This window comes from Solanum dulcamara, chromosome 5 (assembly GCF_947179165.1).
Source record: "Solanum dulcamara chromosome 5, daSolDulc1.2, whole genome shotgun sequence".
NCBI lineage: Eukaryota > Viridiplantae > Streptophyta > Magnoliopsida > Solanales > Solanaceae > Solanum > Solanum dulcamara.
The window spans coordinates 66,697,188-66,769,276 of record NC_077241.1 but is presented as its reverse complement, the minus strand read 5'-3'; the positions used below and the strand labels follow the sequence as shown (position 1 = coordinate 66,769,276).

General features: G+C 36.4%; 2 protein-coding genes across 2 annotated transcripts; both read right to left on the bottom strand.

Annotated features, from left to right (window-relative positions):
• Positions 1 to 19,224: 19,224 nt before the first annotated feature.
• LOC129889412 (cysteine-rich receptor-like protein kinase 2) lies at positions 19,225 to 38,068 on the bottom strand. Its single transcript, XM_055964699.1, has 8 exons — positions 38,037 to 38,068; positions 35,857 to 36,629; positions 35,658 to 35,768; positions 35,404 to 35,543; positions 35,089 to 35,299; positions 20,100 to 20,334; positions 19,846 to 19,996; positions 19,225 to 19,748 (listed from the first exon to the last, which is right to left on the bottom strand). The coding sequence occupies exons 2-8, from the start codon at positions 36,614 to 36,616 to the stop codon at positions 19,413 to 19,415; spliced, it is 1,944 nt and encodes a 647-aa protein (XP_055820674.1). The 5' UTR covers positions 36,617 to 36,629; positions 38,037 to 38,068; the 3' UTR covers positions 19,225 to 19,412.
• Positions 38,069 to 39,671: 1,603 nt separating this feature from the next.
• On the bottom strand, positions 39,672 to 44,812 carry LOC129888405 (cysteine-rich receptor-like protein kinase 2). Its single transcript, XM_055963383.1, has 8 exons — positions 44,688 to 44,812; positions 41,934 to 42,700; positions 41,724 to 41,837; positions 41,302 to 41,441; positions 40,899 to 41,109; positions 40,478 to 40,712; positions 40,224 to 40,374; positions 39,672 to 40,126 (listed from the first exon to the last, which is right to left on the bottom strand). The coding sequence occupies exons 2-8, from the start codon at positions 42,685 to 42,687 to the stop codon at positions 39,791 to 39,793; spliced, it is 1,941 nt and encodes a 646-aa protein (XP_055819358.1). The 5' UTR covers positions 42,688 to 42,700; positions 44,688 to 44,812; the 3' UTR covers positions 39,672 to 39,790.
• Between the last annotated feature and the right edge of the window lie 27,277 nt (positions 44,813 to 72,089).

The window sequence follows — 72,089 nt, the reverse complement described above, 5'->3', positions numbered from 1 at the left end:
AAAAATATAATTAAAATTGATAAATAAATTTTGTATTACATCATTTGCCAAAGCCGAGGCCGAGCCGAGCGATGACGACGGCATGAGGGGCACCCTCTACTCAACCCTTTAAGAGCTAAATGAAGTATTTTCTAATATAAGAACAAACTTTTTTCTTTCTTCTACCAATGAGGGAGAAATGACTCTTAATTTTCTCTTCACTTGGTTCCTCATATTTCCTAATTATCATTTCTCAATTCACACCTGACTTAAATCTAACAACTATCTATAGGCATATGTGAGGCAAAAAATGCAAGACCCGAATCCGGGCCATGATGACGCATAATATAACCCCCAAGTAAGCAAGCTAAACCTAACTCAAGCGGAAGTCAAACCTCAATTTAAATAAATAAATAATAACATCAGAGGGTAGAAGAAAGAAGAATATAACAAAAGAGGTTGGGCCAAGGTATAGATATGTAAATACGATACAAAATATATAAAAAAACCCGAAAGTGATTGAAAATGACGAATTGACACTAGAACAACCCTGGACCTGGTATCACCCAAACATGAGCTACTAAGTACAAAGCTGACAATATCTATATACATTACAAAAACTGACTGTCCAAAGAACAAAATACAAGCCAGTACGAAAAAAGGAAGGTAGCAAGTCCCTGAACACCGGGAGCTCATGACAATTTGGATCTAGTACAACTACAAATGATTAGGCGCACGCTAGGGGTGGATCAAACTGGGAGCTGCATCAAAAAGATGCAGAAGTGAAGTATGAGTACCAAAACACGGGGTACCCAGTAGGCATCATAGGTCGACCTAGCTCAGAAAGAATAAATATACATATAAGCAGCACGATGATACTAATTGTCACGCCCCGGGAGGGTACCCTAGGCGTGGCCAACACTCGAAAGCCATTTTTGGCCTCCAAGCGAATCACTTGGTCCAGTCACACATTCATTCAATCACATTCTCTCAGCGGAAGACTCAATCAATGAAATACTATTCATAGTTTAGGGCCGAAGGCCAAACAACTATCAAATCAACAACAACTATAATAGAACTATTCAAAAGAACAATCCAACATTTCCACACTCTGGTCTATGAAGCCTCTATCAACAATCTAGGAGGTGCCAATGACAAGCCCATGGCTACCAACAATCAAAATAAAGGAAACAACACAAAGCTATACAGGAAAGCTCGGCATCCTCCGGAAACTAGGAGGACTCACCAATTAGCTGGGAGTGAGTGGGTCTTCAACTGTGCGCCGGTTGATAATCCCTAGTACCTGTCTCTACATCATGAAACGATCCAGGCCAAATGGCGTCAGTACATGGAATGTACGAGTATGTAAAATGGCCGAAAGAAACAACATCAGAAAAAGATCAAATCAACTCGGGATCTCAACTCAGAAAGAAGAATAACTCAATCAAGCGTCCTAAGTCTAAACAAGAATATGGTTTAGATGGGACCAAATCATATACAATTCAACTCAATCTGACTCAGAGTACTATCAAGACCTATGTGGGAGTTTCTTTTATCCGACAACCATCATTTATGAGTCAGTGACAGTACAACAAACCGATGTTGTTGCCATGTTCGTTCATACTTTGCCAGGGTATGAACGAATCAATCAATCATGGATCCAATCCAACCAAGTCCTATAATGTCAGGACAATAATTTTGGGAAGCATCCGACTTTAACGGTTCAATCCCCTTCTACGTTTGGCGACGTAGTTATTGGGTTCGAGTATGGACTATACTCTTACCCAATTTGGTGCTCGATACTCCTACCAAGACTCAATGCTCATAAAACTCCATCTAATAAACTCAATCAAATCATATCGACAACTCTCATTTAGAACCTTGTCAACTCATCAACTCTATCACAATCAAACATCTCCCAATCATACTATCCGATCAATCCCAATCATATCTTTCAAGAGTAAATTTAAATGTACATTTATAGCAATATACAAACATATCCAATCATTTCTCTATTCATTTAACACATCTTTGGAACTCATCACAACTCCAAGGTTTTAAACCAACAATTCAAGATGAATAACATATTTGAGAAAATTAGCATCTTTATCATAATCAACATGGTTAAGAAAAATCAATAAAGTATGTTTAACAACTCATCTCCATCAAATCATACTCACATGAAGGTTTTTTTTAGAAATTTCTTGACTCAACAACATCAACATAACAAGAATCAAATTAATAGATGACAAGACTCATTTGGACATAAGCCTATCAAGAAACTCCATTCTTATGAACATTTAACCCCAAAGAAAGTATAAGTCACATGGGTGGACTCAACCCATGTTTTGAGTAGCCTTACATACCTTGTGAAGACTTTGAAGAAACCTTGATGTTAGGTCTTCAATGGAAGGCTTGAAGTCTTGAAGCTCTCGAGGGCAAACTTTGTTGGAGAAGGATTTGAAGAAGAAGAAGAAGAAGAGAGGAAAATGTTAGGGCTTTTAGAGAGAGAGAGGGACTAAAAACGGTCCCAAAAACGTTCCAAGGCTGTGTATATATAATTTAGGGAAATACCCAAATTGCCCTTTCTCCAAAAATCTGGAAAATAGGCCAAAAACACTCTTGGCGCGATAATGGCGCATCGCGCCACTGCAGCGCCAAGTCGAATAGGCTTAAAAACCCTGCAACCCAATAGTGTCATGTCTCGTCAGGGATCAAACTACTGAGGTTGTTTTATGGCGCGATAGTGGCGCGTCACGCCCTTACAGTGCCCAGCCAAATTTTCTAGGTTCTGGGAAATAGGCCTGAAAATCCTGCAAAGCCTAATAGTGTCGCGCCGCGCCAGGGACCAAAATACTGAGACTGTTTTATGGCGCGATAGTGGCGCATTGCGCCACTCCGGCATCAAGCCCAGATTTCCTGCAGTTACAACCTAGGCCTAAAATTCCTGCAGTATGAGTCCGTCTTAGGATAGTCATATCTTTTGACTCCGAACTCCAAAAATTACATTCTTAGCGGTGTTGGAAAGAAGACTAGACGACCTTTAATTTAATAGGTCGTAGTCCACCCAGATCGTCATATTTCAAATGATATGGTCATTAGTAGTCGACCCTTATACAAACTCATTCGACAACTTACTAAAGACGAATTCTTTTGGACTTAGCTTGGCTCTAAGGATCCCTTATGAGCCCACGTCACCTCTAACACTCTTTAATTACTTAGGAACTCATCCTAACTCATGCATACGCTTCACAATAAATGAGTTCGACCCTACACATATACAAGAAAGGTCCGAATCTTAGGGAAAATTTTTGGGGGGTGTTACACTAATGATAAGATAAATGAATCATAAACCACAACTATGATTGCATCAGGGTACGGGAAGAACATACAAGGCCAAATAAACCCAACTACAACAGGTAACCACAACAATTGCCTGAACTCACAAAATACTGGAAGAATATATATATATATATATATATATATATATATATATATATATATATATATATATATATATATATAACAAAGTATCAATGTAACAATAACCCCAAAAATAATACGGAGCACCCGGAACAACCTTCGAGCTTATCAATATCAAGTTAATAATCTAGAATATGTATCGACAGGCCTCTCGAAATTCACACCCAAAATCATACGTCGAGCTTATCAATATCATGAAATGCCATAAACAATGATATCACCATTAATTTCCAAATCCTTATATTTATTCACTTGACAAAATCTTAATTTCATCTTTTATTCATCCATTAAAATGATTTTAAATACCAGTGAAGCAATCAAGGCAAATAACATATCATAAACCATGCATCACTCAAAGCCGGGGGAAATATCCCACCAAGGGCATCAACTCACTAACCTGAGACTCTGATGTATCAAAAGCACGACATCGGGCCCAATAGTTCAATAACATAAGCAAGTAAAACACATTTATAACCCGAAAGCACACCAAAATGACAAATGTAACCTACCAAATCAAACAAGCGGCATCCTAAGTTTCAAGTCACCTAGGAGCAATTTCTAAGGATACTAAATGGTATAAACAAGACAAGAATACGCCTAAACTAAGGCTTCAACGAAAAGAATCCAAGTAGCACCAATGATAGCCATCGACTCTTAACTTACCCAAAAAGGGCTACCAAAACTTAAAACCAACCTAATTATACAATACTACTCATAGTATATAAATTCTAACCGATCCAAGTCTAAAAAGAAGAAACCATAGCCTACCTTAAGGCAGAAATCGTACACGAACTGTTAAACCAGAGCTTTTCCTTTCCGAGCCACCTCCGAATGATGCCACTCTATCAAGAATAGAATCACAATATCGTTACGGTCATTTTGACATTAAAATCGTAATTTTCAGAGATAGACTAAATTTTGGGGTAAAAAATGGGAATGTGGTGCCCGCACTGGAAATTCTGGAACTAACTCAAAAAAAGGTCCTAATCAGTCCTCCGAACTCATATCCCCAATTGGAACATAATCCAGGGATCGAAAATACCACAAAATTAGTAAGCAACAACAATCCCAAAAATAAGCTAAGAGCAAAAAATGAGACAACAGCTAAAATCAGGAAATTAATTAGAAATTGATGGGATACAATGAATTCTAATAAACTACGAATTCCTCACGAAAAACTCCACAATTTAGACTTTTAAATCACTGAATTTGGAATTAAAACGACTGAGAAATCAACTTTCAAAAGTTTCCAAAATTTGAGCTCAAAAATGAGCTATGGCAACAACAAAAATGAGATTTTTACCTCCAACAAAGCTCCCTAATTAGATTTCGAGCTCACCAACGCATTCCTTGTAAAACCCCCATAAACTAAGCTGTTGAATCATAAAAATCGCCCAAGAAATGGAGGAGAAATCGCGTTCCAAACTTGGACCCTCGAACTGATTTTTCTCTCTCTTATAAATCGGATGAACAGTGACAACACAGGCTAAAATTTGTTTTGATGTTCCAAACTATTCTGGAGTCCCATGAACTCAAATCATATTATAAATTTTGTTTGAATTTGTTTTCCAGACTCAACGGTGCAGTTGAAATTTCCAACAGAGGTCATTTCAGTGAAATATTGTCCAAAGTCAATATTTTCAAAAGTTTAACACTTTAAATACATAAATCGACCAAAACCTCATTTCGGACACCTTGGGAACCAAATCAAGAGTCGGTCTAGATCAAACTCGATGTTCCAAAGCTAACCGCATTGACGAAATTTTTATTCAAGCGCGTTTGCTCAAAATGCTCATTGAAGTCAAACCTAGCCAAAACTTTAAAGTTAAAACGACAAATCGCACAAACTCAAAACGAAGACTCCAAAACCCAAACCAACCTTCTTTCTAGCCCCAAATAAACCTTGTAGAGCTGATGGAACTGTTAGAATTTCCATACGAAGATTAAATCTCCAAATGTTGACTAAAGTCAACTCTTTCCACTTTAAGCCTCTAAAAAGGAGACAACTCACACCAAGCTCACTCGACTACCTTGAGAAGCATGCCACCTATCCCAGCGTGAGGAAGGAGATCATACTATACAGAACATGACTACCTGTACCTGTCTATACGATCAGAGGGATACCAGGCATACACACGGTAACGATCTTGGAAAAATAATCCAAAATTGCATGATGAGTAGACAATCAATTCATGTATAGAATCAAGTCGAAGTCTACCATATCTAGCACAATCAAGTCCGTTCTAGTATTATAGCCTAAGATGGTCACTATACAGAATCGATACACTTGATCCACTACTAAAAATCACCTACGGAGGTAGCTACATACATATACACAAGCAAGGGATCACACAGAACATCCCACCAAGTAGTATAACAAGAAGAAACATATCAGTATGTAGACCTCGGATCAAATAAACCATAGGCAGGCTGATGAGAGACGGGGATCGTACTTATAATAACGACATCTGATGCCTCCGTCTCACGCTTACTCGAAAAAACATACATGTGGCTATGTCCACCTCTACCACCTGTCCAGCCTGCTTGGGGACTACCCCTAGTACCTTGAAAATCACCTTTGCCGCCCTGTGCACCCTCTATGGGCGGCTGAACTGGGCCTTGGGGGCTTGAAACTGCTGACCCTGTGGACCCTGCTGAATTTGGCGTCTGCGATGGCTGATAGTAGGACACTCCCTGAAAAAGTGGAGTATCACACCATACTTATAGCACGGTCCTCTAACTGAACCTCTCTGTGATGTCCCAGCTGAACCTGAATGGCCATGATGGCCCGAGTACCCAGAAGTCTGACCCGGAGAAAAATGACCCGAAGTCTGGCTGCCTTGACCACCGGCACCCACTGATACACCATCGATAAGTTGTAAGGCTTCCTGTACTGGATTTCTAGGTGGATACTACTACGGATGACCCATACCAAAAGAACCTCTACCATATGAGTGACGCCCACTAAAACTGCCTTGATGTCAGGCCTTTTGTCGCTGCCTTCGTAGGCCTCACAACGAATAACCTCAATAGTATGAACATGATCTACTATCTCCAAGAACGAATAGCCCAAAGAAACTATCTGCTCTATAGCCAACCTCAAAGGAACAGATAACCCTCTGACAAATCGGGCTACCCACTGCTCTTCTGTCGGTATAATCATGGTCGAGTGCCTGGATAGCTTATGAAACTGAGACCCATACTCTATGATTGTCATCGATCCCTATATCATCGCTGTGAACTCATCTCTCAGCCTCTCCTTCAAACTGTGGGGTATATACTTCTCCAAGAAGGCCTCAGAGAACTAACTCCATGATAGTAGCAGTGATCCCGCGAGTCTGCAACTAAGGTAGGATCTTTACCACTGCTTCGCTGGTCTATCCAGCTAGAAGGCAGTGTAATCAACTCTGTGGGCATCCTCACCCGCAGCACTTAAGAACGTGGAAGGATCAACTCTGTGGGCATCCTCCGTAGTCATAACCGTCCTAGCTGCCATGTACTGAACAATTGTAGAAATAGGCTGAATCACAGGATGAGGAGTTGTAGTAGTAGGTTGTAGAACTGGAGTCTGAGTATACTGTGCCCCTGCCTGTCTTGAAGTCTGAGCCTCCTCTCATACTTGAGGTCTAACTGAAGTGCTAGGCAGTGTCCCTACTCGGTACATACTCTTTATGAAGCTAAGAAGTCGGGCCAGAGTATCCTGTAACACTGCGTGGCCACGAATCGAGGTGGGGGCCGGGCTGGATCTACCTGTATTGGCTGGTGCTCGAACTGCTCGATCACTATGTCTGGCTCTGGCATTGGTGCTATGGCCTAAGATTTTCCCCGGCCTCTATGTCGACCTCGACCTCTACCCCGAGATGCAACTATATCTGCAGGTGCAGGGGGTCCTCGTCCGCCCCGAGTAGATCTCGTCCTCGCTATCTGAGAAAGAGTGAAACAATTTAGACCTATAGGTGTTCATCATAATTAGCGCACAGTCAAATATAAAAATAGTGACTTAATTCCTAACAATGCCCTATAGCATCCCGAAGATTGGATACAGACGTCATCGTACCGATCCGTGAGACTCTACTAGACATCTGCTCTTGTACTGGTGAGACCGGTGAACCTAAGCTCTGATACCACTCTGTCACGATCCGAATTCGAGCCATGATGACGCCTACTCGGGGGTTATAATAGGTGTAATCATGGCTCGAATTCGGGTCGTGAAAAAAAGATTAGCATAATACATAAGTATGTCATTTAACTTGGCTTCAGCTAGTATCTATGTCCTTCAACTATGAGTGTGCACAAGTAGACATTTAAAATTATATAAAATTGAACAAGTAGATACATGTGTCCTACATGACATAATACACGTAGGATACACAATTGTCATATAGGATGAATATGTCTATTTGTTCAAATTTTAAATTGTTAAAGTGCCTACTTGTGAACTAGTAAAGTTAGATGTCATAGTTGCCAACTGAAGCCAAGGTAAGGTAAGAGTCGTATTTGTATATGTATTAAAACGAAAGAAGTGAAGTATTTGGCCATTGAAAAAATTATAGTTGTTTGATTGATTAGTTATAGTTGGAGTTGATGGTATAAATGTGAAGGAATAGAAAGAAGCTAATTTAAGTTGTCGTGAGTTTTTTTTTTCTTTCTCTTTTTACTCTTTTGGCATCTACCTTTTGGCTTTGGAACCTTATATTTGAACTATTTTTGAGTTGATTGATGAAAGAATGCAATTCTCATAATTAAGATTTTTGACTATTTCTTCGGACATTCCGACAATATTCTTATACTCCCCGTCCAACTTTAATACATGTGCCAAATTAATAGTGTACAACTATTGTTGGACGAAGTGAGTAACTTTCAAGTTTCAAGTGCTCAAATAGTAAAACCTTAAAAACTGATAAATTTTGAGAACGAGACTGACTTATATGTTAAATCATGATAACAAGTCAAAATTGCTCTGTAATATTTTGTAAATAAGCATTGCAGCAAGAGCGGAGCGAAAACTTTTGACAAGAAGATTCAAAAAGGTAAAAGAAGAATATGTTTAGCAAGAATATTAGTGTTTGAAGAAGAAGAATATTGAGTGTTTCAAGAAAAAGATTAACAATGATTAGTCCTAATTAACCTAGAAGAAATTAAATAAGATGAGATGACCTTGTGGAGTTCAAGAAGCAGAAAGTCTTTCAGCTAATAGTGCTCCTAATCATGACATAACTTATTTTATAGCAACCTTTAAATCTTGCTTCAAATTAAAGGTAAAACTAGTTAAATTAACTTGTTTGTTTCTTCTTCTTTTATTTCTTTTATTAAAAGAGATTTTAAGTTTATATTTATGTTTGTGTATATTTTTTTTATGTCATTAAGTCATCTTTACGACTTTACCTATTAAAATTAGTAAGTGATAAGTTTCAAATAAGTGAATAAATCGAAAGGAAAAAAAGAGAGATCTTTCTCGCTCACCATCTAAGCACACTACACTCCACCACTTCAACAATCGAGAGTTAGTAAATAACTTGTTTGATTTTCAAAATTACAAATCATATATCTTAATAAGGAGGCTTATATATAGATATCCTTTAGGTATAGTATAGGAAAATATATATAAAAAAACATGATTGTTATAATTTAAATATTATTATAAGAAATGACTGTTATAGATTTATAGTGAGATTTGACTGTACGTAGCTTATGTGTAACTCTTTAAAAAAATCAAAAGTCAAGTGAGCCTTGTGAGAGAAAAAATACTATATTTAAATTTTAAGTATCGAATCCATGTACAAAACAATCTGATAATAAATTATTTTTTTGTCTAGCCAATTTGGATTAGAATGTTATGTACATAATAAAATGACAAAGGTGACAACTCTTTTAAGGTAAAGAAATAGAAGAAGAGACTTATTTCAATACAATATTTGTCGAAATTTTCTTTGAATGACCCAACAATGCACAAAAGTACTGGTATTGAAAGGAAAGGAGGAAAACAAAAGAAAAAAAAGCTTTATGGCAGAAAGTTGTTTCAATGGAAATAATTTCAAATACTATTCACTTTACCGTCAAAGCATGTGATGCCATGGAAGGGTCTTATTCTATTTTTAATCAAAGATTTTAAATTTGTGTCCTTGTAAAAAAATCCTTGACAGAAAACTCTTTTTTCAAATGAGACCTTATAGAATCAGCATAAATCTAAATTAGTCAAACTTCAATACGTATATCGAAAATTGAATGAGAAACAAAAACCCACTATACACTCTATTAACCAAAAGACATAGTCACATGAAACCCCACACCAGCCTACTTTTGTGACAAATTAAAATATAAAATCATAGGTCACTCCTCCCTTATGATTCTTTTTGTCTAAGATACAAGGCTCGTGTGGTAATCATTTTCCTAGTTAGATAAAATTATTAGTATCATAAAAAGACATCTTACCAAACAATTAAATAGTCTGCAAATACCTAGGTACTACCAGTGAGACTAATCTTTTAGGATAGTTAGGGTGCAAACTGACTTTATTTTAAAATATTTAAGTTTTATAAAATAAAAGTGGTGTCATTTACTATCCTTTTATTTCCTTCAAATTTATATATTGCTCTAATTTGTGGAGTGATAATTAAATATTGCTCTAATCAATGGATTCATTTATTATCCTTTTATTTCCTTCAAATTTACATATTGCTCTAATTAGTGGAGTGATAATTAAATGAAACAATTTGAGTGAGAAATATTTTTACTACTAATTAAGCTATTAAGTATCTTTCTTACCAGACGTATAACAATCTTAGAATGTAACGGATATATCTTGTTCACTAATGAAAACAAAGTTTTTTCCCACCTCAAATCAATGGAAAATTTGCACTATACAACATGATTTTTTCATTCATTTTCCTCCGAATCAGTTTATCAAAAAATGCATAATGGGAAACAGATTTTTTCTGAAATAGTGAGAAGCTTTCTAATTCTTTCATATGAAACAATTACATTTTTTTCTTTTCACACTAGTTCAATCAAAAAATCTGTGAAATAACCACCTAACATTTTTCAATGAAAAATTCATGGGAAGATATTTATTTTTTAGTAATGGTTCATGGAGCCACTTCATTGAAATATTTAATTAAATATGTATATATTGTTATTCCTCCTGTATTAAGGTTAGTAAACTAGAAACACTAAATATGAAAAATAAAATAGAATTCGAGTCCACAAAATTTGCTGTGTGTCCTTAAGGAATTTAATCTCCTCACTGTACTCAAGGTTATGGATTATTTCCTCCCAGGATAAAATGGATAGAACATTAAAGAAGTAGCGGTATCTCAAACTTCGATAATATCAGCGAAATCAGAAAAACAGCAACATAATCACACAAAGACACAACTTTGTTTGTAAGAAAATATATGTAGAAGAGAAGGAATTTTTCGATGTCTAAAACTGAGCGAATGCCTCTCTATTTACAACCAACAATGGGTTAGAATATGCCTGTTCAGAACAGTCTCATCTGTTCAGAATAGGCACAGTGTCTTTTGGAAATGAAGTATCTTTTCGGAAGGAATAGGTCCTTCCGAAACATTTCCGCAAAATTTAAAATAAATCTCATTTTTAGTTATTTCGGTTAGTATAGTTAATTCCACGAATTTAATTAATTCAAATTAATTCGCGAATTAATTAATTAATAATCAATAATTCTGAATTAATATTGAACTAATATTCAGAAAAAGGAAATCAAATAATGAGATTAATAAAGAAATTTTGTCTAAAAAATTATCAATCAATCACATCATTTGTCGAAGTCGAAGCCGAGCCGAACGAGCAACGACGACGATGGCGTTAGGGGGCACCCTCTACTTAACCCTTTATGAGTTAAATGAAGTCTTTCCTAATATAAGGACAAGACTTTTCCTTTCTTCTACCAATAAGGGAGAAATGACTTTTTATTTTTCCTTCATTTGGTTCCCCCACATTTTCCAATTTTTCTTTTCCATTCTTTCTCATTCACACTCCACTTAAACCCAACAATCCCCCATATGAATGGGAAATGACTATTGTTTAAAATATATGCATGAAAAACTGTGTGATTCGTAAGTAAGAATTAATTGCATTTGGATAAGTAGGTTTTCCTTTGAACTTTCCATAGTGAACATATATCAGATATACTCGATCAATCAGTAGATTTGATATCTCTGAACCATCAAGCTTTGATGTATACCTAGACAACATAAGTCACACAATTAACCCTTTAATTATTTCTAGTTCTCATTGTTTTGTTCATTTCAGCCATGAACACTTCCTGGTTCATAAGTGCATAGAGAACTGGCCTTACCTGATTCTCCTTGAAGCGACTTATACTTCACACTTACAAAGGTGATATATAAATGTGTTATCCCGTATAAACACCATTTGATATGCCCTGTATCAAACTTAGATATCATTAAAAGGTTATAATATCTTATCTTTGTTACTGAACATTATCGCATCATGAGAATGAATCATAAAAAATATTTTGACAATGTTGAATCATCATCAACGACTTTGTTTGATATCTTTGAACCTAGATCTTGGGATCTCCAGTCTTCCAGGTAGAGTTACCGCCACGATGATTTGTCCTCGGCCATAGTCCCATTCCCTTTGATAATCTCTTAACTCCCTTTCTATCTTAGCTTTTTGTAATTGGATCCGACACATTATTCTTTGACTTTACATAGTCAATTGTGATAATTTCACTAGAGAGTAGTTGCCTAACGGTATTATGTCTCATTGTATGTGATGAGACTTACCGTTATACATAACGCTCCCAGCTTTTCCTATTGTAGCTTGACTATCACAATATATGAATATAGGAGCCATTAGTTTGGACCAAAATAGAATATCTTCTAAGAAATTTCGGTGCCATTCTGCTTCTTCATCGGCCTTGTCTAAGGTTATAAACTCAAACTCCATTGTAGAGCGAGCTATACATGTTTGTTTGGATGATTTCCAAGATATTACTCCTCCACCAATGGTGAAAACGTATCTACTTGTGGACTTAATTTCAGTTGACCCAGTAATCCAATTTGCATCTCTATATCCTTCAGCAGTTTCAGTTGACCCAGTAATCCAGTTTACATCACTATATCTTTCAGCAACTGCTGAATACTTATTGTAATGCAAAGCGAAGTTTTGAGTGTGTTCTAAATACCCTAAAACTCATTTCATTGCAATCCAATGATTTTGGTTGGGATTACTTGTGTATCGACTCAATTTATTATAGCACAAGCTATGTGTGGACGTGTACAGATCATGATGTACATCAAACTTTCCAACACTCTTGCATAATCCAATTGAGCTTGACTTTCATATTTATTCTTAGCAAGATCAACACTTGTATTTTTCAAGTACCTTTTGGATATAATGAGTTTGAGACAATGCTAGACCTTGAGGAGTTTTGTGAATTTTAATTCTCAATATCAAATCAGCAACTCCTAGATCTTTCATATCAAATTTACTAGAAAGCATACGCTTAGTAGCATTTATGTTTGCAATGTTGTTACTCATTATTAGCATATCATCCATATATAACAAACAATAACAACTTTGTTTGGATTGTCTATAATGTAAACATATTTATCACACTCATCAATCTTAAATCCATTTGTCAACATGGTTTGGTCAAACTTCGCGTGCCATTGTTTGGGTGCTTAGACCATAAAGTGACTTAACAAGTTTGCAAACTTTATTTTCTTTACCAGGAACCAAAAAACCCTCGGATTGTTTCATGTAAATTTTTTCCTCCAATTCTCCATTTAAGAAAACTGTTTTTACATCCATTTGATGGATTTCAAGGTCATATACTGCGGTTAGTGCAATGAACATCCGAATGGATGTAATCCTAGTTACAGGTGAGTATGTATCAAAATAACCAAGACCTTCTTTCTGTCTAAATCCTTTGATGACAAGTCTTGCGTTATATTTGTCAATAGTTCCATCAGCTTTCATTTATTTTTTGAAAATCCATTTTGAACCCAAAGGTTTGTTTTCTAGAGGAAGATCAACCAATTCCCAAGTATTTTTATCAAGATTGAATCAATATCACTATTTATAGCTTCTTTCCAAAAAGATGAGTCCGCAGCGGGTATAACTTCTTCGAATGTTTGAGGCTCATATTCAAGATGAAATGATACAAAATCAGATCCAAATGAAGTAGATGTCCTTTGATGTTTACTAGGCCTTGTATTCTCTTTATTAGGTACATTCTCATTTGGTTCTTCTCGAGGTCGTTTATACCCTTCACTAGTTACTTCAACTCTAGTTTTATACGAATAAATATATTCAAAAAATTCAGCATTATCTGATTCTATTACCGTATTGTCATGAATATCCGGATGTTCGTTCTTATGAACCAAAAATCGACATGCTTTACTATTTGTAGCATATCCAATGAAAACACAGTTCACAGTCTTAGGTCCTATTGTGACCCTCTTAGGTTTAGAAACTTGGACTTTGGCTAGACACCCATACACTTTGAAATATTTCAAGTTTGGTTTTCTTCCTTTCCATTTTCCATACGGAATAGGCTGTGTTTTGCTGTGGGGAACTCTATTGAGCATTCGATTTACTATAAGGATGACTTCCTCCACAAATTTTGTGGTAAACCTGAACTTATAAGTAAGACATTCATCATTTCCTTTAAAGTTCAATTTTTCCTTCAATTTCATTTGATTGAGGTGAGTAAGGGGCAGTAGTTTGATGGATGATTCCATTTTTCAAACATATTTTTGAAAAAGGAGATTCATACTCTCCACCTCTATCACTTTTTCTCATTTTTATCTTTTTATTAAACTAATTTTGAACTTTAGTTTTGTATTGTCTAAATGCTTCTATTGCTTCATCATTACTATTCAACAAATAAGCATAACACTATCTAGTGCAATTGTCAATAAAAGTTATAAAATATTTTTTCCTACATTTCATATATCACAAATGTCTGTGTGAATCAATTCAAAGAGACTGGAATTCCTTTCAACATATTTATAAGGATGCTTAGCATACTTAGATTCAACACATACTTGACATTTTGATTTATTACAATTAAAGTTAGGTAAAATATTTAAGTTGATCAGTTTTCGCAAGGTTTTATAATTGACATGTCCTAAACGTGAATGCCATAAATTATTTGACTTAAGTAAGTAAGAAGAAGCTTGAACTTTATTATTATCAACAACCATTACATAAAGTTTGAAAAGGCCCTCAGTGAGGTAGCCTTTTCCTAAATACATTTCATTCTTACTAACAACTACTTTGTCTGAAACTAGAACACACTTGAATCCATTTTTGATAAGAAGACCGATAGAAACCAAGTTCTTTCTCTTTTATGGAATATGAAAAACTTTGTTCAGCGTCACTACCTTGCTGGATGTCATTTTCACGAATACTCTACCATATCATTCAACCTTAGCCGTTGCAGAATTTTCCATATAGATAGTCTCATCAGGTGAGGCAGGGGAATAAATAACGAAGGCTTCTCGAATCGCACAAACACGTGACATGCTCTTGAATCAAGCCACCATCATTTGGAATTTTCTATCAGGTTGCATTCGGTAAGCATTGCACATAATTTTTCAACATCCCCATTTGTATCAACCATATTGGCTTGACCTTTCTTATTTTCCTTCTTGGGAGCACGACATTCCACAACCTTATGTCCAGGTTTTTCATAGTTGTGGCAGTCTTCTTTGAACATCTTTTTACTAGGATAGTTCTTCGGTCCAGAAGGTTTCTTCCTCTTTTTTTGATTTATTTGGGCCATCCTCAATAATATTTTCTTCCATAATTGTTGAGTTTCTTCTAGCCTTCTTTTTGGCAGCCTTATTGTCTTCCTCGATCCTAAGACGAACAATCAAGTCTTCAAGAGTCACCTCCTTTCTCTTGTACTTCAAATAATTTTTAAAGTCTTTTCATGAAGGAGGAAATTTCTCGATTAATGCCACTACTTGAAATATTCCGTTTATGATCATACCTACAATGGATAATTTATAATCAACAACACATTCAATAATTTTAATAATAAAACTATTGAATTTGATCATACCTTCTTCCAGGAGTTCATGAATAATGACTTGTAGTTCTTGGACTTGAGACATGACAATCTTGTAATCAACCATCTTATAGTCCAAAAATTTTGCAGCCACAAACTTCTTTAAGTTTGCATCTTCAATTTTGTATTTCTTCTCAAGAGCATATCAAAGTTCTTTAGAGGTTTTACAAACACCGAAGACGTTATACAAGCCATCTTCCAATTCATTGAGTATGTAGTTCTTGCAAAGGAAATCAGAATGTGTCTATGCCTCAGTCACAATAAACTTTTTGTTGTCAGGAGTTCCTTCTTCTACCACAGGAACATCTTCATTTATAAACTGTTGTAGACTGAGTGTAGTCAAATAGAAGAACATCTTCTACTGCCAACATTTGAAGTCAATACCAGTAAACTTTTCAGGCTTTTCTGCAGTAGCCATTACTGTAGAAACTGGTGTTCTACTGGTCGAAGGCATTGTGTTTGCTTCAAAACTTGATACATTTGTATTTTCTATTCTATTTGACAAAATAAAAGTAGTGTTAAACAACAGAATAACCAAATAAGAATTTTTGTTCAACTCGATGAAGTTTTTATATTCTTTAAACTTAGAAAAACAAAAACTCAATTAACTTGATGAAGATTTTATTTCTTCGAACCAAGTTAATCACTAGAGTAGAAAGTCTTTTGAATTTAGGCTCCAGTCCCCCAAACAGAATATAAGATGAAGCAGAAGTATACAACTTGTTTCTAGTTTAACGATGAAGTTTTTATATTTTTCCAATCGTTAACCGAATGAATCTTGAATACTAATGAAGTTTTTATACTCTTCAAATCAGTATTAGATTCAGACAGAGTAGAAAACCATAATGGTTTTAATCTCCAGAACCGTACGATACGAGAGAAAATAAATTAAATTTCTTAAGTTTGTTATTCCTCCTGTATTAAGGTTAGTAAACCAGAAACACTAAATATGAAAAATAAAACAGAATTCGAGTCCACATAATTTACTATGTGTCCTTAAGGAATTTAATTCCCTCACTGTACCCAATATTATGGATTATTTCCTCCCAGGATAAAACGGATAAAGCATTAAAGAAGTAGCGGTACCTCAAACTTCGTTAATATCAGCGAACTCAGAAAAAACAACAACGTAATCACATAAAGACATAACTTTGTTTGTAAGAAAATATATGTAGAAGAGAAGATATTTTTTGATGTCTAAAACTGAGAGAAGGCCTCTGTGTTTATAGGCAGCAATGGGTTAGAATATGCCTGCTCGGAACTGTCTCATCTTTTCAGAATAGACACAGTGTCTTTTGAGAAGGAAGTGTCTTTTCGGAAGGAACAGGTCCGAAGCCAAAGCCGATCCGAGCGAGCGACGGCGACGACGCGAAATGCACCCTCTACTTAACCCTTTATGAGTTAAAAGAAATCTTTCCTAATATAAGGACAAAACTTTTCCTTTCTTCTACCAATAAGAGAGAAATGACTTTTCATTTTCCTTTCATTTGGTTCCCCACATTTCCCTATTCTTCTTTTTCATTCTTTTTCATTCACACTCCGCTTAAACCCAATATATATAAATAAAAATATTGTATATAAACATGAAAAATAACATATCACTTAATATTATAATAATTTATTCACTTATTTAGTCGTTCAAATATTGACATCACTTGCAAAAACTTCGATGTGACCACTGCCTTAAAACACAGAGAATATTGCCGGGAGAGAGTAACACAAAGTGAAGAGCAATGACACCTTCTTTTTCCAACATTACTTTTACTTTGTTTTTGCTTCCTTTTACATTTCACTGTATAATACTCTCATTTTTTCTTTAAAAATAATAATAAATAATAATAAATAAAGTACATATTTTATCATAATATACATAATAATTCATATATAGTCTTAATAGAATTGGAAAATGATTTAGAAATGAGCAGATAATGTTAAGGGTAAAACGGATTTTTTTTCTTTCTCTTGATCGATATGCTAAAGTGGACAAGTAAAAGTAATTTTTTTTAATACAGTGGACAAGTAAAAGTGAATAGAGGGAGTAATAATTTTTATTCATTCGGTAATATTTAATTAACCATCCATGTGAATGGATGAATTATCTACACCACTAGACTTTTAGGTAATATTGCAAAAAAAATGGAATGTTAGTTATGTACCCTTTTATAATTTTAGGTGATATTGTTTTAATAGTAATTATCTTTAAAGAATGTGTCCACACCACTAGTTTATAATTTGCTTATATCTAATCAAAAGGCAAATTAAAGAAGGGAACATCGCATGAGAGTCTCCAACTATAAAAAGCCAAGAGTTTGTTGAATGGTAGACAAATATATATTCTAAAATCTAATTGAAGATTATTGGAGAAGGAGAAAAAAAATGCACATAATTGGGAAAGGAAATTGGAACAAAACAAGAAGCAAAAGTGTAAGGCTTGGGAAAAATTACATGCAAAGAGAATCATCATGTGATGCTTTTTCATCATCATCATCACCAAGGTGGCTAGCTTTTTGGAGAAGAATAAAAATGTACAAGAAGAAAAGTTTCAATAATAATAATTCTTCTTGTATATATGATGAAGAAACATACATGAAGAATTTTGATGAAGGGGAAGAAGCAAGGAGAATAGACCCTGATAATCTTTATAGGTCTTTTTCAGCTAGATATGCTAGATCCTCTTGCAACAAGGAATTTATGGGCTTGTAATACGAGGAAGAGTCGAAATAGAATCAACTTGAATTCAAGATCACTATTCAAAGTCTTTAGTGAAACACATGATTTCTTATCTCATGTCTTTTTTTTTGTGAAAATTTGGTCCATTTAGTAGAGTATTATTTGGTATGTTGATCCATGTGATTGGATATATGGTACCCCTTTAAGCTTGTGTGGTTGTAAATAAAGACTTGTATTTTTTTTTTCTTGGTTTAGTCCTATTGCTATTTGTTCATTTAAATTGCTTTCTGTATACAACCAAGATTTCAATTTTCTGTAGTCTCAAGATTTTCTCCTGGGATTTTCTTGAGTAACCAACTTCCTCCAATACACCCCAGCCACCCCTGCCCCATGAGAGAGGAAATCAAGACTTGAAATGTCAATTTGGAGATTGCAATTTTTTACAATTGTTTTAGCAATATGAAATTTATAGTTTTTGGATTAAGAAAGTTGGTGACTTGATGATAAGGGAACCAACCATGGAATACCGGTGAACAACGACCATAACTATAACTGTCCTAAGATAACAAAATTCATTATTCATTATGGAATAAGTTCCGACCGCAAAAGACCATCTCAAAGAGTGACTAGGTGAAATAGACATGTATTACACCAATATTATAAGCATCGTTTTTCCTAGTCTTCTTGGCGTAGACTGCATCATGATCGAGTTGTTAGCTACAACAACAACGCCTCAGTCCAAATAAGTACGAATCAACGATATGAATACCCACTATTTCATTAAAGCTCAACTCATTATCGAGTAGTTAGTTGCTTTAATAATTTGTGCCTAGCTAGAGATGTTTGGAACAATACACGGTGTGATTTATATAGGATCTAAGGCTACAATTTTGATGTGTGTGTAAATACTTGTATTCCTAAGAACTTTTGTACATTGATAATTCTATAAATTGCATAAAAAATCACTCAGATTTGACCTCAGTTGGCAAGTAAGCACTCTAGCTTTGCGAACGAAACCAAGAAGATTGACAAATATACTGATGAGTCATTCAACGACAACACAAGTCTAGATGGGCATATATTGATGAGTCAATCAACGATAACACAAGTCTAGATGTGCATGCTCAAAGTAGGAGTGTTTAGTTGCTAGTTGAGACCAATTTAATTTGTCTATCTTTAATATATGCTTCAATTTCAGGGCACTGAAATCTCATCATCTGGGGTAAAAAGAACTGTGAGATAAGATGGCAATCGTAGCAGATTCGCCTTGTTTAAGCGAGTACTTCTCCCGAGGGTCATGAAGTTCCATGGTTTTCTCATCCACGAATGGCGGCTTAGTAGGATGAGGCAACTCTTCATCTTTCTTGATGAACATTTGTAAGGCCTTAGACATGGATGGCCGTAACGTTGTGATCTCTTGAATGCACAAAAGTCCCACATGTAGCACTCTCACAACCTCATTTTGTACATTGATTGTATGGCAGTTATGCAACATGAGATTCGGATCTAACAATTCCTTCACTATCCCGTGTTGAAAGTGCTCCCACACCTGTTAATGTCATCCAATAAAGTTAATATCAAAGAACAAAAATGTTTTCCAAGATTTAACATTTGGTTCAAGAGAGAAGTGATTGATCAGAAATTACATCGGAAACTAAGCTGAGTGTATATTCGGCGTTTTTTCTCTTGTTATTTTGTCTTCCAGTAACAATCTCTAGTAGAAGAACTCCAAAGCTGTAGACGTCTGCTTTTTCTGTTAGCTGGCCGTGAACTAAGTATTCTGGAGCCATATATCCTCTGCATAAAAAGGGTAAATCATCCATTATTGGACCATATTAGTCTTTATGTTTTTGTGTACTTTTACACGAAAAATTAGAAGATGAGACGAAGAAATACTAACAATGTGCCAGCAAGGACAGTGCTTATGTGACTCTTGTCTTCTTGGAAGGACCTGGCCAACCCAAAATCAGCTATTTTTGCACGGAGCCTCGAGTCCAACAGGATGTTGCTGGCTTTTATGTCTCTGTGAATTATTCGTGTCTTTGTGTTCTCATGAAGGTATACCAATCCTTCTGCCGTACCTATAATTATCTCAAATCTCTTCTCCCATTTTAGAGCTTTACCTTTGGTAGGGTCTGTCAAAATTTAAGGTTAGAATCAAGATATGTGACAATCATTCTGGCATGGTTATGTGAAAACACGACATTTAGTCTTAACGCAAATGTGGTTAGTATTTTCACTTTTATTTTTAGTTGGTGTGATTATTGTTGGGTTTTAAAGGTGTGAATGGGAAATGAAAGGTTGTGACCTTTTCGAAAAGTTGTGACTTTCCGAAAGGTTGTGACTTTTCCAAAAAGTTGTGACTTTTTTAAAGAATTGCGACTTTTCTGAAAGGTTGTGTCTTTTGAGAAGTGTTGTGTATGTTCCGATAAGCCACAATAAGCACATGTTCACACTATTCTTTGTTATCTATAAATAGAGGATTTTCCTCTTATTTTTAAACATCAAATTTCTCCTTCTTCTGCATATATATTTTCTTTCGAACAAAGTTGAGTCTTTGTGTGATTTTGTTGCTGGCTTTTGAGTTCGCTGAAATTATTAAAGTTTGAGGTACCGCTACTTCTTTAATAGTTTATCCATTTTATTTTGGGAGAAAATAATCCATAACCTCGGGTATAGTGAGGGGATTAAATTCCTTAAGGACGCACAGTGAATTCTGTGGACTCAGATACTATTTTTTATTTTCATCTTTATTGTTTCTAGTTTGCTAACCTTAATACATGAGGAGTAACAAGCTTAAGAAATTTAATATTTTTTTTTCTGTAAATGAGATTTTTGGATTGGGGCACGACAGATTTTAGAAGTCATTGTCATGGTATCTATATGATTCTGCTATGTCTAAATAAGTACATTATTAAGGAATTTTAGACTTGATACTACAAAGTAGTATTTTTTTTCTTACCATAATCTTGGTCAAATTAAAGATGATTAAGTTTAATAATGTGTTATTTTCTTAATAGTTTTCACAAACTATTTTTAAAGGTTTATTATCTATTGTGATAAAATTGGGTAGAAAAATACTTTTGTGTGTATTACATCCAATATTGGATGCATCTTTCAAGGATCTTAATCCAAGAACGTAGATAGTAAGACTTTTTTTTCCAGAAAAGAAGAAGAAAAGAAAAGTTTAATATTCGATTTGAAGAATATAAAAAACTTCATCGAATATTAAATTTATTCCATAAAAGAAAATATTATTTGGTCTGACTATGTGGAAGCTCTATAGAATTTACCATTCATAGATTTAAAGTTAGTCCAACAAACTTGTTAATGAAGGAAAGTTTTTTGAAAAGAAAATCATATCCTTATGATTTTTTAATTCTGTTTTGGAGACTAAAACTTGTGTAGTTTTCTACTCTGTATGGAATTCGATTGTGTCTGATGTTTGGAAACTAATATCTTTTGATTTTCTACTCCTTTGGTTTGAAGAATATAAAAACTTTACTGAATAAATCAGACTGTGCATTTGGTTTGAAGAATATAAAAACTTCACCAATTTATTAAACACAGTGTTTGAATGAATATTCTGACTTGAAGAGTATAAAAACTCCGTCAAGAATATAAAGGGTAAACGATTTGAAGAATGTAAAAACTTCATCGTTAACTAAAAACAGTGTTGTATTTTTGATTTTTGGAGATTAAAACCTCTTGGTTTTTTGCTCTGTCTAAATTTGAAATTGATTTGAAGTCATAAAAACTTCATCAACATTCAAAGTTCATTCAGTTGACGATTTGAAGAATATAAAAACTTCATTGTTAAATAGGAACAAGTCGTACAAAGATGCAATCTTTAGTGTTAGTATTTTCAATACTAAGTGGTCTGTCTAATTGTGTCAGAAGAAAAAAAAACTTACTAGTGACATAAAATTAATGATTTTGTGCCTGCAATAAATGCATCTGTGAATTAAACTTTGACAATATGCAAAGTTTGTCAGAGAAAATGAAAGCACTACAAATTTTTTGTAGAATATTATCTTTAAAAGAGGTTGATGCTGTCAATATGTATTTTGATAGTATACATTTGAAAGCATGAGAAAACAAATATGTGGAAAATTATTTTCAAATACTTGGAAAAATTGAGATCATATTTAAAATATGGGGGTTCTTTGCTTGTGATAAAGACAAAATTAGCCTTGGTGTCTAATTTAAATGTGGAAGCACAAGATATGAAATTTAATGACATTCTTGTATTATGTTACACCCACAAAATTCTTGGAGTATATATTTTGGTCGTTGAGTTTCTCTTTTACTAGTATATGATATGATATGACTAGTATAAAACTATCAAAGTAAATATATATATATATATATATATATACACACTTGTTCAAAAGAGTTGTGTTCTCTTATGAAAAAGTGTCACTTAAAATCTTGTAATCTTTTATAAAAATACATATCTATTAAAATACAATTATTTGTATAGACATGAGTATTGGTTTTAAAAAAAAATCATGTGTCATGTTTTCTGTTATAAAGAAACATTTGATTCATATGCTCTTATTGGACCCGATGAGACTATGTTCATGGTAATTCTACAACAATCCATAAGGTGAGTAACGAGGTGTAGAGAATGATTGTGATAGTGCTAATTTTAAGGCTTGATTCAGTAGGCTTGACATGACATATGCAGGAGATTAAGATATTAACTTGTGAGGAGTATGCGTCATGAAAGGAGGGGTATGTGACCCTCAAATGTAAGTAGTAAGTTGAGGCTAAGTCATTTGGTAAGAAGAGGCTTAGGATGTGTATATGAAATAGTATAGATTTGAATGAGGCTCTAATTTTATGAGTTGCTTTGGGTGACTAGTTAGTATCCTTTAGTTGATGCCTTTAAGCTAAGGGGGAGATGATAGGGTAATGAGCCAAAGTAAGTCTTGATCTTTCGATAGTGATGAGTTGGCCAAGATGATAGTAGACGGAGTTGGGCAAGAGTAGATGAGGGAGAGTGAGTGCTTCCCGATTGTGATAGTTGTGTTATACTTGTCTAGTCGAGGATAAATGTATGGAGGAGGAGCGAGATGAGAACTTGTGATGAGCAATAGATAGGTAAGAGTATGTTAGTGTGTCTCCGGGAAAGAGCTTATACAATAATAGAGGTAGAAGGGTTAAAGTAAGCTCGAGAATTCTTGGATGTGGTTGAGGTGGTTAGAGTGATAGGCTTGAGTGTGTGGTAGTCACTATAAGAGTGATGGTAGTAGGCTAATGATCACATTTGGGGGAATGATTGGAGGTACGTGAAGGGTGTTATGAGGCTTGGAAAGGAGAGGAAGTTTGGACACCGATATATTGACCTCATGAAATGGTGAAGAGGATTGGAAATGTCGCTCGTGAATTGGAATTCGACGGTTGAGGATGTAGATGTTTGAATGATTAGGTTAATGGAGTTTCGATGTTCTGTTCGTGCCAAATGATGAGAATGACGAAGGTGATGTCCCTATTCTTGAGTTGAAATGATTTGTCTATTCTTGAGTTTGAATAGCCAATTGTCTAAATTTCTCGATTGGTTGATTCGATTGAGTTTTGATTTTTATTCGTGCCTCGAGTCCACCATTGGTTTACTCACATTCGAGGACGAATGATCCCAAGGGGAAGATAATGTGACACCCCAGAAATGTTTTCGCAAAGACTCGAATATTTCTTCACGTGTGTGGGTAGACTCGGACCGGAGGACTTGTAATCCTATATATAAGTTAGGATTAATTCCTAAGTATTTGAAGTGTGTGAGATGTGTTTAGGGGTCATGAGGGATCTCTAACACCAAGTCGAGTCCAAAGAACTCCAATCGATGAAGTTTTCGGACGAGTTAGTATAAGGGTCAACTTCAAACGATCATATCTCCTAGGATATAAAGAACTGGGTGGACCACGACCTACCAAATTAAAGGTCTTTGAGTCTTCTTTCCAACGCCACCAAGATTGTATTTTTTAGAGTCCGGAGTCAAAAGTTATGGCTATTTTACTATAGACTAGTACGGTAGGATTTTCATTTCTGGCCTGGGTTGCAACTGCTGGGGAAATGGCCTTGGCGCTGTAAGGGCGCGATGCGCCACTATCGCGCCATAAACATGCCTCAGTAGTTTGGTCCTTGGCGCGACGCGCTACTAAAAGTTGTGCAGGGTTTTTCAGGCCAAATTTCCAGAACCCAGAAAACATGGCCTTGGCGCTGTATGGGCGCGATGCGCCACTATCGCACTAGAAACATGCCTCAGTAGTTTGGTCTCTGGCGCGGCGCGCCACTACGAGGTGTGCAGGTTTTAGGCGTATTCAGCCTGGCGCTGCAATGGCGCGACGCGCCATTATCGCGCCTGGTGCGTTTTTAGCCTATTTTCAGAACTTTTGAGGAGGGGTAATTTGGGAACTTACCCAAATTATATATATGTTACCCTTGGTCTTTTGGGAACACATTTTTCAGTCCTCCCTCTCTCTCTAAAAAGCCCTAATATTTTTCCCTCTCTTCTTCTTCTTCTTCCCCAAATCCATCTCCAACAAAGGGTGCCTTCAAGAGTTTCAAGGATTCAAGCCTTCCATTGAAGACCTAACATCAAGGTTTCTTCAAAGTCTTCAAACAAGGTATGTAAGGCTAACCTAAAATATGGATTGAGTTCTTCCATATGCCCATAGATGTGTTGGTTAGGAGTTGTGAAAGAGTTGCACCTTCTAGAAAGGTGTTCTTGAAAGTTTTCCCTAAACTAAGGAATGTTTTTAGACACAAATGGTTGATTGATGATTTTAATGACTTGAGTTACTAAATAGTTATTTTTCATATTATTAACTACAAATGTACCTTTGTATATAGATTTATAGATGTTGACAATATTCTTGAGTTGAGTCTTGTTGAGAGTATGGATTCATGTTTCATTCACATGAACCCAAGATGAGATTTCTTGTCATAAATGTCTTGAAGTTGAGATGGATAGTTGTGTGTATATATGTATTGATTGGAGTGAAAAGAACGAATTGGTTAGTTAAGAATGTCCCTTTGCTTCTATAAAATGAACATAGGACAAAAATAAGGATTTTGGAGTAGATGTTAGATGATTGATGTGATGATGATACTTGACAATGATGTGATAATAATGTTTAATGATAATGTAAATGATAATATATGATGATGATGTGATGATGATGTTTTGATGACGATGTGAGTGATGGCGTGAATGGTGCTTATTTAATATGTGTAGAATGATTGATGTAGAGGTATATTGATGAGGATGTTATGTGATGAAGTGGATTGGAGTCTAATGTGATTATGTGATATGTGAATTGCATAAATTGAGTTAATTGAAGTCTTATGATTATTTTGGAAGAACAAATGATCTTTTGAGGAGGAGTTTTAAATAAATTATTTGTGAACCTTTTTGCATAAACTATTTATACACTATTTTGAGCCTAAAGAATTATTAGTTTCATCTTTGATTTAGAAAGGAGTTTAAGTATGAGTTGAGTATGAGGAGCCTTTAAATGAGTTGAGTATTTTTACATTAAAGTATCTATTTTGAGTCTGAGTTGAGGAGTTGAAATTATATTTTAATGTACATAATATTTTCTGCATTCATTGAGTTGAGATTGTATAAATTTTTAAAGAGAAGAGTTTGATAATTTGAGATGAATCAATTTGAAAGAAGGTCCAATGAGACTTGTCATTATGAGTTAATTGAGTTGAAATGAGAACAGAGTTGATGAGGTGGCAATGTTCCACATGAAACTAGCCGTGAGGGCTTGTTTAAGATGATTGGAGGAGTTTTATGAGCATGGAGTCATGGGAGGAGTATCGAGCACCGAATTGGGCAAGAGTACAGTCCATACTCGAACCCAATACCTGTGTTGCCAAACGTAGGGGAGATTGAACCGTTAAGTCGGATGCTTCCCCAAGAGATTTGTCCTGACATTATAGGACTTGGTTGGATTGGATCCATGAGTGTTTGATTCATTCATACCCTGGCAAGGTATGAACGGGCGCGGCAACAACGTCGTTTTGTTGTACCTTCACTGGCTCATAAGTGATGGTTGTCGGTTAAGAGAAATTCCCATTTAGGTCTTGATAGTAGTCTGAGTCAGTTGAGTTGAGTGAGTTGCTATATGCTTATGAGTTAGTCCTGTCTAAACTATTTTTAGTTAGACTTAGGACGCTTGAGTGAGTTATTACATATCTATTGAGTCGAGTCCTTTGAGTTGAATTGTAAAACGTTGCATAGTTTAATTTACATATTTACTGAGTTGAGTTTCTTGAGCTGATTGTTGAGTTGATTGTATATGGTTGGATTGGATTAGATGTATTGTGATGGGATTGAATAAAATGGTATGTGACTAGATTGGATTTAATTATTGAGTTGAGTGTATATAATCGGATTGTACATGATTGAAAGGGATCGAATTGTAAATAATTTGGTTGGACTATATTATACATAATAGGATTGGATTGTATGGTATATGATTGGTCTCTGTCTAAACTGTATCCTTACTTTAGATTTACGACGCTTTATTTGAGTCCCTCTTATCTTCCTGAGTTGAGATATTTGAACCAGCGTTACTCTTCCTTGAGGTATGTTTCATCCTGCCATTTTACATACCAGTATATTCCACGTACTGACGCTATTTGGCCTGCATCGTTTGATAATACAGAGATAGGTTTATGAGATCGTCAATAGGAGCATCATTAGGGATTTATTTACACTCAGCGTATTGGTGAGTCCTCCCCTACATTCGGAGGACACCGTTTGTGTATTCTTACATCGAGTTAGCCCTTTTTATTTTTATTTGAGGTAGCCATGAACTTGTCATTGGCACCAATTAGATAGTAGTGATAGAGGCTTCATAGACTAGATAGTGATGCGTCGATTGAGTATTTCTTTTCTTAAATTATTCTTGTCAAACTATTTATAATGACAAATATTAGAGTTGAATTGTTGTCCCATGACCTTTATTCTTTGAGTTAGACTGATGTTGAGTTGCCCACCGAATATTTTCTTTATTCTTTTGTCTTCCGCTGATTGAATGAATGAACGGATGTGTGATCAGGCTATGTGGTTCGCTTGGAAGTCAGAAATGGTTTCTGAGTGCCGGTTACGTCTAGGGTACCCTCTCGGGGCGTGACATTGTGGTTCCTGGTAAAGAAAATAAAGTTTGCAAACTTGTTAAGTCACTTTATGGACTAAAACAAACATCCAAACAATGGCACGCGAAGTTTGACCAAACCATGTTGGCAAATGGATTTAAGATTAATGAGTGTGATAAATGTGTTTACATTAAAGACACTCCAAATAAAGTTGTCATTATTGTTTTATATGTGGATGATATGCTAATAATGAGTAACGACATTGCAAACATAAATACTACTAAGCGTATGCTTTCTAGTAAATTTGATATGAAAGATCTAGGAGTTGCTGATTTGATATTGGGAATTAAAATTCACAAAACTCCTCAAGGTCTAGCATTGTCTCAAACTCATTATATCCAAAAGGTACTTAAAAAATACAAGTACTTAAACTTCAAAAGTGTAAAAACACTAATTGATGTGAACCTTGATCTTGCTAAAAAAAGGTGAAAGTCAAGCTCAGTTGGATTATGCAAGAGTGTTGGGAAGTTTGATGTACATTATCAACTGTTGTGCTATAAGTAAATTGACTCGATACACGAGTAATCCCAACCAAAATCATTGGATGGCAATGAAATGAGTTTTGGGGTATTTAGAACATACTCAAAACTTTGCTTCACATTACAATAAGTATCCAGCAGTTGTTGAAGGATATAGTGATGCAAATTGGATTACTAGGTCAACTGAAACTAAATCTACAAGTGGATACGTTTTCACCATTGGTGGAGGAGTGGTATCTTGGAAATCTTCCAAACAAACATGTATAGCTCGCTCTACAATGGAGTCTGAGTTTATAGCCTTAGACAAGGCTGGTGAAGAAGCAGAATGACTTTGAAATTTCTTAGAAGATATTCCATTTTGGCCCAAACAAATGGCTCCTATATGCATACATTGTGATAGTCAAGCTGCAATAGGAAGAGCTGGGAGTGTTATGTATAATGGGAAGTCTCATCACATATGACGAAGAGATAATACCGTTAGGCAACTACTCTCTAGTGGAATTATCACAATTGACTATGTAAAGTCAAAAGATAATATCTCGGATCCACTTACAAAAGGCCTAGCTAGAGAGGGAGTTGAGCGATCATCAAAGGGAATGGGACTATGGCCGAGGACAAATCATCATGGCGATAACTCTACCTAGAAGACTGGAGATCCCACGATCTAGGTTCAAGAAGATCAAACAAAGTCATTGATGACGGTTCAATATTGTCAAAATAATTTTTATAATCTATTCTCATGATGCGACAATATTCAGTAACAAGGATAAGGCATTAGGACACAAGTACGAACATCAGGATATTCATGAGAATACGGTAATAGAATCAGATAATGCTGAATTTTTTGAACATATCTATCCGTATAAAACTAGATTTGAAGTATCTAGTGAAGGGTCTAAATGACCTCGAGAATAACCAAAGGAGAATGTACCTAATAAAGAGGATCCAAGTACAGTAAATGTCAAAGGATATCTATTTCATTTGGATCTAATTTTGTAACATTTCTTCTTGAACATGAGCCTCAAACATTCAAAGAAGCTATGCCTGCTGCGGACTCATCTTTTTAGAAAGAGGATGTTAATAGTGAGATTGATTCAATATTGAGCAACCATACTTGGGAATTGGTTGATCTTCTTCCAGGAAACAAACCTTTGGGTTCAAAATGGATTTTCAAAAGAAAAATGAAAGCTGGTGGAACTATTGACAAATATAAGGCAAGACTTGTCGTCAAAAGATTTAGATAGAAATACGGCCTTGATTATTTTGATACATACTCACTTGTAACTAGGATTACATCCATTCGAATGTTAATTGCACTAACTGCAGTATATGGCCTTGAAATTAATTAAATGGATGTAAAAATAGCTTTTTTTAAACGGAGAATTGGAGGAATAAATTTACATGGAACAACCCGAGGGCTTTGTGGTTCCTGGTAAATAAAATAAAGTTTTACAAACTTGTTAAGTCACTTTACGGACTAAAACAAGCACCCAAACAATGGCACGTGAAGTTTGACCAAACCATATTGACAAATGAATTTAAGATTAATGAGTGTGATAAATGTGTTTACATTAAACACACTCCAAACAAAGTTGTTATTTTTTGCTTATATGTGGATGATATGCTAATAATGAGTAACGACATTGCAAACATAAATGCTACTAAGCATATGCTTTCTAGTAAATTTGATACGAAAGTTGTAGGAATTGCCGATTTGATATTGGAAATTAAAAATCACAAAACTTCTCAAGGTCTAGCATTGTCTCAAACTCATTATATCCAAAAGGTACTTAAAAAATACAAGTACTTAAACTTCAAAAGTGCAAAAACACCAATTAAACTGAACCTTGATCTTGCTAAGAATAAAGGTGAAAGTCAAGCTCAATTGGATTATGCAAGAGTGTTGGGAAGTTTGATGTACATCATGAACTGTACACAGCCAGACATAGCTTGTACTATAAGTAAATTTAGTCGATACACAAGTAATACCAACCAAAATCATTGGATGGCAATGAAACGAGTTTTGGGGTATTTAGAACATACTCAAAACTTTGCTTCACATTACAATAAGTATCCAGCAGTTGTTGAAGGATATAATGATGCAAATTAGATTACTGGGTCAACTGAAACTAAGTCCACAAGTGGATATGTTTTGACCATTGGTGGAGGAGTGATATTTTGGAAACTATCCAAACAAACATGTATAGCTCGCTCTACAATAGAGTCTAAGTTTATAGCCTTAGACAAGGTCGGTGAAGAAACAGAATGGCTTCAGAATTTCTTAGAAGATATTCCATTTTGGCCCAAACCAATGACTCCTATATGTATACATTGTGATAGTCAAGCTGCAATAGGAAGAGCTGGGAGTGTTATGTGTAACAGTAAGGCTCGTCACATACGACGAAGACATAATATCGTTAGACAACTACTCTCTAGTGGAATTATCATAATTGACTATGTAAAGTCAAAGGATAATGTGTTGGATCCACTTACAAAAGGCCTAACTAGAGAGGGAGTTGAGCGATCATCAAAGGGAATGGGACTATGGCCGAGGACAAATCATCGTGACGGTAACTCTACCTAGAAGACTGGAGATCCCAAGATCTAGGTTCAAGGAGATCAAACAAAGTCATTGATGACGGTTCAACATTGTCAAAATAATTTTTATGGCCCATTCTCATGATGCGACAATGTTCAGTAACAAGGATAAGGCATTAGGACCTTTTAATGATGTCTAAGTTTGATACAGGGCATATCAAAAAGTGTTTCTATGGGATAACACATTTAGATATCACCTATGTAAGTGTGAAGTGTAAGACGCTTCAAGGAGAATCCTATAAGGCCAGTTCTCTACGCACTTATGAACCAAGAAGTGTTCATGGCTGAAATGAATAAAACAATGAGAATCAAAAATAGTTAAAGGGTTGATTGTGTGACTTATGTTGTCTAGATATACACCAAAGCTTGACGGTTCAAAGATATAAAATCTATTGATTGATCGAGTATATCCGATATATGTTCATTATGAAAAATTGAAAGGAAAACCTACTTATCCAGATGCAATTAATTCTTACTTACAAATCATACAGTTTTTAATGCATATGTTTTAACAATAGTCATTTCCCCATTCATGTGGAGAATTATTGAGTTTTAAAGGTGTGAATGGGAAATGAAAGGTTGTGACCTTTTCGAAATGCTGTGACTTTTCCAAAAAGTAATGAATTTTTTTAAAGAGTTGCGACTTTTTTGAAATGTTGTGTCTTTTGAGAAGGGTTGTGTCTGTTCCGATAAGCCACAATAAGCACATGTTCACACTATCCTTTGTTGTCTATAAATAGAGGATTGTCCTCTCATTTTTAAACATCAAATTTCTCCTTCTTCTGCATATATATTTTCTTTCAAACAAAGTTGAGTCTTTGTGTGATTTTGTTGCTGACTTTTGAGTTCGTTGAAATTATTAAAGTTTGAGGTACCGCTACATCTTTAATAGTTTATCCGTTTTATCTTGGGAGAAAATAATCAATAACCTCGGGTAGAGTGAGGAGAATAAATTCCTTAAGGACGCACAGTGAATTTTGTGGACTAGGATACTATTTTTTATTTTCATCTTTATTGTAACACCCCAGATTTTTTTTCGCCAAGACTCTAACCGTTCTTCTTGTGCGTGTAGGATCGAACTCGATGACTTGTAATTTTGTATATGAGTTATGATTAATTCCTAAATATTTGAAGTGTATTAGATGTGTTTTAGAATCATAAGAGATCTCTAACACTAAGTCGAGTCCAAAGACTTCCAATCGACTAAGTTTTAGGATGAGTTCATATAAGGGTCAACTTTGAACAACCATATCTCTTAGAATATAATAAATCGGATGGCCCATGACCTATCAAATTAAAGGTCTTTGAGTCTTCTTTCCAACGCCACTAAGATTGTAATTTTTGGAGTTCTAAGTCAAAAGTTATGACCATTTTACTACAGACTATCACTACAGGAATTTCAGGCTTGGGGCTCCAGTGGCGCCTGACGCCACTATAGCGCCCGAAACTAGCCTCAGTAGTTTGTCCCTTGGCGTGACGTGCCACTATTGTACTTGCAGGTTTTTGGATGCGTTTTGCAGATTTTTTTGGAGAAAAGGGTATTATGGACCTTTCCCATCCATCCTATATCTAAAACACTACCCTAGCTATCACCATTTCCGCCCCCCACATCAATTTCTAAGGGTTTTCTCTCCAAAAACAACCAAGAACTTGAGGGAAAGAATTGGAGAATAGAAGGAGGGTTAGAGTTTAAGTTCTTCAAGTAAGGCCATCAAATCTTTGAGTTGTTCTTCAAGTCAGGTATGTAAGGCTAACCTAAAATATGAATTGAGTTCTTCCATATGCCCCATAGATGTGTTGGATGAAGATTTGAAAGGCTTGAACCTTCTATGAAGGTTTTCTTGAATTTTTCCTAAATTATAGAATATTTTTTTTATATACTATTAATTGATTGATGATTTTCATGACTTGAATTACTAAATAGTTATCTTTCATATTATTGACTACAAATGAATTTTTGTATATAAATTCATATGTATTGATGATGTTCTTGAGTGGAGTTTTGTTGAGAGTATAGATTTATGTTTCATTCACATGAAAACCAAGTTGAGATTTCTTTTTTGGTCATAATTTGTCTTGAGGTTGAGATGGACGTTTTTTGTGTATATTTATTGATTGGAATGAAAAGAATGAATTGGGATAGTTATGAATGTGAATGACATAAAAAGAAATGAAACATTGGTAGAGCTAGAATGTCATTTTTGTTTCTATAAATAGAATATAGAATTAAATAAGAATTTTGGAGCAAGATGTTTGATAATGATGTGAATGATGATGTGAATGGTGGTTATTTAACATGGGTAGAATGATTGATGAAGAGGTATGTTGATGATGATGTTTGAGGTGAAATGGATTGGAGTCTAATGTGACTACATGATATGTGATTTGCATAATTTGATTTGATTGGAGTCATATGAGTATAAATTATTGTTTGAGAAGGAGTTTTAAATAAATGATTTGTGAACATTTTTGCATAAACTATTTATACACTATTTTAAGTTTAAAGAATAATTATTTTTATCTTTGATTTAAAAAGAGTTTAAGCATGAGTTGGGTTTGAGAAGTCTCTAAATTATCATTTTTGAACATAAGTATTTTGAGTATAAAAGAGTTGAGCATTTTTACATAAAAATGTCTATTTTGAGTTGAGTTGAGGAGTTGAAATTATGTTTTAAAAGCATCTAATATTTTCTGCATAAACTATTTATACACTATTTTAAGTTTAAAGAATAATTATTTTTATCTTTGATTTAAAAAGAGTTTAAGCATGAGTTGGGTTTGAGAAGTCTCTAAATTATCATTTTTGAACATAAGTATTTTGAGTATAAAAGAGTTGAGCATTTTTACATAAAAATGTCTATTTTGAGTTGAGTTGAGGAGTTGAAATTATGTTTTAAAAGCATCTAATATTTTCTGCATTCATTGAGTTGAGATGACATCAAATTCAAAAAGAAGAGTTTGATGATTGAGATGAGTTGATTGTGAATGAAGGTCCAATTAGACCAGATTGAATGAGTTTTGAAAAGAGTCAAATGAGACTAAATGAGTTGATTTGAAAATAAGTCCTAAGAGACTAAATAAGTATTTTGAGTATTTTACTCACTTGATAGATATGAGCATATTAAGTCTTGGGAAGAGTATCGAGCACTGAATTGGGTAAGAGTATAGTCCATACTTGAACCAATAACTACGTCGCCAAACGTAGGAGAGGATTGGACCGTTAAAGTCGGATGTTTTCTAAATTACTGTCCTGACATGATAGGACTTGATTGGTTATGTATCCATGATTGTTGATTCGTTCTTACCCTGGCAAGGTATGAATGGACGTGGCAACAACGTCAGCTTATTGTACTATCACTTGCTCATATGGTGATGGTTGTCGGTTAGAGAAACTCTTAATTGAGTGGATTGTGCTTGATATGATTGGTTTGATTGAGATTGTATCTGATTGAGTTGATTTGTAAAGCATTGCTAAATTCTAATTTGCATATCTATTGAATTGAGTCCTTTGACTTTATTGTTGAGTTGATTGTATATGATTGGATTGGATGGTATGTGATTGGATTGTAAACGATTGGATTGGATTGAATTGGATTGTACAAGATTGGATTGGATTGAACATGATTGGATTGGATTGAACATGATTGGATTGGATTGGATGGTATGTGATCGAATTATAAATGATTGGATTGAATTAGATTGTACATGATTGGATTGGATTGTATGTGATTGGATTGGATCGGATTGTATATGATTGGATTGGACCGGATTGTATATAATTGGATTGGATCGGATCGTATATGATTGGATTGGATCGAATTATATATGATTGGATTGGATCGGATTGTATGTGATTGAATTGGATTGTATATGATTGGTCTTTGTCTAAACTGTGTTCTTACTTTAGACTTATGACACTTTGATTGAGTCTCTCTTATCTTTATGATTTGAGATATCTGAACTGATATTATTCTACCTTGATGTATGTTTCATTCTGCCATATTACATACTCGTACAATCCACGTACTGACGTCCATTTGGACCTGCATCATTTCATGTTGCAGAGACAAGTTTAAGAGATCATCAATAGGCGCACCATTGAGGATCTATTCACTCTCAACTTATTAGTGAGTCCTCCATTACATTCGGAGGACACCACTTCTGTTATTCTTGCGTTGAGTTTAGTCTTTCATTTTGATTTGAGGTAGCCATGAACATATCACTGGCACCAATTAGATAGTAGTGATAGAAGCTTCATAGACTAGATAGTGATGGGTTGATTGAGTATTTTAATTCCTTGAATTATTTTTGTCAAATTATTTAATGACATAGATTCGAGATTGATTTGTTGGCCCAAGGCCTTTCTTTCTTGAGTTAGATTGTTGATTGGGATTGTCCACCAATTATTTCTTTATTTTAAGCTTTCCGCTGATTGATTGAATTAATGGATGTGTGATTGGATCAAGTGGTTCGCTTGAGGACCAGCAATGGTCTTCGAGTGCCGGCCACGTCTAGGGTACCCTCCCGGGGCGTGACATTTCTTGTTTCTGGTTTGCTAACCTTAATACAGGAGGAGTAACAATTATGCCATGAGTTAAGAGTAAATATAACATAGCCGACCCAGCGACCCTTACTCACCAAATATGAAGCGATCAAGACTTTGGTTAGGGAGGAACTCGTATACAAGAAGGCTTTCCGGTCCTGAGCAGCTGCAACCCAATAACCTTATCAAATTTTTGTGCTCAATGCTGCTGACTATGTTAACCTCGTTATAAAAATCTGCAACTCTGTGTTTGTTGTTGAAGAACAACCTTTTGACGGCGATCTCTCTCCCATCTGCCAGAACACCCTGCACCAATCGTGCCCCATACTCGGTTTAATTGCCAATACTTGAAGTATTGTATTGCTGTTATGTACAATTCATGAATTGCACTACATTCAACCATTACATACCTTATAAACCGCGCCAAATCCACCTTGCCCGAGCTTGTTGGCCTCATCAAATGACCCTGTGGCTTTGTCAAGTGCCGAGTACTTGAAGTTCAAGCTGATGTCATGAAGGGTCTTCACTAATTTCTCGGCATCATTTGCACCTAACAAGTTCAATTTTTTTTTAATTCTAAGTTTTAGAATAAAGATGCAATATATGTACATCATTGATATCGTATTGACTTTTATAACTAATATTTTGGCACAAAAGTATTTACCTTTTCTCTTCTTCTGGATTTGTTTGTTCCTCCAGACATCAATACCAATGAAAGCAGCTGCTCCCAAAACGACTAGGGAACTAACAACAATGACAGTGACTACAACTTTTCCTGCAATATGGTGATTTGAAGTTAAAAAATTACGTGTTCAGTCGATAAATAACTGGTAAAGCAGGAACAAAAAATGAGCAAAAAGTACCCCTTGATGACGAGCCTCCACTGGTAGAAATAGCATTGAGAAAATTGGTATCGGAATACCTCATGAAACATCCGGTGTACAGAGCTCTACCTTCTGACCAAGGTAAGCATCCCAACATGGATGAAGATGCATTTTGTAAACACGCTGCACAAGAATTTGCACTCAGCGTCTTCCAGCAATCAGCGAGAACATAAGCTGCATCATTGGAAGGCCTGTGCATTGACACTTGGGCACTCGCATAGCCATTATTACTCGGTGCATTTGCAGCTACTTGTTGAACGGCTAGCCTAGCATTCTGTTGGAACAATGAACCCTTTGTAGTCCTGTTTCCGCATACTCGCCTGTCCTCTGCACCTAAATACTGGTCATAGAACCTGTAATTTTCCGCTCTCATAAAGCAGCCATCAAGATAAATTCGCGCTCCATTATTAGGGAAGCACTGGGTAATATGGGTCCGCGCTTCAGAGAAGCATAAAACACAGTCAATTAATGAAAGATCACCATAGCATTGGCCAAGTCCATAGGTAGAATCTGGTCCACTCCCAGTAACTCCTACTCCATATCCTCTACTTCTCACTTGTTCACTTAAAGTTTCAAATGTACGTGCCGAATTTGGGATGGAAACCGTCCTTCTGTTTCCACATATGAGCTGGATTATCTGGGATCTTGGTTCAGCCACTGATGTATCTGGTAGAAGTAGGATCAACATGATAACAAAGTGACTACACAACACTGAAGGAGTTGCTCTTGCTCCCTCCATTTTACCAGATCAACTGTACATCATAGAAAACAATGTAAGAAAAACAACATAGTTCGCGTTTGTTTGCATTTAATGAATGTTTTTTAGCCATTATAAATTCTTTTCTAAGGTTTACATCTTAATCATTCAGATCGTACGTTTGTTCTTTTATTTTGTTACAACTTAATAAGTTTGAATACATCTAAATAATCAAGACTTATAACAAAATTTTAATATCATTAAGATGTTAAGAATTTCTGCAAGGATGGTATATCAGCAGTACTCCATCCACTTTCAAGATCTCAAGTTTGTTCTTTTATTTTGTCATCGCTTAACGATATTGAGTAAATCTAAACAATTAAGACTTATAACAATTTTTTTATAATATCAAGATGTTATTAAAATAGCCAAGTTCATTAGGTAATTAAGACTACTGTTAGTTTAAGCATACTACTAATAATAGTATTAAGTTTAGGTGGGTCTTTAGGTGTTTAGCCAAATTTCAAATAAACTGAATTTAAAAAAAAAACAAATTAGATAACTAGTATGCTCTCAAAAAACATATAGCCTATTTGCCCGAGCATTTGGAAGGTCAAAATTACTTTTTTTATTTTTTTAAAAAATATTTTTATTTTATAAAAATAAAGTATTTGGCCAAACTTTTGGTTAAATTTAACAATCAGAATTTGGTAAATATTTAAAGGAAACCAAAATTGCTCAATTGATACTTCAAGGACTAATTTGTACCTACTACCAAAGATAAGGGACCCTTTTTGTCATTTTCTCAAAATTTGTTAGTGTTTGGTCAAATTTCCAAAAAGTATTTCAAGTGTATTTTTCTCAAAAAATACTTTGGTAGTAGGTACAAATTAGTCCTTGAAGTATCAATTGAGCAATTTTGGTTTCCTTTAAATATTTACCAGATTGTTAAATTTAACCAAAACTGGAGAATTTCTTTAACCAAAAACACCAAAAAGAAATTGTCAAAATTTTAGAAACTGCAACATAAAAAACTACACCAAACGCAAAATATAAACTAACAATAACAGAAACTACACCTCAAAAATTGTTGTAAATTCTTGAAACAGACCAAAAATAGCATAAAATACAAAATAGGTACTTCCAAATATGAGTTCCCATTAAATATTTTTCATTTTCACTGTTCCAATTAAATTTAACAATCAAAATTTGATAAATATCTTATGCAAATAAAAATGCTCACTTTTGTTAAACTTAACGCACCAAAACCACTCAAATAATACTTAAGGGATTATTTTGAACCTATTGCCAAAGATAACAAACCACTTTTGTCTTTTTTCTCTTCAAAATTTATTGATCAAATATAATCATTTTTCAAAATAAGCTAATTTTAGAAATTTGATCAAGCAACTTAATAATTATTGAAAACAGCAAAAGAAGGGGAAGAAAAAGTAACACTTACAAATTCTTTCTGAGCACTAAACGGTTTGGTTTTGTTAATGTGGTCGTTTTGTGGGAGAAGTCCTTTTTATACTATTTTTGGTTTCCTAATCTGGTGTCAATATGATGTCATTTGTATTACGTCCGATTAAATTTAAATTCGTATCGAAATGTTTTATATTGGAGATAAAGAGTTCTCTTACAATGATGACTTGACACATAATAAAACTCGATCCTGAAACTTCTAGTTAAGGATGAAAGAGTATTTAATACTTTGCCGCAATTCTCGTTATTTTTTACTTTCTATGTTTCAATTTATTTGTCTTACTTGTCTGTTTAGTTCGTTTAAAAAAAATGTCTCTTTTTTTTTGGCAACTCATTAATTCAAACTTTTCACCTAACATGTTTAAGACCACAAAATTAAAATACATATATCTTTAATTTAAGATCATAATATTTAACTATTTTTTATACTTTTTAAAATTTTGTTTTAAATCAAAGTTAGATAAATAAATTTATAAGGAAGGAGGTTTTTTTTATGTGAGAGAAGTCTACAAGAGGAAAGGATTTGTTGTGTGAATTTTTCAATGAAAGACTTTAAAAGATATTTGTGGGGCCACTTTCGTATGACCTAACCAAAATAATAAAGAGGAGAAGAAAAATCAGCTATGAATTTAATGGCCACTTGATCCATCCATTCTTCTGACTGCACTAGCATCAAGTTGAAAAGTCATTCAACTTCAAATAGTGACATTCCCAAAGGAGAAGGGCTCTCTACTGGGATTTTCTTATTTGAATGATTTGAGATCAAGGAATTCCATCCATTCAACCTCATCATCCTTAGTGGTAACATGGGTGGAGTTAGGGTACCGATCACCCTTCGTCGAGAAATTACATCCTGTATGTAGAGTTAAAATTATAATTTTATATTTATAGTAGATATGTTGAATTTTCTTTACTTCTTATATATATTTTATTTATATTTTAGAACTTTTTATTCTGTTGCTTGAAATTTGACACCCCTTTGAAAGTGCTTGTCATGGGTAAATATGTTGAACTAAGCTGCTTTGATTTTAGTATGAACTGGCCCACTTGATTTTGGGCTCAATTAAGAGAAGCCCAACTAAAGGTTCAAGAACAAACTCAAAGCCTGACTACGAAATCTTGATAATTCGTCGGTTGTCTTGTCATAAATCTTGATGATCGCCAAATACTCACTACCAAATTGTGATAGTTCTGGCGAATCGTCATAAAATTCTTCAGGTTGCCTATTCATAAATCTTGATGATAGCCAGAAATTGGCTACAAATCTAATAATTCTGATTGCCGGCGTAACTTGTTGTGGTAGAATTTTCGGCAACACACTTTTGCTTCGAAATTGATCTAAAAATTGTTCCAAATTTGATATCCAGTCTTATAATTTAGGAACTACACTTCACAGATCATGTACAAGACAAACTTCAAGAACTCACAAAGAATATCTTTGCAACTTAAGGGGACTAAACTAAAATCCACATTGGATTCCAAACAGCATAAAAACATCAGGTGTCATTTACTTTCTAATCATTCTTTTTTAACTAGGTAGTTGACTCACTCATAGTTTTATAAGACAAAATACAGAAAGAATTCAACCCCCCCCCCCCCGGTCTCCTGTACTTTCAGAGTTGAGGTATCTAGATGTGCATACTCAAAGTAGGAGTGTTTAGTTGCTAGTTGAGACCAATTTAATTTGTCTATCTTTAATATATGCTTCAATTTCAGGGCACTGAAATCTCATCATCTGGGGTAAAAAGAACTGTGAGATAAGATGGCAATCGTAGCAGATTCGCCTTGTTTAAGCGAGTACTTCTCCCGAGGGTCATGAAGTTCCATGGTTTTCTCATCCACGAATGGCGGCTTAGTAGGATGAGGCAACTCTTCATCTTTCTTGATGAACATTTGTAAGGCCTTAGACATGGATGGCCGTAACGTTGGGATCTCTTGAATGCACAAAAGTCCCACATGTAACACTCTCACAACCTCATTTTGTACATTGATTGTATGGCAGTTATGCAACATGAGATTCGGATCTAACAATTCCTTCACTATCCCGTGTTGAAAGTGCTCCCACACCTGTTAATGTCATCCAATAAAGTTAATATCAAAGAACAAAAATGTTTTCCAAGATTTAACATTTGGTTCAAGAGAGAAGTGATTGATCAGAAATTACATCGGAAACTAAGCTGAGTGTATATTCGGCATTTTTTCTCTTGTTATTTTGTCTTCCAGTAACAATCTCTAGTAGAAGAATTCCAAAGCTGTAGACGTCTGCTTTTTCTGTTAGCTGGCCGTGAACTAAGTATTCTGGAGCCATATATCCTCTGCATAAAAAGGGTAAATCATCCATTATTGGACCATATTAGTCTTTATGTTTTTGTGTACTTTTAAGCGAGAAATTAGAAAATGAGATGAAGAAGTACTAACAATGTGCCAGCAAGGACAGTGCTTATGTGACTCTTGTCTTCTTGGAATGACCTGGCCAACCCAAAATCAGCAATCTTTGCACGGAGTCTCGAGTCCAACAGGATGTTGCTTGCTTTTATGTCTCTGTGAATTATTCGTGTCTTTGTGTTCTCGTGAAGGTATACCAATCCTTCTGCTACACCTATAATTATCTTAAATCTCTTCTCCCAGTTTAGAGCTTTACCTTTGGTAGGGTCTGTCAAATTTTAAGGTTAGAATCATATGGCTGATAAAGTCATTGTGCTGGTTATGTGAAAACACACCATTTAGTTTGTGCAATGATGACATGAGTTTAACTTAAATAAAATAGTGAGAGTTCCTATAGCTGACCCCTAACTTGCTTGGGACTAAAAAGTAGTTGTTGTAAAGTCCGGTTACTTACCAAATATGAAGCGATCAAGACTCTGATTAGGGAGTAACTCGTATACAAGAAGGCTTTCCGGTCCTGAGCAGCTGCATCCCAATAACCTTGTCAAATTTTTGTTCTGGATGCTACTGATTATGTTAACCTCGTTATAAAAATCTGCAGCTCTGTGTTTGTTGTTGAAGAACAGCCTTTTGATGGCGATCTCTCTCCCATCTGCCAGAACACCCTGCACCAAATTGCTCCTCAGACTCTCTTTTCTTCTATCAATAGTATCTTGATATGTACTTTGTACAACTTTTATCATCAATTTCCTTCATCTCTTTAACTATAGTAAAAGAAGGGCTCTTTATTTAATTGCCAACACTTCTAGTATTACATTGCTGTTAACATAATCACACTACATTAAGCCATTACATACCTTATAAACCGTGCCAAATCCACCTTGCCCGATCTTGTTGGCCTCATCGAATGATCCTGTTGCTTTGTCAAGTGTCGAATAGTTGAAGTTCAAGCTGTTTTGAAGAAGGATCTTCACTAATTTCTCAACATCATTTGCACCTAACAAGTTCAAATTTCCCAAGGTGTTAGAGTGGGTCAAAGTCCAACATTGGTTGGAGAATGGACTGGTGGTCGGCTTATAGGTCTTGGGCAATCCTACCCTTTGGGGTTGAGTTTGGCCTAGGTGTCTTATCTTTACACAGGGAAAGCACGAGTATGCAATAACACCTCAAGTTATTTCAGTACAGTTGTGTGCGAATCGCAAGATATATACTCAGCAATATGTACATCATTGATAGCCTAATGACTTTTATGACTAATTTTTGGCAAAAAAGTAGTTACCTTTTCTCTTCTTCTGGATTAGTTTGTTCTTACACACACCAAAACCAATGAAAGCACCTGCTCCCAAAACGACAATGGAACTAACAACAACAATGACAATGACTACAACTTTTCCTGCAATATGGAAAAAAAGAGACCATTTATCAGTAAAATTACATGTTCATTCGATAAATAACAGGCAAACCAGGATGGAAAAAGAGCAAAAAGTACCCCTTGATGACGAGCCTCCACTGGCAGACATAGCATTGAGAAAATTTGTATCAGAATACCTCATGAAGCATCCAGTGTAAAGGGCTCTACCTTCTGACCAAGGTAAGCATCCCAACATGGATTCAGATGCATTTTGCAAACACGCTGTGCAGGAGTTTGCACTCAGCGTCTTCCAGCAATAAGCGAGAACATAAGCTGTCTCATTGGAAGTCCCGGGCACTGACACTTGGGCACGCACATAACCATTATTACTCGGTGCATTTGCAACTGCTTGCTGAACGGCTCGCCTAGCATTCTGCTGGAATAATGTACCCTTTGTCGTCCTGTTTCCGCATACATGCCTATCCTCTGGACCTAAATACTGGTCATAGAACATGTAATTGTCCACTCGCATAAAGCATCCATCAAGATAAATTCGCCGTCCGTTATAAGGGTAGCACTGGGGCAGGAGAGTTTGCGCTTCAGCGTAGCAGAAGACGCAGTCAACTAAAGAAAGATCACCATAGCATTGGGCAAGTCCATAGGTGGTATTTGGTCCAGTGCCAGTAATTGCTACTCCATATCCTCTAGTTCTCATTTGTGGACCTATGTTTTTCATTGTATCCATATAAGTTGTAGCAGAAATAGCCGTTTCATTTCCACATATGATCTGGACTATGTGAGATATTGATTCAGCCACTGATGTATCTGGTAGAAGTAGAATCAACACAATAACAAAGAGACTACATAAAATTGAAGGGGTTGCTCTCTCCATTTTTCCAGATGAGCTGTACAACATAGAAGGAGAAAAATAAGAAAGATATTAATTTGAGAATACAACTTTCCAAATGAAAAAAAGAGAAATAAGCACCAAAGACAATTCATAAGATTAGAGGTGTTTGAATGAAGGCAGCTATATAGAGCAGCAAAAGAGGAAGAGGTTTTGCACTTAATGAAGGTTTGAATGAGACCTTATTTTGGGGTGGTCTTTAATTTTTGTCGTTTTGCACTTTAAGTAACAACTAAGTGGCCAAAATCCCCTTGACATTGAAATAACAATAAATTTTCGCTTGGCATAGTTTATATTTTCGTATCATAATATAACGCAAATTATGCCGCTTAAATTCCTACCGAACTTAAATAAGTTCAGTTCAGAACCCACAAGTTATGGCGTAAAAGACTTAAATTAGTTCCTACAAAACTTATGCTGAGCAAGTTAAAAGGTTTCACTCACGCTATAACTTCATTTCTACAGAACTTATGTTGGATGAGACAAAAGTTCTCTAAAATTAAGGCATGCCATAACTTATTTCCTACAAAACTTATGCCGGATGAGGCAAAAGTTCTCTAAACTTATGCTAAGAGAAATTAGGTCATAGATAAGCGTATTTTGTGATGTAATCTAAAGTAGGAAGGAAATCCTAAATTTTGAACAAGAAATAAAATATAGAAGAAAGACACAAGCAAGGAACTAACGACAATAAAGGCTATATTAAAATCAAAAACCTGTTATTAAGAATCCAAAGACAAGCACCAAATCTATAAGATAACGCTCAAGAGGATAAAATCCTCAAGCAAGCAATCTCATCAACATTGTCTAGCAACAAAGCCCATAGACCCACTCTCACAAGAGTTTCACTTTTCAAAGTCATGATATCGTATCAAAATTCACCTAGTCTAAATGAGCTATTCTCATCTATTTATAGTCTAGGCTAATACATAAATAACCAAAAGTGGTACTCTAAAAATTGCAAAAACAGCCCAAAACGGCCGAATGCCTGTTTAGTATGTGATGTAGCATGCAGTGTCGCATCTCCAACTTGCGGTCACAGGTTCTCCATAACCTCAAACAGTGAGCCTTGAAGTCTTATGTTAAATGCAACTCGATTTGCAGTCACAATACTAACTTGAGATAGCATCAGGTTTCACATCTCACGTTGTAGTTGAGCGTTTCTCCCTGTTCCAAGTATTCCTCCAAGTGGAGTCTTGTACTTCCATTTTAGCAGGTTTATTAAGCCTCAAGGCTTCATTCCAAGCTCCATCTCCAAGCCTCCAAAGTAGCTACTTGATGAAAAATTCTTAAACCCCTAGCTTGGCTTAGTGGGCATCCTTGGCCACAACTACTGTCCCCCTCAATCACCACAGTAAGCCATCATTCACCATTAGTCATCATCACCAACTAGCATTACCACAATAACCATCAATCATTACGAACAATGATCACTGCCATCTACCTACCATCGTTACATATCATCAATCACTATACCCCTATTAGCTATTATACCTTCCACCATAATTATCAGTAGCCACTGCCAACTACCACCACCAACCCCCCCCCCCCCCCCTCTCCTATTGGCAAACACAACTAGAATCAACAAAATTGTTCTAGGTATAATACATAAATATGATCCTTAACTTGTATTCAGTTAGCAGCTATGCCCTCCAACTTTGGGTGTAATTACAAGTAGACAGCTTAAACTTGTATAAAATTAAACAAGTAGACACACGTGTCTTACATGGCATAATACACATAGAACGTCATGTAGGACACAAAGTTGACTTCTAGAATGCCAGATAGGACGAATGTGTCTATTTATTCAAGTTTTAAATAGTTAAAGTGTTTACTTGTGCACTGATAAAGTTAGAGTTTATAGTTATCAGCTGAAACTAAATTAAGGATCATATTTATTTATGTATTACGCCATTGTTCCATGCTGAATCTACGGTATAATCATTGCATCTTAATGAAAACAGAAACAAGAATAGAAAACTCACATTTGCCGGATATCGAGTCAGAAAAAGAGATAGCCAATACAATCTGATCAGCTTCTGTCAAAGTTGTAGAAACAGAGAGAAGGGGAGAGAATGAAAGAATTAAAAAGAAGGGAAATTTTTTCTACTTTTTTTAGTTTTCAAACTTGTTCTTAATAAAGAGAATTTTGTACGTAACAACACTTGAACTCCAAACTTTTAATTAAAAATAAAAAATTACTACGCCACCACAAAATTTTATTATTTTATTGATGTTTTTGTGAGAGAAAACAGAAAAGATGAGGCAGATTAATGGGTCAAACTGGAAGGGGAGAAAATGATGGAATAAAAGAGAAAAAGGGATTTTTTTTAATTAACGGGTCAAACTGGAAATGGTTTTGTAATAGAAGTCTTTTTTTGGGGGGTGTTTGTGTTTTCGGTCGATATCCTGTATTCATGTTGAAGCCAAATTAATTTTGGATTTGCATTGGAAAATTTCATATTATGAATAAAATATTTTCTAATAAAGACGATTTTATATCCAATTAGGCTAGAACCTGAACCTTCTGAATATAAATAAAATAGTTATCACTTTACCGCAATTTATATAGATTTCTTTCTTTTTTTTGTAAGAGAGAGGTCAACAAAAAGAAATAATTTGTTGAAAAGATCAATTGTTTGATTTTTTCAAACAGCAACAGTAACTACCTATTTGACTGTTAGTTTATATATGAAAATTGTTATTACTGCCTAAACCAAAATAAAACAGGAGAAGACAAAAGATACTCCTTGTTTAAATTTACGTGACAGTTTGATTTGATATGGATTTAAGAATGAAATAAATATTTTTAAAATTTGTGATCTTTGACATGTTATTACTTAATCATGATAAATACAATGATGTAAATAAAAACTAACTACAAATGTGAATTTTTACCTTATTACTATTTAACTATGATAAAGTACAAGGTTAATACTATTTTAAGCCAACCAATAATGTAATGACTAGAGGGTATATTTAATTTTGGGGTGCTTAAATGATTATTTTGTAAGTTAGAGTGTTCAACTAATACAGTGGAGTCAAGTTGAGGTGTCTAGATGTACATATTCAAAGTTGTCATCTCTGTCAAAGAGCCTGTATAAGAAGCCATCAAAGGTCGAAGAAAATATACAATTGTCTAAACCTTCCTCAAGCATCTTTGTTCTACTCTTAACAAGCGCTGTAATTTCTCTTCGATTGTGTAATCAAATGAGAGAAGAGAGGGAAAATATAGTTGTGAGATATTGTATCAGAGAAAATATTGAGTATATGTAACACTCCCTAAAACATTGTATGTGGTGTTTTAATTCTCGATGAAAATGATACTACTTCTATATTTTGGGCATAACTCTTCATAGGTTAGTCCAAATTAGGTGATTCAAATTTTTGAATAACCCCAACGTCATTACCTACAACTTTTGTAGACTATATCTTAATATTCGGAGGATAAGTAGGTCCAATAAATCAATTTTTGCAAGACATGGTGATGTGATGAAATTGAGTATTTATAGAAGAAAAGTCATATCTCACGGTAGGATGCTCCAAATCGGTTGATTCTTGAACAACATAAAAGTAGACTTCTATAGATACAATTCATATGAAGACACCAAATCCTAATTAGGAAGTTATCTTATTCAAATGCATCTCTGAAAAAGGGTATTCCGTTAAAATAAGATTCATCTCACCAACCATGAAAAAATCTAGATCCATTTGACATCATCCATGACATCAATAACCTCCATTTAACATCATCCATGACATCACAATCCTCCATTGAATTTTCAAGATCATCCTTTGTAATTATTTTTATTTATTGTTAGGTCTCTCCTCCACACCTATAAATACCACCTTATTTTTTCATTTTATTCATCAAGCTTTCTCAAGCAACTCTTCTCTCTATACACTTTTTTACTCATTCTCAAATATAGTTTTAGTTTTTAGTAGTGTGAAAATATTATTCTGGTGATTCTTATACTCCGGATAGTACACCAAAATGCTCCGACGAGAAGAAAAGACTAGGGGTTCAAGAGTATTCATTGAGTTCCTCAATTCGGAATAAAGCTTCGGATTCCAAGTATGTAAGACTATTCATAGCATTTGATTGAGTTCGTCCATGGGCTCAATATTTAAATTCATCGTAATTGAGTTATAGTTGAGTTTTATCATAATCTTGAATTCTAAATGAATTAATTCTTCTTTTACTGAATTAGATATATTTATACATTGAGATTATTATTATTTTTATCTCTCATATTATTGGAATTATTGTTCGTGGCTACTTGCCCATGAACCCTAGTTCATTTGATGTTCATGAATATTTTTATGCATGTTTTGAGTAAAGATGTTGGTTTTTAATATTCATTGACAAAGAGAGTGATTTGAATTAATACTATATATATATATATATATTTTATTGAGTTTTGAAAGAGCAAAAGAATTGAGTTTAAATGAATTTGATTAAATGATGTTTTGATGAGATGTAAATGATGTTTTGATGAGATGTAAATGATGTTTTGAAGTGTAATAATTGATGAAGAGGTAATGATATGAGTTTGATGTTTTAAATAAAATTCTAATAAGACTAGATGATGATGTTAATATGAACACATATTTTGGGAGTAGTATTGAGCACCGAATTGGGCAAGTGTTTAATTGAATCAAACTCCAGAATTACGTAGCTAGCGTAGTTTTACACCCCACATCTTTGAACTCGAAAGTTCCATTAAGTTACTTAGAAGCTAGTATGTGAGTCACTTAAGTTACGACCCTATTAAACAACTCTAAGGAAAGAGGATTGTGATACCTCATGAGAAGGGAGGTTGGAAATAGAGTTATACGAATCCGAAAAGAGTTGGAGGCTAAGAAATGAGTCGTAGGACTCGAGTTACCTACGTAAGCTACTAACTTGGAAGTCTTACATACTTAAGCTATTGGAGTACGTACCAAGCTTGCGAAGCATGGATTACATAGGCTCTTAAAATGAGACGAGATTAGAACTCACGAGGAAGAGGAGAAGATGACACGTGGTAGCCAATAAGGAGGTTCCACGTGGAAGCACCTCAAGCAAGTAGGTGACCCACCTACTTGAGGGTGGGCCCCACAAAGACACGTGGCAGCCTAGGAGACAAGGTAAGGATCCGGGCCCAATAGGAGACGGACACGTGTCACCCTTAAAGGCTGACATGTGTCACTTCTTACGGAAATATATATATGTGGGTTGATGACTATTAAGTCATTTTTCAGCCCAAACAAGTCCAAAAAAGGAGAAAAAAAACGTGAGAGAGGGAGAACACCTATGGCAGCCATGGATCAAGAAGAACTAAGGTAAGTTCTTCATTTTTCTTCCGTGAATTAATCATCTACGGTGTTCCTCAATTATGTGGAGGTGTATATATGTATATTACGATGCCTACGGAATCATATTTTCAGTTCTTCACTTGGAAAACTAAGAGAAACTTAAAGAGAAAACGCTAGGGCATAGACCCGTTTTTAGAGGGGACAATTGTTAGTAATATTGGTATAACTTCTTTTGTATAGCTTATTTTCGGGTGATTCAATATGTTTTGGAAAGGTATTTCATAGGTATATAACATTTATTTAGACTTTCAAATCCAGTTTTGCCTTTAGCTTCGCGAAAAAGGGTGATGAAGTGTAGAGGAGGTACTGCCCAGATTTGGTTTTGGAAATCCTACACGGACAGCTGTGAGTATTTTGGTCATATATTTTCATACAAAATTGGTGTAGGGGAAATTCAAAATTGTTTGCGACTTTGATACACATGTCTATAACTTTCATTGAGGCCACAAATCTTGTTTCCTTCAATTATCCCTTCGAAACTAAGCAACAATACAAGACAGTAGGCTGTCCAGAATTCACATTTTGATAGGTTTGGCGAGTTTTGGCCAATTTTAGAAAAGGTAAGGCTTTTACTTTCAATTTGAATCTTATGGTGTTGTTATATGGTGTATTACACCCCTTGTATGCTGCTGAAAGTTTAAAAAAATGTCGTAGAAATACTCGACGTTCGAAATAAGCTAAATTGGAATTGCTATAGTTAAATTGTCGTCGAAGGATAGTGTTATTCATGTGAGGTGCTTCTGCAGGGGTGTGATGTGTTGTTGCAGGGCCTAAATATGTTATAATGTGGGTTAGGGTGCTGCTGGTTGAATCCACACGACCCCTCATTGCGTATAATGAAAGGCGTTACGAAATAAAGGCTAGACGCCCTATTGTGCTACCGTATTTTTGAATAAGTCATTTGGAGTTTATGTTGTATATTGTTGGTGTGAATTGCTGCAGGTTGTTGTTGTTGGTTGGCTGTAGGTCTTAGGAACCTAATTGGAAATTTAGATAGGGCACATTATAGGAGAGGTGCTGCCCAATTTTCGTCGACGCCTTAGCGAATAACAGAACTAGTCGGGGAAACGACTAAGGAAATAGATTCCATTAATACTAAGATGTAACCTAGGATGTTGGAAAGTAAAAGGGGTTGATATTCATACTACTTTCATGTTGAATAGGTTCAAAGGACGGCGAGGCAAGCAGGATAAGGAATAATTCAGACAAGGTATGTAAAGCTTTCTCTTGGCATATTTTGGTATAAGCTCGTACAGCTATCTTTCTTTCCTTTTGGCAAGTTTTTGCCTTAAGTGAATTGTGTGTGGAATGTGGGGATAATTTCATTCCCAAAACTCTAAGTACGCCTCATAACCCCTATCCACTGCTTAGTTTTGGAATTTCTATAAGGATTGAGTATTGCCTAGTAAGGCTTCTACGTGTTAAACAGTAGTGTATGAAAAGCTATCTCTCATTTTCCTTGACAAGTATTTGGTACAAAAATGAGATTATGATGCCATAATGATTCACCGAGCCCCATGATGGGCCGGGTACGAAATATGTGTATGCAGATCCCCTGAAGAAAAGTACAGACTACATAAAGCTTATTCTCTTTCTTCTTTTGGGCATGCCTTTGTCTTAGTTGTAAGTTGAATATGATCTGAGCTCTAGGGTAACTCTATTCTCAAACATCTCTTATTTACTTCTGAATATTAAACTCCTACAGTAGTCGAACTATTTCCCTGGAAACTGTTATATGCTAAAGAGATAACAAATATACAGGCTCCAAGTCTTACAGACTATATGTTAACAAATGTTTCTGGTTCCATAAGCGATTTGGCTTTACTTTAGTACATGTCTAGGAGCCCCGAGATTATAATTGATATTTCCCATAATGGCATTTAAAAGTCACTCGAGATGACTACACTACTACTCGAGTCCTCCGACAAAATTTTAATCTTCTTATACGGTCAAGTCTCTAATAATGATTTAAATTGCATATAATTACTCACTACTCTACTCGTGTATATTATAATACTTCTTTCCCTGAGTCTCGGGTCAGGATATGTTCTCGTGCACAGTTCACTGTATTATTCACTAAGTCCCTCAATAGAGGGCCAGGATACGTGTATAGATATATGATGATGTGTTGTAATAAGGTGGTGATGGTGTCGGGCCTATGATGGTCCTACAGATGTGATTCACCGGACCCCTGAAAGGGCCGGCTATATTGTATAAATTGAGCATGCATGCTTTTGTGATTCACAGAGTACAGGTACATGACTTCGATTTAATAATTTGTTCCCCTGCTTCTCTATTTCGAATATACTTCCAGTGTGTTATGTTACATTTTACATACTCAGTACATATGGCATACTGACCCCCTTTCTCGGGGGCTGCGTTCACGCCCGCAGGTAAAGATACAGATTTTAGGAGTCCGTCAGCTTAGGATTCCATGCAGCTCAGCTGGAAGAGGCTCCATTGTATCGGGGCCTAGTTTTTGATACAGTCCACGGATGTATAGAAATTGTTTTATCCATTCAGGGGTACGTCGGGGGCCCTGTCCCGCCATATGTTGTCATTTATATGTTTAGAGGTCTGCAGACATGTATATGTGGATTGTATATGTCAGTTTGGTTCAGCTGGGTCTATATGATATAATGTACATGTTGTTATGTTATGGCAGCCTTGTCGGCTTGCGTGCCCTGTCATATTGTGATACAAACAAAAAGGGCTACGGGTATATGTAAATATTATCGTCCAGTGGGGCTTTATTACATGATATTATTTTATTTATAATTCAATGTGACCACAGCTAATAGATATGTGTACAGGGGGTCCAGGTCGGACCCCAGTTGCGACCTACGGGGTTGGGTCGTGACACGTAGGATGAAGGCAATACCTCTTAAGTCCCCAAAAAGGACTTTGATGATTGGATTTAAGATGGTGATATCATTTACCCTGGCAAGGTATTGGATGGATGTGGCAATGACATCGCTTTGTTGTATCATTACTAGATCATAAGTGATGGTTGTCGGTTAGAGAAACTCCCAACTGAGTAAGCATTGCTTATTATTATTATTTTTAAACTTGCATTACACATTGATGTTGAGATGATGTTGAGTTCTGAGCTTAGTCTTCCTGAGAGGAGTTTCTTGATACATGTCCTTACTTTTCTGCCATTTTACATACTCGTATATTTCATGTACTGGTATCATTCGACCTGCATCATTTTATGATGCAGATACAGGTGTTAGAGATTCTTAACAGGCGCATCGTTGAAGATCATTACTTTCCATCTATTTGGTGAGTCCTTCTTGTATTCGGAGGAACTTTTTATCCTTTTATTATTGTTGAGTATTATGTTTTTTTTTAGATAGCCATGGACATGTCATTGGCACTGTCTGACAGTGTTAAAGGCTTCATAGACAGAGTTTGATGATGTAATTAGAGTAGTTCTCCTTTGAAACTACTTATTCTAAGGATTATTTCTTTTATTTGATGTTGATGATGGTGAGCTCACATAGTATTCTTATTTTCACTTAAGTCTTCCATTGATAAACGAATGAGTGATGAGACTAAGTGGTTCTCTGGAGGCTAGAGATGGTCTCTGAGTGCCGACCACACCTAGGGTACCCTCTTGGGGCGTGACAATATAGACATAAGAACTACACTTCACAAATACTGTACAAGACAAACTTCAATAACATACAGAGAACACCCTTGCAATCTAAGGGGACTAGCTAGACTAAGAACCACATTGGATCCCAAACTGCTCATTTACTTTCTAATCATTCTCTTATTAACTAGGCAGTTGACTCACTCACAGTTTTATAAAGACCAAATACAAAATGAATTCATCTAAATGTGCATACTCAAAGTTGGAGTATTTAGTTTCTAGTAGAGGCCAATTTAATTTGTCTATTTTTAATCTATGCTTCAATTTTAGGACACTGGATATCATCATTTGGGGTAAAAATAATCGTAAGATAAGAAAGCAATCGTAGCAAGATCGCCTTATTTAAGAAAGTACTTCGCCCAGGGTCATGAAGTTCCATGGTTTTGTCATCCACGAATGGATACTTAGTAGGATGAGGCAACTCTTCATCTTTCTTGATGAACATTTGTAAGGCCTTAGACAGGGATGGTCGTAACGTTGGGATCTATTAAATGCACAAAAGTCCCACATATAGAACTCTCACAACCTCATTTTGTACATTGATTGTATGCTATTTATGCAACGTGAGATTCGAATTGAACAGTTGCTTCACTATTTCGCGTTGAAAGTGCTCCCATACCTGTCAATGTCATCCAATAAAGTTAATATCAAAGAACAAAAATATTTTCCAAGATTTAACATTTGGTTCAAGATAGAAGTGATTGATCATAAATTACATTGGAAACTAAGCTGACTATATATTCAGCATTTTTTTATTTTGTTATTTTATCTTCCAGTAACAATCTCTAGTAGAATAACTCCAAAGATGTAGACATCTACTTTTTCTGTCAACTGACCGTGCGCTAAGTATTCTGGATCATATATCCTCTGCATAAAAAGGGTAAATATCCATTATTGGACCATATTAGTCTTTGCATTTTTGTGTACTTTTACACAAAAAAGTAGACAATACAAAGAAATACTAACAATGTGCCAGCAAGGAAAATGCTTATGTGACTCTTGTCTTCTTGGAATGACCTGGCCAACCCCAAATCAGCTATTTTTGCACAGAGCCTCGAGTCCAACAAGATGTTGCTTGCTTTTATGTCTCTGTGAATTATTCGTGTCTTTGTGTTCTTGTGAAGGTATACCAATCCTTCTGCCGTACCTATAATTATCTCAAATGTCTTTTCCCATTTTAGAGCTTTACCTTTGATAGGGTCTTCAAAATTTAAGGTTAGAATCAAGATATGTGACAATCATTCTGGCGTGGTTATGTGAAAACACGACATTTAGTCTTAACGCAAATGTGGTTACTTATTTTCACTTTTATTTTTAGTTGGTGTGATTATGACATGAGTAAAGAGTAAATATAACAGTGAGCATTCATGTAGCCGTCCCTTGTTTACCAAACATGAAGCAATCAAGACTTTGGTTAGGGAGGAACTCGTATACAAGTAGAGTCGAGGATGTACTCCTTTTAATACTGATAGTATCAAAGGCATTGAGGATGTGCTCCGTTTGTATTGATATTAGGCGTGGCATCGCCCTTTTTCTACATTGGCTGCATATGGGATGCTTTTTAGCTTTATTTGACTATCCAGTGCAGCGTCGCCCTTTTCTACATCTTCTTGGCTACTCACTCTTCGGTACCACTACGGGGATGCTATATGTTTATATAAGACCTGGTTCGGGTCCAAAAAGTGTATACGGAGTTCCCACGTCCCCTATGGCCCCTTTGGTCGGTGCACCACTGAACTAGATGAGGGAGCTACATGGGTCCAACTTGGCAGGCTAGGGTTTGGGTAGGTTAATACACTTGGTTTTTACTATAGACTTGCATTCATTAGCATCGCTTATCACCAGCATACTTTTTTATTGTTTGGTCCACCGGTTTTATGAGGACCGGGGATATGTTTGTCATTGTTTGTAACTTCTGGGATATGGGTGTTTGGTTGGTTATTATCTGATTATCCTTGTACTTATCTCTTATTTTATATGTAGTTTGTCTTGGCCCAAATTTTTTGTTGGTACTTTCGGTTAGGTTGAGTTGGATTATTTCTTATTTGGATATGTGATTAGAGGTGACAGTTAGTATTCCATTCCTATTAGTTGACTCCTATGGTGCCTTATTATCTTAAATAGGTTGTTGTCTTGCGCTTTCAAGTGCGTTTCTTGACCCTGTATTCTTTACTCTATGTATCCTATCTCCTTGCTCTTATTTCCTATACTACCTTATGATAGTTCCTGATTATTTACTTATGTTGTATTTACCTTGTTATATGTTATCTATACGGTTTTATCTATGGAGCTCAGTCAGCCTATGTCTACTGAGTTGGTACTCATACTACACTTCTGCCCCCTGCAGATCATAGTATGGGTTATCTCCGTTGATTTGAACTAGTGCGGACCAGCTTTTGATTCGGAGATTTGGTGAGCTTCTGGCGTTTGGAGTTGCCAATTTCCATCTATAATGGACTAGGACTAGTCTTTACTGGCTTTTGAAGACTGTCTGTACTTATATTTGTATTTTAAAAGCCTTGTACTCTAATTTTAATTTGGATGCACGACTACTGGCTGATACCTGGTCTTGGGGTGGTTCCTAGTGTATTATCTTTGTTGTTCTCATTACTATTTATATTTTGCTTGATAGTCCGTTGCCTCTAGTTTCGGGCTAAGGGTTGAGGATTAGGCTTACCTGCTAGTGGTGTTAGTAGGTGTCATCATGACCTGCGGAATCAAGCCATGACAGTATTTGAGCAATAAATCGTTTTACAATGAGATGTTAATATAATTTCTTTAAGAAAACTTGGCTCCATTGAACAATATCATGTACGTGAAAATGTTTCAATCGATAATAGATTTGATTTTTTATCTTAAAGTTAATGGTTTTTGGCAGATTTTGATATTTTCTTTGGAGATGAAAATTCACAGTTTGAAATCTGTTCGTAACAAATTTTCATTTGAACATTGACATTCTTTAACGGAAAATCTAATATTGTATTCTAATTTTAATATGTAGTATTTAATTTTTAGTAGGGTACTTAAATTACGCATAATTCTTCTTTTTACTGATTAAGATTATTTAAATATATTCACTTAAATAATTGTGAGAACAAGCTTTAAATTTGCTTATTAATTAAGTTACAAAGGTATTATTAGTTGTAGTTCTTGGACTTCTACATTCTATTATATGCACATTTGTTCAAGCAACTGAGATTAAAGGTTTTATTGTTTTTTCTCAGTTATCTTTTAAAAATGTTACCTTATAGTCTTATTTCGAGATTGAACCAACTTTATCTATGACCAAAATTTCTTTATGTGTTTTTTAAATATTTTAAGTTATTAATTATTGTGATTTATAGTATTTTTACGTAGTTGTAAAATATATAAATTATATTAATAAAAAAAACTAAAGCTTCTATGCCAAATTACTGGGCAAACTTTAAAAGTTCAAGACTTAAAATTTTTATTGTGCCATATAAATTAGGATTGAGAAAGTAATAAATATTATTGATTGTGTTGTTCATTGATACATGTAGATAACTGATAACTCCATTAATGGAGTTTTGTAAGACGACTGTATGAATTAAGAAGAGCTAGTCGAGGAGGAAGAAGAGGATGAAAAGATGCAGAAGAACAGAAACAGCAGAGGAAAAGAGAAGAAGCAAAACAGATGAGAGGAGAACTTATATTGCTCACAATGTCACATTGTGCAAAATCAATCATACATGTGTTATGAGTGAGGTGCATTTATAGAGCATTGCTAGTTAGTTGTTAGTCACTATCAACCTGCAACTAACATCTAACAAATTCCAACTACCTCTAACAACTTATTAACCAACTTCTAACAAACTATTGAACTATGGTAGCTTGCCTATGGTTAACACTCCCCCTCAAGCTCATGGTTTGAACAAGTTCATAACTCCAAGCTTATTCACCAGCAGCTAATGTTGTGCCTTACCAAGGCTCTTTGTGAGCAAGTCTGCTAGTTGATCCTTGGTGTGTGTGAATTCTGTTTTCAGCATTCCTTGGTTGATCTTTTCTCTTACGAAGTGATAATCAATGTCTATGTGTTTGATTCTTTCATGGAAGATAGGATTAGCAGCAATCTGGATGGCTTCTTTGCTGTCACACACCATTTTTATAGGTAGCTCAATGTGTACTCCAAGTTCTTTAAACAACCCTACAAGCCATGTAACTTCAGCAGCACAGTTAGCCATACTTTTGAACTCAGCTTCAGCTGAGCTTCTGGATACAGTCTCTTACTTCTTAGACTTCCAGGATATCAAGGCTCCACCAAACTTGACCAAGTAGCCAGTTACAGATCTTCTTGTCTCCAAGCAGCCTTCCCAATCTGAGTCACAGTAAGCTAAAAGTTTGTTGGTGTCTTCTGCTGGCATTAGTAATCCAAGTCCAAGGGCTTTTTTTATGTATCTAACTAATCTCAATGCAACTTCCATGTGAGACTCTTTAGGGAAGTGCATATATTGACTTAGGACCTGAACTGAGAAGGCTAAGTCAGGTCTAGTCATGGTCAAATATAGAAGTCCTCTTATTAGTCTTTAGTACCTGCTGGGAACCTACAGTTTGTGATATTCATGTCCCTCATTACCTTTACCTTTGATACACTCATCATATTGTACAGATGTGAGCTTCTGATTCTGTTCTAGTGGAGTAACTGCAGTTTAGCTCCTCCTAGACCACACTCAGTTATCAGTTCAAGAGCATATTTCCTTTGAGACATGTGAATCCCTTTGCTTGATCTAGCACATTCAATCCCTAGGAAGAATTTGAGTTCTCCCAGATCCTTCATCTTGAACACCTTTTGTAAATCTGCAGCCAATAGGTTTCTTACCAGGAGGAAGATCTACCAGACTCCAAGTTTTGTTGTCCACCAAGGCATCTATTTCCAGCTGTATTGCTTGAATCCATTGAGGGTCAAGAGCAGCCTCTTTATAAGAAGAAGGCTCGGTGATAGCTGAATATGTCTTGATACATTAGCTATAAGAAGGAGAAAGATGTATGTAGGTAACAAAGTCAGATACTGGAAATAAACAAGAGTGGCTTTTGGACTGAGTAATAAAGTCTTGAAGCCAGATAAGTGGTTTGGATGGTCTAGAGGACCTTCTGGTAGGAACTGCTGCAAGGGATATAATAGGAGATAGGAAAGGAGAATGTTCTTTAGGGGAAAGTGGTAGCTGAGAGTTTAGAGGAGCAGCAGTAGGGGACAGACTAGTAGAAGGATAATCAGTATCAGGTTGTACTAGAGATAAGATAGGAAATATGGGATTGGAGGAGGTTTGGAAATATCTGAAAGGAAACATGTCTTCTTTAAACACAACATGTCTGTTCACAAATAAGGACTTAGCATGTAGATCATATAGAAGGTACCCTTTTTGAGACAAAGAGTATCCCATAAGAACAACAGGTATGGCCCTAGGAGAAAACTTATCTGGGATGGAAGGACAAGTAGCATAACATAGGTAACCAAAGGTTTTGATATGAGAGAGGGATGGAGGATGCTGATACAGTAGTTCAAAAAGAGACTTATAGGACAAAAGTTTAGATAGAAGTCTATTAGAGAATAGACAACTGTGGTGACACATTCTCCCCAAAACTATAAAGGTACAGATGACTGGAACCTTAAAGCTCTGGCAATGTCTAAGATAGTCCTGTGCTTCTTTTCCACCACACCATTTTGCTGAGGAGTGTATACACATGTGGTTTGATGATATATTCCCAGAGTTAACAGCATGGACTGGAAGGTTGTGCTCATGAATTCAGTCCCATTATCAGTTCTAAGAACTTTGACACAAGTTTAAAACAGATTATGAATTTGAGCAAAGAAATATCTCAGCACAACTATAGTATCAGATTTATGTGTGATAAGAAATAGTCAGGTGAATATAGTAATCATCTACTATAGTAACAAAGTATTTTATTCTATTATGAGTAGGTACCCTATATGGACCCCAAATATCACAATAGGCTAAGTCAAAGAGTGCCTTTGAAGTGTGAATGCTTACAGGAAAAGGAACTTTTGTTTGTTTCGCTAATGAACACACTGTACATGTTGAATGATCTGAGATATCTACTCCTGCAAGACTAGATGACCTCCTTATTACATCAATGGGAGCATGTCCTAACCTTCTATGCCACAGTGCACTGGAATCAGAACTACTACCACCTATAATACTAGTAGAAGAAAATTGAGTAGCTTGAGTTTGAGCAGTAGCAGTATTGCATACACTCTGAGTAGGAACAGTATGGTTGAAGCCTTCCTTGAGAATGTAGAGTCTTTCATCTTCTCTACCAATCCTCTTGACCTGTCCACTGTAGAGATCCTGAAAAACATAAAAATCAGGAAAGAAAGTTGTCATACATTGAAGTTCCTTAGTTAGCTGAGACACAGACAACAAGTTGTATTTGAATTCAGGAACAAAGAGGACATTGCCAATAACTTGATCTCCAAAGACTTTTGTGTTGCCAACATAAGACATTAATGTAATATTTCCTGTAGGTAGTAGTACCTGCCTTCTTTCAGACTCAGACACTGAGGTATACTTATCTAGTGATGATAGCTAAGATGTCATATGGTTAGTGGCTTCTGTGTCAACTATCCACTCCTTATTCATATATTTAGACACTAGTGCAGATAGAACTCTACCTGCAGTGGCTGCTTTGGCTGAGTGCTCTCCACTAGTGTCACTTTCTTTGGCTAGTAGCTGCATGATCTGCTGATATTGATCAGCTGTGAAGAAAGCTGCAGGTGACTTGTTTTCTGCACTAGGTTCTTCATTATGTGATGAGCCTGCACTTTGAGCAACTGTAACTTGATTAGCAAAAGAACTAGAGCTAGATGTAGAACTATCAGTTTTCTTCTTGGATCTCCAACCAACTGGATAGCCTTTGACCTTGAAACATTGTTCCTTAGTGTGACCTCCGTAACCACAAACTTCATAGGTGATGACAGATTTTTGTGGTTTCTGAGAATTGTATTGAGTTTCATAGTGACTTCTACTTGGATTACCACCACCTCCACCAGGTTGATGACCAAAGTTACCACTACCAACACTATGACCACTCCCTTTTGGGGTAAACAATGCAGTACTCTCAATCAGTTTAGGAAGGGATGATTCATAGTTAGTATGTGCTGTGTTTCTTTGACTTTCATGATCTATGATAAGGGAAAAAGCTTTGTTCACATTTGGAGTTGGTGACTACATCAGAATCTGTCCTCTAACTGCAGAGTAGGTTTCATTTAGTCCCATTAGGAACTCTAGCAACCTTTGATACTCATAATGATCTTGAAACCTCTTAGACTCAGGATATGAGCAGCCTGGACAAGGCATAATTGAATCATATTCATTCAACAGACCTTTGAGTGTTGTGTAATAGTTTGTAACTGACATGGTCCCCTGACTTAGGCTATGAATTTCCTTATGGAGTTGATACACATGAGCTCCATTAATTTTGTTGAACCTTTCTTTTAGATCACACCACACTTTGTGTGCATCTCCTGCATACACCACAGTCTCCAACAATCCTGGTCGAACAGCATTCATAATCTAAGAGAGGATTACAGCATTACACTTCTCCCACGCATCAGAAAACTCAGGTCCAAACTTAGACTTAGGATATCTACCATCAATAAATCCAAGTTTACTCTTACCTAGTAATTCAATTCTCATGGATCTACTCCAGATTGCGTAGTTCTGTGAACCAACTAGTTGAAGAGAAATTAAGGAGCTACCTGGAGTATCATTTTGATGCAAGAAGAGAGGATGATTGTGGTCAATATTTGGAATTACAAAATTAGATGCTGCTGTGTTTGAGTTGAAGTTCTCAACACCTAGTGTTCCAGTCGCAGCTTCACCTAGGTTCACCATTGAACTTGCTTCTAAGCACCTTACTGCTTGTTACTGCTCTAGGATCTTACCAGAAGCTCTGATACCATGATAACTCCATTGATGGAGTTTTGTAAGATGACTGTATGAACTACGAAGAGCTAGTCGAGGTGGAAGAAGAGGATGAAAAGATGCAGAAGAACAAAAACAGCAGAGGAAAAGAGAAGAAGCAAAACAGATGAGAGGAGAACTTATATTGCTCACAATGTCACATCGTGCAAAATCAATCATACATGTGTTATGAGTGAGGTGCATTTATAGAGCATTGCTAGTAGTTGTTAGTCACTATCAACCTGCAACTAACATCTAACAAATTCCAACTACCTCTAACAACTTATTAACCAACTTCTAACAAACTATTGAACCATGGTAGCTTGTCTATGGTTAACAATAACACTTGATCCAACTTAAACGAGAAAAAAAATTGATTCAAATGTAGAATTAAGAATTATTGGTGTTGTATTGATCGCTTCAAATGTTACATGTTCAACCAAATCATCATATTTTTAGACTAATTAAGGACATTTCACAATCAAGTTCATGTATTTGATAATATCTTTTGTTGAGCCTTTGTTGTTTAAGAATAGTGTTTCATAATTTATAATAACTGGCTATAGTTGTCGACAATAAAAACAAATGTCATCGTGAAAAAGGAACACATGTTTGATGGTTTATTTTTCTTTTGAAATTATTGAACATATTGTTCTGAATATAAATTAGTAGTAAAAAATAATGGATTGAAAAAATTAATTTTCTACTTTTTCTTCTAGGAAGAATTATGTTACAAGAACAATTACTTTTTATAGATCACTAATTCTAACCACATGCTTTTTAGATATTTGCATGTTAGTAATAATAACATCATTTACTAGAAGAAGGATGAAGTAGGTAGAAATAGATAATAGTTACAAATAAAAGGTAAGTTAATTACACAAATTTTCATGAGTAAAATTTATTTGATGTGTGATATTATACGGATTTGTTCATATAGTTAACGTAAAATATACTTTTAACGTAGCTATATGATCACAAAATGTTACATTATTCATAAATTTTACATTAAAAAAATGAAATTCCTGAAAAACTAAAATAACATAAGTCACGATGTGGCTTTTGTTATGTTAGTGTCTAAATTGCTATTTTGCCTTAAAATTGATGATTAACCTTTCAAATTATTATTTCATAAATAAATTGCTGTACATATATTTTTAAATGATGATAAATAAAGCAAACAGTTTAAAAAATTTCTCATATTGGATTGTATTTATCACACGTATTGTTTCATATGACTAACTATGTCAAATTCTCAAGAGAGATATTAATGTGGACAACAAGAGACTTGATCAAGACAGAGCAACCAAAAAGGATAAATATAATATACACCAGAAATATCATTTATAAAGAAGTGTTGGGTGAGGTAAGTTTCATTATATATTTATATCTCATAAAATAAAATAAAAAGTTTAAATGCACCTAATTAATTAACTTCTGATTATTCATCTTCGTAAACAGAGATGATATCAAATTATATTGACCTCGGAAAAAAAGTCAATAATGACCCTCCAAGTCATTTTTGAATTAATGCATTCATTTCGTCATTTAGAACATTTTTATAGTGACCTCAAGTAATTTATTACTTTCTGGCACTGACTGTTCAATCACCTAGTCGTTCGTTTGCATTTTAAGCCTGTTTCCCTACTATGGAGTTTTTATAATTTGAAAAGTTGATTTAAGTCACTACTTCAGGTAAAAGACCGCAGAACGAAATTTTGACATTTCCTTCAGCTTCAGAATGGCAAAATTAGAATAAAATGTGATCAGGACGAGTATCGGGATATTTGGTGCGAGTTTGTGGCCATTTAGCATTTTAGCCTTTGAAATTTGGCTTAAAGTTGACTTTGGTCAACATTCTCAAAAAACGCACTCAGATGAAAATTTCGTCAGCGCGGCTAGTTCAGAAACATTGAGTTTGGTCTAGAATGACCCTTCGTTCGCTTCTCGAAACCTCTGGTCTAATCCCGAGAACCGTTGTGAAAATTAGCTAAAAATGACACTTGGATGTGGGACCTACTTTTTATTAAAATGACCTCGAATGAAAATTTTAAATGCACCATTGAGCCAGGTACGTTGAATTTGATGGGGTAGCATATCTCATTTGTGCGCACAGAATTCCAAACGAATTTCGAGCACCCCATCAGAGATTTGGACTTTGCCAAAATAACTGTTGCAGTACCTTCCTGGTGCAAGGGTAATTTACCCTTCACGTTCGCGGGCATAGGGCCGCACTCGCGAAGGCCAGGTGAACTAGTCTTCGCATTCACGGAGGTTAATTTGGTAAGCCTCCACGTTCGCGGGCCAGGGTCCATAATTGCGGAGCTTTGTCTCATTTCCCTTCGTGTTCGAGGGACATCCTCTACGTTCGCAGAGATTAGAACCCTTTCCTACTACGATCGCGGGCTATTTAGGCCACGTTTGAGATGGCCAAATCCTTGGTCTTTTAGTTAGAGACCAAGGACGTTTTTAGCCATTGTTAGCCTACTAAACCTTTGATCTCTCTCTCGTTTTTAAATTAAATTCACTGATTCTAAGTCCTATGATTTTGTAATTGTTGAGGCTTCGTAGGTTAGTGATTGGAAAGTGTAGGGGAGGCTTTGTATGAGGTAAATTTGCATTATAACATGTTGTCACTTATGTATTCTTAGCTTAAAATGTGATTTTTATGCATGTCTTGTTTCCCGCTGATCCGAGTCCCGAATGATGCTCCATTTTGGAACACAAGTTTAGGATAGTGTTTACGACTTTTTCCCAAAGTTAATTTTTGTATTACCATAGCTAGTCCCATATTTTTGTTTTTGACTTCAAAATTAGTCCATCTCCGAATTTGATTAGTGTTAAAATGACCGTATTGACGTTTTGATTCTATTTTTGACAGTGTGGCAATGTTCTGAGGCCATAAGGAAGGGAAAAGCTCTAGCTAGTTGAATTGAAGCGCGCACGGTCGGCCAACAGGTAGGCTACGACTTTCCCTTTCTTAGATTGAGCATATTCTAGCATTTGTATTAAAATGGGGGTATTCTGGTGTTGATCATGCTAAATTCCTAGAAACCATGCCTTAGGCTTTATTTTTGGGGAATTTGGGTTACTAAAGCATGTCCCCTGTTATTGTTGATCATCTATATATTATGGTGTGTATTGTGTGTTTGGTTTATATCGTTGAAAGCATGTTTGGCCTTAGTCTAGCCTTAGACTAGTAATTTCCATAGACTTGCATATTTCTTGAGCCTTTAGGCCTTGAAACTTCTCCGATGTCACTTTTGGCGTCTTAGCTCCGTATAGACTAATATAGCAGACTTGAGTCTGATAGTTCGAACCTTAGCTAGAAAGTGACACAGCTCTTGAAACCGTATATCCATAATCCCTAGATTTCGTCATCTCGTATCACTTGATTCTTGGTTCTGAAAATCTATTCATCAATACTGGTTGGATATGGTTTGGTTAGGAGTGATTTATTGATGGCACTCGGACCAAGAGTACTCCTCGTGATGCTTAGTTAGCTGTTGATCCTAATTTTGACTGATTCACCTCTATTCGGGGTTCAAATTCCTAATTTACTCCACCGGGTCAGGTTCAAGTCCTTGCATTGGTATTATAGACTTGGGTCAAGTCCCTATCTTTACTTAGCCTTGGTTCAAGTCCATCGCTTTTTTCAGCCTTGCTTCAAGTCCATAACTACTTTTTAGCCTTGGTTAAAGTCCATAACTACTTTCACCTTAGTTCAAGTCCTTGGTCATATTATAACATGGTTCAAGTCCACGATTATCCTTATCATTGATTCAAGTCCTTGGTTATTCCAAATCTAGGTTCAAGTCCTTGATACTTTCATATTATTTTGATTCAAGTCCTTAACTCTATCTTGCTTTGGGTTAAAAGCTTCAGGTTCTCGAAATGGTCCGGTGTCACGCCCCGGGAGGGTACCCTAGACGTAACCGGCACCCGAAGGCCATTTTTGACCTCCGAGCGAACCACCTGATCCAGTCACACATTCATTCAATCACATTCTTTTAGCGGAAACTCAATTAATGAAATACTATTCACAATATGGGGGCCGAAGGCCAAACATTCATCAACTCATCAAACAAAGATAATAAAACTCCTCAAAATAACTGTTCAACCTCCCCACACTCCAGTCTATGAAGCCTCTATCAAAGTCTAAAAGGTGCCAATGACAAGTCCATGGCTACCAACAATCAAAATAAGGGAAATGACAACAAAACTGTACAAGAAGGCTCAACATCCTCCGGGAACTAGGAGGACTCACCAACTAGTGGGAAGTGTATGTGGATCTTCAACGGAGCACCGGTTGATGATATCTAGTACCTGTCTCTGCATCATGAAACGATGCAGGCCAAATGACGTCAGTACATGGAATGTACGAGTATGTAAAATGGCAGAATACAATGAACATTAAGGAAGAATCAGTCAACTCGGAATCTCAACTCATATATATATATAGAGAGAGAGAGGACAGCTTACTCAAATGTCCTAAGTCTAAACAAGAATATGATTTAGACGGGACCAACCACATATCATTCAACTCATTCTGACTTAGAGTACTATCAAGATCTATTTGGGAGTTTCTCTTATCCGACAACCATCACTTATGAGCCAGTGACAGTACAACAAGCCGACATTATTACCGTGTCCGTTCATACTTTGCCAGGACATGAAAGAGTCAACCAATCATGGATCCAATCCAACCAAGTCCTATAATGTCAAGACAAACCTCTCGGGGAAGCATCCGACTTTAACGGTTCAATCCCCCCTACGTTTGGCAACACATGTATTGGGTTTGAGTATGGACTATACTCTTGCCTAATTCGGTGCTCGATACTCCTTCCAAGACTCAATGCTTATAAAACTCCATCCAATCAACTCATATCGACAAGTCTCATTACAACCTTGTCAACTCATCATCTCTATCATGATCAAATCTCTCTCAATCATACTATTCGATCAATCTCAATCATATCTTTCAAAAGAGATTTAAAAAGCACATTTATAGCAACATATAGACATAACCAATCGTTTACTCTATCCATTTGAGAAATCCTTGAGACTCATCACAACTCAAGACTTTAAAATCAACACTTTATAATAGGCAACGCTTCTTAAGAAAATAACATCTTTTATCATAATCCACATAATTAGGACGATCAATAACACATATTTAACAACTCATCTTCATCAACTCATACTCACATAAAGGCTCATTTTAGGAACTTCTTGGCTCAACAACATCAACATATATAGAGTCAAATAAATAGGGGACAAAGTTCATACAAACATAAACCATACCAAGAAACTCTATTTTCATGAATATCTAACCTCAAAGCAAGAGTAGGGCACATGGGAGGACTCAACCCATGTTTTAGATAGCCTTACATACCTTAGTGAAGACTTGAAGAAAACCTTGTGGTTGGGTCTTCAATGGAAAACTCAAACCTTGAAGCTCTTGGAACTCTTTTTGTTGGAGAAGGATTTGGAGAGGAAGAAGAAGAGAGAGAGAGAAGAGGTTTCTAGGGATTTTAGAGAGAGAGTGGGGGCTGAAGAAATGGTCCAAAAATGTTCAAGGCTTGTGAATATATAATTTGGGACAAATTCCCAAATTACCCTTCCTCCAAAATTCTGAAAAATAGGCTAAAAATACCTTTGGCGCGATAGTGGCGTGTCGCGCCCTTACAGCGCCAAGGCCAATTACGCCTAAAAACCTGCACAAGTTTTAGTGGCACGCCGCACCAAAGACCAAACTACTGAGGCATGTTTCTGGCGCGATAGTGGCGCGTCGCTCCCTTATAGCGCCAATGCCAAAGGTTCTGGGTTCTGGAAATTTGGCTTGAAAAACCCTGCACACCTTTTAGTGGTGCGCCGCGCCAGAGCCCAAACTACTGAGGCATATTTCTGGCATGATAGTGGCGCGTCGCGCCACTTCGGCGCCAAGCCCAGTTTTCCAGCAATTGCAACCTAAGCTTGAAAACTCTATTGTGCTAGTTCATCTTAGGATCGTCATATCTTTCGACTCCGAACTCCAAAAATTACATTCTTGGTGGCGTTGGAAAGAAGACTCGATGACCTTTAATTTGATAGGTCGTGGGCTACCCAAATCGTTGTCTTTCAAAATATAAGGTCGTTAGAAGTCGATCCCTTTTACAAACTCGTCCTAAAGCTTAGCCACGACGGATCATTTGGACTCAGCTTGGTCCTAGGGGTCCTCTGTGACCCCACATCACCTCCAACACTCCTCAATTCCTCAAGGACTCATCTTAACTCATGCAAATGCTCCACAATACTTGAGTTCGACCCTACCCGAATACAAGAAGGGTCCGAATCTTAGGGAGAATTTTTGAGGGGTGTTACATTATCTCCCCCTTGGGATCATTCGTCCTCGAATGACGAGAAACCAAGAATGGACTCGGGGTTACAAATCACAACCAGAATTCAGTCAATCAACAATCAATTTCTCAAACAAATTACCAATCAAACTCATAATGCACAAGTGAATTCAAGTCAAGGAAATGAACATTACCTTCAACATTCTCCTCGGTAGGCACGAATAGATGTGGATATTTAGATTTCATGGCTTCCTCCGCTTCCCATGTGGCTTCCTCAACAAATTAGTTCCTCCACAGGACCTTGACTGAGGTGACCTCTTTATGTCTCAACTTGCGAATTTGGTGATCGATAATTTGGACCGGAACCTCTTCATAAGACAAGCTATCCTTAATTCCAACGCTATCAATGGGGACTACCAATGAGGGATCACCCAAGCACTTCTTCAACATCGAAATGTGGAATACCATATGAATAGAAGCTAACTCCGAAGGTAACTCCAACTCATAAGCAACACTCCCAATCCGCCTCAAAATTTGGTAAGGACCAATATATCGAGGACTAAGTTTCCCCTTCCTTCCAAACCTCATGACACCCTTCATGGGTGATACTTTCAAATACACCCAATCACCCACCTCGAACTCTAAGTCTCTCCTCCTCACGTCAGTGTAAGATTTTTGGCGGCTTTGGGCTGTCTTTAGCCTATCTTGAATAATTCTCACTTTCTCCATGGCTTGATGAACAAGGTCAGGCCCAATCAACTAGGCTTCACCAACTTCAAACCACCCAATGGGAGATCTACACCTCCTCCCATACAAATCTTCATAAGGAGCTATTTGAATGCTTGCATGATAGCTATTATTGTATACAAACTCTATGAGAGGTAAGTGATCATCCCAATTTCCCTTGAAGTCAAGCATACATGCCCTCAACATATCTTCTAATGTCTGGATGGTGCGCTCTGCTTGGCCATCTGTCTGGGGATGGAAGGTTGTACTCAAGTTCACCTTCGAACCTAATCCCTTCTGAAAGGATTTCCAAAATTGGGAAGTGAATTGAGCTCCTCTATCTGAGATGATAGACAAGGGAACCCCATGCAATCTGACGATCTCTTGAATGTACAGCTTTGCATAATCCTCTGCGGTGTCAATAGTCCTAACTGCCAAGAAGTGAACTGATTTCATCATTCTATCCACAATCACCCAAATCGAATTGTGTTGCCTTCGGGACTTTGGCAGGCTTGTGATAAAGTCCATGTTGATCATCTCCCATTTCTATTCCAGAATTTCTATATTTTGAGCTAAACCACATGGCCTTTGATGCTCGACTTTCACTTATTGGCAATTCGGGCACTTAGAAATGAATTTCGCAATATCTCTTTTCATTCCACTCCACCAATAGATTTCCCTCAAGTCATGATACATTTTCGTAGAGCCCGAATGAATAGATTATCTGGAACTATGCGCTTTGGCCATAATCCTCTCTCAAACATCATCGACATCAGGTACACACAATCTACTTTGGTACCTCAACGCACCATCTCCCCCTTTGGTGAAAACCATCACCCCTTGTTTGTGAACAACTTCCTTCAACCGGAGGAGGATGGGATCCTGATCTTGTTTCTTCTTTACCTCTGCTATAAGTGAGGATGTATCCCCATCTTGAACGTTTACTCCACCTTTATTGTTCTCTTCGAGTCGAACTCCCAATTGGGCTAATCGATGTACCTCCTTCGTCAATCCCCTCCTTCCTTTTTCCACATGGGCAGTGCTACCCATGGACAACCTGCTAAGAGCATCAGGAACAACATTAGCTTTACCTGGATGGTAGAGGATGCTCATGTCGTAGTCCTTGAGTAGCTCGAGCCATCGCCTTTGCCTCAGGTTGAGTTCCTTCTAGCTGAAGACATATTGTAAGCTCTTTTGATCGGTGAATATATCAACATGCACTCCATATAAGTAGTAGCGCCAGATTTTAAGCGCAAACACCACAGCTGCCAGCTCAAGGTCATGAGTTGGGTAATTTCGCTCATAAACCTTAAGTTGTCTCGAAGCATAGGCTATCACCTTCCCCCTCTGCATCAACACACAACCCAGGCCAATTCTGGATGCATCACAGTAGACCACAAAGCCCTTTGTTCCATCGGGCAATGCTAGCACAGGAGTAGTGGTTAGCTTGGCCTTCAATTTCTGAAAACTTTCCTCACAGGCATCGGACCATTGGAACTTAGCCTTCTTTTGAGTCAGCTTAGTCAATGGTGATGATATGGATGAGAATCCCTCTACAAACCTTCGATAATAGCCGGCCAAACCTAAGAAGTTTCTTATCTCCGTCGGGATGTGGTTCTGGGCTAATTCTTCACAGCTTCAATCTTCTGAGCGTCAACCTGTATACCATCTCCAGATACAATGTGGCCTAGGAAGGCCACTGATGCAAGCCAAAATTCACATTTAGAGAACTTTGCATACAATACCTGGTCTCTCAAAGTTTGTAAAACGACTCTAAGATGATAGGCGTGCTCCTCTTCATTCTTGGAGTAGACCAGAATATCATCTATGAATACAATCACAAACATATCAAGATATGGTTTAAACACTTGGTTCATGAGATCCATAAAAGCTGCGGGGGATTAGTCAACCCGAAGGACATGACCAAAAATTCAAAGTGGCCATAACGAGTTCGAAAAGCGGTCTTCGGAATATCACACTCCCTCACCTTCAACTGATGGTAGCCGGATCTCAGGTCTATCTTTGAGAAACAAGTGGCACCCTAAAGTTGGTTGAATAAGTCATCTATTCTGGGGAGAAGGTACCTATTCTTTATGGTGACCTTGTTTAGCTGCCTATAATCGATGCACATTCTAAGGGACCCATCTTTCTTTCGCACAAATAGGACGGGAGCAGCCCATGGTGAGACGCTCGGCCTAATGAATCCCTTATCTAGCAAGTCCTTCAACTGCTCCTTCAACTCTTTCAACTCGGCTGGAGCCATTCTATAAGGAGGAATTGAGATAGGCTGGGTATCAGGAAGAATATCAATCCCAAAGTCAATCTCCCTATTAGGAGGGACTCCAGGCAGATCTTTCGGAAAGACATCCGAAAACTCGTTGACAATCGGAACCGACTCAAGGGATGGAGACTCAATATTGTCATTTTTCACTCAGACAATGTGATAAACACACCCTTTTGAGATTAGCTTTCTATCCCTAAGGTATGAAATAAACTTACCCTTAGGCATAATAGGACTACCCCTCCACTCTATGATAGCTTCATTCGGGAATTTGAATTTGACAACCTGAGTTCTACAATCAATAGAGGCATAATAGACATAGAGCCAGTCCATGCCAAGGATCATATCAAAATCAACCATGTCTAACTCAACCAAGTCAGCCAAGGTATCTCTGTGATGAATTGACACAATGCAATCTCTATAGACTTTCTCAACTATGATAGAATCACCGACAGGGGTAGCTACATAAAAAGGCTCACTAAGACATTCAGGGATTTTATTGAACTTACTAACCACGTAAAGAGTTACAAAAGATAGGGTGGCACCTGGATCCATCAAAACATAACAGTCAAGAGAAGAGACTCGAATCATACCCGTCACGACATTTGGAGAGTTCTCCTGATCTTGGCGACTACCCATGGCATATAGGCAGTTTGTACCTCCACTCATACCTAAAGTAGTGCCCCTCTGATTACCCCTAGCTGGCGGTGCGGTGGTAGAGAACTGGGCTCTGTTCCCCCATGCTGGATACTCCTTCTGAATATGGTCAATTTGGCCATATTTATAACAACCAACCCTTCCCGCTCTGCATTCTCCCAAGTGGAGCCTACCAAACTTGCCGCATGGTGGCTTCCCCCTCGAACCTTGACTTACACTGGCCTAGGATTGAGAACCCTGGAATTTGAAAGTATGGCGACTCTAACCCGGCCGATCATACCTGTTTTGCGGCATAGGTGCACTGCGATAGATGAGGCATAGTTGGAAGGCCTCTTCTGGAAGAAGGACCTGTTGCCTTTGTTTTGCCTCTATTCATTCTCATGGCCCACTGATTTTGCCTTCTTTCTCAGGTGCTCTTCTCTGTCTTTTCTTTTCTCCTCCTCTACCTGATGAGCATACACCATTAACCTGGAAATATCCATATCCAAGATCAGTAATACTGCTTTGCACTCCTTCTTCACATGCCTCCCTAATCCAGAGACGAACTTCCTCATCTTTGACCTCATATCTGGGATTATTTCTGGAGCATACCTGGACAGCTGGATGAACTTCAGGCCATATTCCTTAACTGTCGTGCCTTTCTATTTCAAATTTACAAACTCCTCCACCTTTGCTTCACTCAATTCTCGGGGAAAGAAGTGGTCAAGGAAGGCTCACTCAAATTTATCCCACATAGCAGGCTCAGCATCCTCACCTCTACCTTGCTCCCATTGGTTATACCAAATGTTTGCCACATCCTTGAGTTGGTAGGACACCAACTCAACCCCCTCAATTTCCGTAGCATGCATGGCTTTCAGAATTTTCCACATCTCATCAATAAAATTTTGGGGGTTTTCATCAACCTTAGAACCCGTGAAAGCCGGCGGATTTATTCTTAAGAAGTCTCTGATTCTAGTGGCAGCAGATGGCTCTTGGGAACTGGAGCTAAGAGTCGGCGAACTCTGGTTGCCGTTCCGGGCAGCCATTAATTACGTGAGCATTGCAATTGCCTCTCTAAATTCTGCCTCTGACGTGGGTGCAGGTGGAGTAGCTGGCACTTGGGGTGCCTCTAAGTATCTCACAGGTCGGCCTCTAGCCCTTGCTGGGCGTGCCTCAGATTGGGGCATCTTGGCATTATCAACATTCCTCTGGCTAGCAGTACGTTTTGGAGGCATTATCTGTAACGTATAAATGCATGAATTAGAAAGGGGTTTTATAGAGTCTAACTCTATCGCACGAATTCAGAGTATGAAAGAAGTGAGACAATTCCTAATGTCTTATAGCCTCCTGATTATAAGTGTGGTGCACAACACACCCATAAGCAAGACTTTACTAGACACGGCTTCATAGACTCCCTAGGACTCTTGAACTCTGTGCTCTGATACCATGTTTGTCATACCTCGAGAGGGTACCCTAAACGTAACCGGCACCCAAAGGCTATTTCTAACCTCCGAGCGAACCACCTGGTCCAGTCACACATTCATTCAATCACATTCTCTTAGTAGAAACTCAATTAATGAAATACTATTCACAATATGGGGGCCGAAGGCAGAACATTCATCAACTCATCAAACAAAGATAATAAAACTCCTCAAAATAATTGTTCAACCTCCCCACACTCCAGTCTATGAAGCCTCTATCAAAGTCTAAAAGGTGCCAATGACAAATCCATGGCTACCAACAATCAAAATAAGGGAAATGACAACAAAACTATACAAGAAGGCTCAACATCCTCCAGGAACTAGGAGGACTCACAAACAAGCGGAAAGTGTATGTGGATCTTCAACGGAGCGTCGGTTGATGATCTCTAGTACCTATCTCTGCATCATGAAATGATGCAGACCAAATGGCGTCAGTACATGAAATGTACGAGTATGTAAAATGGCCGAATACAACAAACATCAAGGAAAAATCAATCAACTCGGAATCTCAACTCATATATATATATATATATATATATATATATATATATATATATATAGGACTGCTTAGTCAAATGTCCTAAGTCTAAACAAGAATATGATTTAGACGGGACCAATCACATATCATTCAACTCAGTCTGACTTAGAGTACTATCAAGACCTATTTGGGAGTTTCTCTTATCCGACAATCATCACTTATGAGCCAGTGATAGTTCAACAAGCCAACGTTATTGCCGCGTCCATTCATACTTTGCCAGGGCATGAACGAGTCAACCAATCATGGATCCAATCCAACCAAGTCCTATAATGTCAGGACAAACCTCTCGGGGAAGCATCCGACTTTAACGGTTCAATCCCTTCTACGTTTGGCAACACAGGTATTGGGTTCGAGTATGGACTATACTCTTGCCCAATTCGGTGCTCGATACTCCTTCTAAGACTCAATGCTTATAAAACTCCATCCAATCA

What these genes read in the sequence shown, in the direction of transcription:
- LOC129889412 (XM_055964699.1), bottom strand. Translation starts at nt 36,616, where the DNA reads ATGGAGGGAGCAAGAGCAACTCCTTCAGTGTTGTGTAGTCACTTTGTT. An exon ending in GATTTGGCGCGGTTTATAAG is followed by an intron (nt 35,300 to 35,403) that starts GTATGTAATGGT and finishes CGATTGGTGCAG; the next exon opens with GGTGTTCTGGCAGATGGGAG. An exon ending in TCTTGATCGCTTCATATTTG is followed by an intron (nt 20,335 to 35,088) that starts GTGAGTAAGGGT and finishes AAATTTTGACAG; the next exon opens with ACCCTACCAAAGGTAAAGCT.
- LOC129888405 (XM_055963383.1), bottom strand. Translation starts at nt 42,687, where the DNA reads ATGGAGAGAGCAACCCCTTCAATTTTATGTAGTCTCTTTGTTATTGTG. An exon ending in TGGAGGCTCGTCATCAAGGG is followed by an intron (nt 41,838 to 41,933) that starts GTACTTTTTGCT and finishes TCCATATTGCAG; the next exon opens with GAAAAGTTGTAGTCATTGTC. An exon ending in TCTTGATCGCTTCATATTTG is followed by an intron (nt 40,713 to 40,898) that starts GTAAGTAACCGG and finishes AAAATTTGACAG; the next exon opens with ACCCTACCAAAGGTAAAGCT.